This window comes from Gadus chalcogrammus, chromosome 11 (assembly GCF_026213295.1).
Source record: "Gadus chalcogrammus isolate NIFS_2021 chromosome 11, NIFS_Gcha_1.0, whole genome shotgun sequence".
NCBI lineage: Eukaryota > Metazoa > Chordata > Actinopteri > Gadiformes > Gadidae > Gadus > Gadus chalcogrammus.
This window is the reverse complement of record NC_079422.1, coordinates 9644772-9715897: the sequence shown is the minus strand read 5'-3', so window position 1 is coordinate 9715897 and position 71126 is coordinate 9644772. Positions and strand designations below refer to the sequence as shown.

The following is a 71126-nucleotide window of genomic DNA, read 5'->3' as shown; positions in this document are numbered from 1 at the left end:
AGCGTATCCCGCAGCGGTGGAGAAGTTCAGCGGTGTGTGGTACGACTACAGCCGGAGGCAGTGTGTCCTGAACACACACACATTCTACGAGACTGCCTGACCCGCGACCGAGTGGTGGGCTCCGCTCCGCTTCCACAGCTGCTCACCCTCTCCTAGGGGGGGGGGGTAAGGTGGTGGGTCGATGGGTCTCCCCGTGGGTCTCCTGGTGCTCAGGGTGTCTCCTGGCTGGTAGCGGGTTGGGAAATAGGTGTCCTCCGTCAGGGAGCGAGGGGCTGGCTGCAGGCTGAGTTTCTCTGAGGCTGGTGAGGGGGGGGGGAGGTTCCAGTGGTTCCAGCTGTTGGTCCAGAGATGGTGGTGGTGGTAATGTCTCCGTCAGCAGCAGCAGCGGCAGCAGTGAGTGGTACGTGTGCTGCTGCGTTTAGGTCATGCTCAAAGTATGTCTGCACTGATGTTCACGTGCACGGGCACCCCACATCCTGTCCGATTTCTGCTTCCTTCTCCCTCTCTCTCTCTCTTTCTCTCCTTTCCCTCTCTCTCTTTATCACTCCACCTCCTCTCTCTCTCGCTACCTCCACCTCCTCCTCTGGGTCGTTCACTTGGCTTCTGTCTTTTTTCCCCCCCTCGCAATCTCTCTGTTCTGCTCTCTCTCTCTCTCGTTTGCGCGCTCCCTTGTGATTGTCTGAAGCAACTGAGCGCTCTGACCCAGTCTGTGTTCAGCACAGCCGCGCTGTACCGCTCTCGCTCGCTTTCTCTCTCTCTCTCTCTCTCTCTCTCTCTCTTGCTCACTCTTTCTCGCCCCTTCCTCTCTCTCTCTCTCTCTCTCTCTCTCTCTCTCTCTCTCTCTCTCTCTCTCTCTCTCTCTCTCTCTCTCTCTCACTCTCTGGCAGCCGTACCGGTTCCAGTCGACTGACTGAAGAATCCATCTGAGGAGGCTGAAATGGGAGAGAGAGAGAGACAGAGAGAGAGAGAGAGATAGAGTGGGAGAGAGGAAGAGGGCTGACAGGGGGAGGGGGGGGGGGGGATTCAGGGAAATACCAGAGTTAAGGGAGGGGGTGTTGTTGAAGGGGAGGTGGGGGGCGGAGGTGGAGGTGGGAGAGGGGCTTGTTGTTTTGGGAGTGAAGGAGGCAAGCAGAGACAGCGCAGTAGAAATCTACATGCACGCACACACACACACACACATATGTACATGCACTTACACACACATCTTGACATATAGAGTAATGCCATTCCTACGCAGCACAGGTTGAGAAATACCTGCTCTATACACACACGCGTTTGACATTTCTAAAGATAACAAGAGATAACAGCTCTATATACGTTTAAAGAGTTTGAGAATCTGTTAAAAGAAAAGGTGGAATCTGGGTCACAAAATATATTAGATATTAAAATCGTAGTAATAGCACATGCAGGTTAATAAACACACACAAACACACACACTCTCCAACTGTCCAACACAAATTATGATTATTCTATGAACCCATGCACATGGTCATGTTTTTTGTTTTAGGAATCTCTGTGGCTGTAACATGCACCAGATATTTTTATTGTTTAAAGGGGTCATTCAAAGTGCAAATAGTTTATTTGAACCTGGCGACCATGAGACAATTTGAGGAAACATTTTTGGGAACCAGAACTGACCTTATCCAGACCTTTGCCTGCGGACGAGGGTCCGATTTAAGGGTCATTTAATAACATAATGCATCTTTCATAAAAAATAAATCAATATCACTTCATAGTAAAACAAACTTTTACCAATACTTTGTACTTAAAATACTTAAGTAGTTCTGCGTCAGTAAAGGATATGACAATACATCTTCCTCCAACCAGCGGATTGTTTAAGTATAGGCCCGTAATGGCTATGCATATTTAAAGGCTCCCAGTCAGGACCCCCTATAGCCCTGAATACATTATTTAAGGCTGTCTCTGTGATGGATGGCTACTCCCTCTAAAGATCTCTCTGATACAGTGCACTGATTTCTTTACTGTGCGCCCATGGGCACTCAGACTTACCGCAACAATAACAACACACAACGTCACAAAACACGCTACACACAAAACGGCCACAATGACAGCGTCACCCAGCAGCGACACACGGCAGCGATAGAGGAAGAGGGAGACAGACGGCCTGACAGCAGCACACCACACACACGAGCTAGGCAGGATGATGAGGCAGAAAAGGTGTGTTTCTAAGGCCTAAATGTGACAACCAATATATTACGACACATTAAACACATTAAACACATAGTGACAACTACCAAAGACACAAACATCTCAACATATTATCATTCATATTTCACCCTTGGAAAAACTCACGTCACATGACTTGTGACCATATCAGCACCTCATTTCGCAAGACACTACAGCCATGACCACAGCATCAAATCACAACACATCGCCAAGGCAGCAACAACTCCCAGGCAACTACAGTCAAGGCGGTAGTTCAGTGGTTCAACTGAAAGATTTTGGTGTTAACAAACACTGTCCTTGAGTGACTGAACTAATATAGTGTCTGCGAGAAGGACTGGACGAGCCGGCGTTGTTTCTTATCAATAGCCCTTCAGGTGGAGAATGCTGCTGTGCCTTTGGGTGGTGCTCCACAGTGAAACACAGCACAGGGTGGCAGATCTGGTGCTCTGATTGATGGCAGATCTGGCAGGTGGAGCGATGATAGAAATGGAGACTTCATCAAACAAAATGACGATGTGAAACAAACGGCGCATTTCAGAAACACATTTGGCTGATTAAAAACAGAAGATACTTTGTTTGGCGGGCGGGGGTTATTGATTCATCCGTGTTTACGTTGACACTCGGGTCCATTATTCATGGCCAGGAGGCTGACGTTAATCTGTAACCCTAACTCTAACCCACCAAGACAGGGAGAGGAGAATGAAGACAAAAACCCAACTGCTTAATGAAAAGACAACATGACGGATATAAGGACGGCTCGAGAAGAAGCGTTCGGTCGAGGAGACATTCATTACCCTGATTATGGCAGGAAGAGCTCCATGCACTGGGGCAGAAGTTCCCGGTCTTGCCTGGAGACGGCCGTGACACCGGGCTGCTATGTCTCAAGCTCAGTTCTTGTCCATGGCTTCCGTCCGTTCCTTCGCCAGGAGAAACAGTGGGGAACATTCAAAAGGAGTAGTTACAACACAAAACTAAACCGCTGGCCGGACATTGATGATGTTTCCACATCCAGCAGCACCCCTCCCATCATTCCTCTCTCTGTCGAAATGGAGGCCTAATCAGAGGTCAGTCCCCCCCCACAGCCAAAAAAGCAGCCAACGCACATCCAATTTGGAAGGATGTTTTTCAGCACTTTCATTCCCGGCATCACAGGATGTGGTTTAGTTGAGGCAGGAGGACCCATTGTGGAATGGATCCCTTTGAAACAGCCGTGAACGATGGGTAGCGGCCCGGATGAGGGGTTAGGGGGAAGGTGGACAGATGGTGAAGGGTCAGTGTTATGGTTAAGGTCAGGTGGAAGAGAGGTTAGTGCTTAAGGTTTGGGTTAAAGGGTTATAGCAACCTTTGGTTCGGATGATTGCTGACGTATGAGCTGACGATATTTGATGATACATTTTTCATTTTCAGAATAGTTTTGTTAAACGGAACATGTATATCGACATTGATTTAAACCATCCAATGTTATAAGCAAACTCTTACTTAGTACTTCATCGGGCTATATTGATTTTACCGGAAATATTATTGTGCTCAAACAATCTTGGAGGAAACAGATGTTAACAGATCCTAATCAAGATCTACAACTTCTTCCAAAATGTAAGAAGTTGGGGATGCAAAAATGGATAAGGAGAGGGGAGGGATGTGTTAGCTGTGAAGGTTAGGCTCAAAGGGTTAGAAAAGTATCTCAAATATAAACTTGCCTAGGCCTTCCCCCTACCCAAAATAGAAGGATTTTTCTCCGTTCTTTGTCCTGCCTGTGAATTCTTGATGGCTCTGCCGCAGCAGCCACAAAGGGCCCTTTAGCTGAGTGATTTCTGACAATGGCTTCCCAGATGAGATGTCTTCAGAACCATCCACATGGGACACATTAAAACAGACAGAGATGGGTAGCTAGTCATTGTGTTGTTTATGCAAGATGTTGTTTGTGAAGCACCCGATTTACACAAATAGTTCCTGGCTGGTGCAGACAGTTGATGGAACTGCACGCAGTCAATACAACGTTGCCCATCATTGTTATTCATAGATTTTTAATGTTCATAGGTTCCTTCAGTTGATGATGCTGTCGCTAATGGTTGGAAATTCAGATGCAGCTGATGTTTAACCTAGGTGCAGCAGTGCCCTCTAGTGTTTCTCTCTAGTTGTCTCTCTCTCTCTGTCTCTCTGTCTCTCTCTCTCTCTCTCTCTCTCTCTCTCTCTCTCTCTCTCTCTCTCTCTCTCTCTCTCTCTCTCTCTCTCTCTCTCTCTCTCTCTCTCTCTCTCTCTCTCTCTCTCTCTCTCTCTCTCTCTCTCTCTCGTGAGCTCACACCCTCGCTGTAACTTTTTCTCTGTCTCTCTCTTCCTAGTTCTCTACTTCTTTAGATTTCATGTTCTCTTATCAGTCTTGTGTTAATTTTCGTTCGCAACTGGTTAAGCTTCGAGGCTAGGAGGAGGGGCAAGAGGGTGCGGGGTAAAACAATTCTCTCCAATATTGTGAATATGCATGGCATTGCCCATTTAAAAAGCTTGGTATCAATGCTACATAATGTACCTTTAAAGATTACTTTTTCACATCTTCTGATTATTGCAAATGATTGTGACACAATACAATAGTTGCTCAATTTCTCAAAACTCTAATAACAAAGCACAGCAACCGTTGACCTTTGGTCAAATCCACATAATTCTCTTGCAATATGCATTCATGGGTTAAAAAACCTTTTCCCAGTTCTCAAAACTGACTTTTAACATCAAAATGATTCAAACTCGCCTCATATGAATAGGTATTATTCATATAATGCGTTTTGATTTCACACTGGTGCAGTATATTAAAACACAACCACCAAAATGGAGGTAACGTTACATATTCAAGTTTATACATTTTTTCCTAATCTTCCAAACACTTTCCAGAACCTAGCTTTGTTAAGTTAACCTTAGTAAGTTTAACCTTAGCCGGAATTAAACATAGCTCTTGCAAAATGCCAACACGTTCTACTCAAAACCCTTTCACACTGCTGTGGTCAATCTTGAACAAAACCATCAAAAGTTATATGCTTTGGACCTGTAAGGTCATATGGGGTTTCCTACTTTGCTTCATTCACAAGCTCAGGTCCAACTACAGCGGACAGTGCTGTTCTAAAGTCTACAGCTTTCAAGAAACCCTTTGCTTCACATTGTAGGAACTAGGTGAACATGAAAGCCCTATGGCTGCAATCGTTTGACTTTACGTTATGCTTCGTTTATGCCGTTTAGAGACGTTTGAAATCGTGAAAATGAAATTGTATCAATAGTTTCAACTAACATGGAGATGTGAATAAGACAAGTGTAGGTTTACTACTTTTAGCACAAACCAACTTAAAAAAACAGAGAAGAGAATGAAGCCCGGTTAGATGCAGGCTGGTTATTGCATCCTATAACCGAGGTCAACCAAAAGCTATTTCTATGGTTAAGTGAAGCCTACCTTAATTGTGAGTCAAGGTGAATTATGTTAAAGCAAGATAACATTACTGCCTCAGTGACTGATCCTAGTAAATACTAAATATAAAGGCTGTTGCCGTGATACAATACAGCAAATATATCATCATATAGGCCTAGTGAATTTGATAGGTAAGCTATTTTCTGATTCAGAACAGTGTAGCAAAGTGTATGAAGTTTTATAACTTTGAGTGTTATTATTGTGTATGCACATTTGCTGTATTGTCATGCGCTTTCTTGATTTTCCAATTATGACTTTTTCCAAAAAACGTAATATTTGTGTGTTTTCTCAAAACTCTTACTATAAGAATATGTGTCCACTACTGTAGACTGTGAATAGATTTAGAGATCTGATATTTACACAATCAATGAATACATTTAAAAAGGTAACATTCAGCAAATCTTAATTTGCACCTGTAAAATTAATCTCTCATCCCTATGTGTTGCTCCATTGTTTTCCAACACATCAGAGGTCTCTTTTGTGCTCTGACAGATGATTGACAAGTTAGGTCACTTAGGTTTGAGCAGCTGTGGCTTGACTGAGACCATTTGGTAATAAGAGTTTGATTTTCTGTAATTGGGCTGTTTGACGACATCACATGGGAACTGAAGGTGAATGTTGGAACTATCCTTCAATTAAATAACAGCTTTCACAACAACACACATTCTAAATACACTGACTCAAAAGTGACTCATGTCCAAATTGAATGCAAATTGTTGATGTGTTTGCTTATAGCTTGAAAAAGTGTATGATATGACACAGATGATTGAGAGCAAACACCTATGCTCGCAATTAAAGTTTGTTGTTGTCAAAGCATGACCTTCAAGCTTTGGACCATCGTGTGCAAAGTTCCAGCTAAACAATCAAGAGTTCTTTCTGAAATCTCTCTCTAATTTCTGTGGGAACTGAATGATATGGAACTATCCTTCGATTAGATAACAGCTTTCACAATGACACATTTTCTAAATGCGCAAAAGTTACTGGTATCCAAATTGCATGCAAATTGTTGATGTGTTTGCATATAGCTTGAAGGAAAGTATGGACACAGATCAGTGAGAGCAAACTCTCACAATTAAACTTTTATGACACTTTGAATATTCTATGAGCAAATTTGCTCGCCCAACTTTGTTTCCTCAAATTGTATCTTGATTGAGGCTCATGGTTCTCATCATTCAGCGCTATAGCAATTGCCAATGGTCGATCAATTGCATGGGTTCAGATTATTTTCTGAAATTTGTTGTGAAGGGCTGTTAGACAACAAAGCTATGGGTACACACTTTAAGCAAGTGCTTCAACCTATACACCTTCTAGATCAGTACTATTGATGTACTAATATTGAATGTAAATTGAGATGTCCACTTTTTTCTTTTGAAACATCTGTATGTATTGTTGTGAATCTATGTAATCGAAATAATCTAAACTAAATACACAAAAGTGACTCATGACCAAATGGCATGCAAATTGATGATGTGTTTGCATATAGCTTTAAGGAGAGTATGGACCGATCCATGAGAGCTTAGAGATTTAATGTTGACTTGAATAGCATAAGTAACTGAAGTGAAGACGTAGGTATTCACCTCTGTTATTCTTGCCCTATACAATCAATGGTCTTACCGCTATTTGAAAACTACTGGCGATAGTTCAGTGTTATCACCATCTTCAAGATTGAAAAACGATATCAGATGAAACACTAAATTAACTGTTAAGCAGATGCTGTCCTTCAGAGTGTACCTTTTTATAGAGGAGCTTGTAGAGGTAGGCGGTAGTCTTGCTCCATGCAGTGTTTTTCAACCTGTACGTGCACCACTGATGGCACTTGAGGGTACTGCAGGTTGTGTGTGAGATCTTTTCCCCCAATGTTTTTCAGTATTTGTGATAAACAATAAGCAGCATTGCTGACTTTTTCTTCGCAATTTTTCCAAAGGCTATGGTCTTCTTGCAGTAACTATTGTGTATAAAGGGGGCGTTGGCACTCTGTAGCCACTACGTGTATGAATCTATTTGTTATCATTAGCGTATGAGGTGGTCCATGAAAGGTCCAACTGTCAATTTTATGGTAGCGGCCAAAAAAAGGAGGAAATCAACTACACCCCCTGCTTTCAGAAATAGCACAACAAAATGATCATAACAGATGGAGAGAATACATTTCTACAAATCTAAAGCAACCAAATAACAATTGAACATATGGGGCCCATTCGATGATAATAAGTTTATAATTATATTTTGTAGTGATGCATCCCTATATTATTCACCCTTTACCCATATTCTTGTGATACCTGACCATGTAAAATCTTGTAATAAGTTGTCCTATTTATTTGTCTGGCAGCTCCTCTTCTTCTTCCTCTTTTGTGTCTTTGATGTAAAGCGCCTTGATTGAGACTGAAAAACTGGGTACAATATCTATAAAAAATCATATTAATACCATTGATATAAGAAACCATGTCGCAACAAAAAGGCTTTTGGAAGCTATTTCACTGAAGTAATTGACTGTGTGTTCCATTATCATTTCAGAGAAACATCTGAACACTGTGTTTAACCGCTGAGATGTTAGCTGCACCATCCGATCCACCCAGTACACAGAGATTGTCTCCAGCTATAGCTTCACCCGGCCCAGCAGAACCAGCAGAACACTGCACGGAACCACAGGGCCGCCCTCAAACACCCTTACGCTATGAAGACCTTCTGCTGCCAGGAACAGTAACTGAATGGCTGAATGGCCAATGGATCTGAAGATACAGATTATTCTCCTTGTTTTCCTCCTCTTGCTCCTCCTCCTCCTTCGGCTCTTTCATGTTCATCTCACTACTTCTACCACTGAGAACTTTAACGATAATACAACCATTGTTATTATTATAGCAATTACTACTACTATTACTACTTACTTCTACTACAAATATAATCAAAATAATGTTAATCATAATAATAATAAACCCAATGTTTTTAATAATCATAATAATAATCATGAATCATGATCATAGTCATAATCATAACAACAGGGAACCTGGTCTTCATAACACAGACAGTAGCTTTAGGCTGACTCTCTCCTCCATCTTGTGCATATCGTCACACAATGGGTGGGACCAGTGTTTGTATTTGACTTTCGCTCAGACCATCATACATCAATATATTTCAGATTCAATGCAGCCATGGAATTTCCTTCACCACTAACTGCGACAGCCAAAGCTACTATGCACTGGGTAAACAGCAGCACATAATCCAAGTCATTAGCTACGCCCCTAGGCTCACAGCACCGTGTTTACCACTTGTCAGCCACAATGAATGCTCTCTTCATCCCAGGGCCGATCTGTGAGACTTTGCAGTACTTTCCATTGTGTGACTTAATCCTTATGTCTGCGTCGCGGCCCATTACTCGCGGAGAGGGCGGGAGTATTGCCGTGACATAATCGGCGACGTCTGCTACCGCTATATCAGGAGGGAGAGCGAGTGGGGGAGGGCCCAGACGACTCATGAACAGGTATGATTAGCCCTTCGCTCATCACATATCAGGTTGGGTTCTTCCCTGAAGAACGCCAACCCAATCTATACATTTTTTAAATGCCCTATGCAGGTTTAAATATATATATTTTAAAGGATCCAAAAATAGATTGGTTTTATGTATCTGTGTTTTTCTTGCATTATTTGAAGTGTAATGCAAACATTGAAATACAACATGGAAAATATTACCTTCTGGGACTGGGTTAAGCTTTTCAATTTGAAATACATTTTTGCATTACAAAAGCAGAACTTTGCAATTTGCAATCTACCACCGACTGATATGCTATAATTAATAGCAATTTAGATAAGAATCACATGTTGGGTTGCATGACTATTTCACATCTTCAAATCATCTTTAAACAGGGATTTTTAACAGTGTTCTTCATCGATCCCCAGAATATTTAGCCTCCTCCACTCCTCCGCTATAATGTTAGTGTTCGTGCTGTCCGTCTTGACATTGCACGGTGTCCACGCAGCTTGCAACGTGGTAAGAAACAAACAAAACAAGTACAGAAGGTTAAGCACTCCTTTAGACATTTGTTCTGGTATTAAAGGAGATGTATTTATAAATACTGCACATCATGTTATTATACATTATATTCAAACCCATTAATTTGCCTCTTATATTGGAAAAGCTCCATGGAAACAAATAGACATTGTTTCCATGGAGATTGATTCTGTTTGTATGCACTGATAGTCATACATAGCCTTAACTGTCCCTTATATAGGCTTATATATGTTGCTTTATGTTTTTTTGTGTTACTTTGTCTCATTGCTTTTTAATCCTAGTTCCTCAAGATGTCTGACACTGACACTGTCCTCGTTTTTTTTGTCATGATATTGTTCTCTTGCTTGCTGTGATCCTGCGCCACTCGTAGCCAGGTAGGGAGAATATGCCTCACATTACACAATCAACATGTTTACACTACACGCTACACAATAATTACTCTGCACGCACCAAAGGCTATTACTAACGCCATATCCCATGTACTCTAAAATTATCATTCATACTTATACGTGTGGCTTCATGATGACAATGTTAATTTTTGTGGCTTTCGTGTGTGGACATTAAAGTGCTCATTCATAATATTCATATTCATAAATGTAATATTATTCATATTATAAGGCAAGATGGGATATACTCATGTGATATAGAATATAAATGATTAGCTTCTCTCCCCTCTTCATGCTGTGAGCATTTGCGTCAATGTGTCCACGTTGCATGTCAATCATAAAATAACAGACACGTGGGTACACACATGCATTCACACATGGCATGTGCACATTTGCAGGGATTTGCCCGACCGACCCGGCGATCGAAAACCAGATCGTGGACGCTCACAATGCGTTCAGGAGAGCGGTCCAGCCGTCTGCAGCCAACATGTTGAAAATGGTACGTTCCTCCTGTCCCCCCACATCCTTATATTGTAGTGGCCCAGGAACTAATATTATACTATCATCATAGTGCATAGTGCATTGTAATTAGTAATTAGATACCTATTGTTATTGGAATTATAATTTATTTGGGAGTGCCAAATTAATTATCTGTAAATCTAAATCTTTCGTTATTCAATAAATCACAATTACACTTGAGAAGTAGTCAGCCACTGAAAACTATCTGGGTGCATAGAGGCCACCCCTTTACCAAGTGTGTTAAGTTTGTTTCAATTACCAATAAACATCACAGCATCAATTTGAATAAATGCTAAGCTAAGCGCTAATGCCCCATTTCCATCGCAAGTCTGCTTCAGGAGGCAAGAACTGGAAACAACACAAAATGGTTTTGTGTTGATATCTCATTCCATGACGTCACAATGTAAATTAAAGTAATTGCTTTTAAGCGTATTGAGCGTTTTGTGTGACTTTGTGTGTGTTTGTGTGCATGTGTGTGTTTTTGGGAAAGAAAAAAGATCCAGCGCTGAATTATAAAGACCTGCCTCTTTCATGGCCATAGCTGTGTCTAGAAGTATTGATGCACCGCCTAAAATCACTTGAACAGGGGGGTCGCTTGGGTCGGCGCTGCGTGGGCTGTGAAGACCTGTGGTGAATACCTCGGGACTGCTTGCATTCCTAGTTAAAATTGTACTGGCCAGACCAGAGCTAATATTATGCTTATCATTTAGCGTTTTTGCATCATTAATCTGGTAATGGCCAAGGAACTAATAGGCCTATCGTACTGTTATTATTAAGCCTCTTTAATACTGTAATTTATTATCATTATTCATATTTGAGTGGCTTTGGGAACTTATAAATAATCATTATAATAAATTATACAATTATATTGATATCTCCTGTTTGAGTGCCAGGGGGTGTGGTTCGCTCAAGTCATGACCTTCTATTTAAACACGCACAAAATCGTTGATGGGTTGCTTTTAAACACTTGACAGTTATTGGTAAGTCAATACAAAAAACACACAAAGTTTATACACATACTGTTAACTTAACAATAACTTAACAATTCAGCAATGCAAGGTTAACCTTGAATTGTGTCCTATTGCAAAGACACAAAATAAATTGAATTTTACAGATCAATTATAATAATTTATATAATTTATAATGATACATATTTAAGTGGCAGGATATTCTTACCCCTACCTCCTCCTTAAAGACCTGTCACTGTATTCACTTTCTTACCCCTGCACATTAAAGACCTGTCACTGTATTCACTGTCTAACCCAGGGCATTCCATAGTATGACCGGTCATCGTACTCTGATGACCGGTCAAGTCTTGTAAGAGTATGTACTGAGTATATCTAAATTAACATACGTTTAGCATTTTTTAATGTAGGTAGATCATTTTGACCTGGTCATTTTGAAATTAGCTCGCAAGCCGAAAAAGTGTGGGCACCCCTGGTCTAACCCCTATCTGCTCTTTACAGACCTGTGTCTGTGTTCAATGCCTAATCCCTACCTGTTCCTTAAATGACTGTGTCAGTATTCACTGTATGGCTTCATGTTGTTATAGAGTGTACAGTACACTTTAAAGCATAATCTCTTTCTTGGTAGATCTGGAGTAATGACGTGGCAGCTCTTTCCCAGGCCTGGCTGGACCATTGCATGCTAAAACACGGTCCACCCAGTAGCAGAATGTTGAACGGTAAATCCAACCCTCTGTCCTCCATTCTCCTTCCAGCTTTCCTGGTATCGTTTCGGACTACTGAAAGAAGACCTATTTAATCATTTAAATTAATTTAATTTGATATAACATTTTATAAATTTGGGTTAGGGTTTGATGACCAAGGCAAATATATATATTTGACTGAAACGCTGCCTTTGAACAAATATCAACAATTTACAATATCAAGAATATAGTGCGAATATTTTTCATTATGTAATATTAATATGACATTGATAAACAAGCAAGACGTGTAAAAGTCATAGAATCTGGAACTTCATCACAGCTCTCCTTTATCTGTGTTAGATAATAAATCATTTTCCATCTTAACGCCCTTGGCCTAAACAGAGTTCATCTTATCTGACAGTATTTGATCTTTGATCTTAACGGTATTTGAGAATAAACATATGCTTCGCTACACTAAGATGTCTTATCAGGCAGGGCTTTTCTATCCAGGGGTCACAATTTGAACCCAAGTTGAAATAACTGGAGTAGATTTATTTACATTTTATGAAAACAACCCATGCACGCAGACACACAAGCACAAACACGCACACGCAGGCACACACAGGGCCAAAGGCATGCATGCACGTAACCATGTGTAGTATACCTGCATGTGGCTCCACACCCACGCACGCACATGCAGATACACATGGATGCACGTGCAGACCACCCTACACCACTATTCAGACACTGACACCCATACACACACACACATGGAGGAACATGTAGACCACTGCACACCTACACACACACATACCTGACGAGTCTCTCTGGGCCATGCAGGCTATGAGTTGGGGGAGAATCTCTTCTACTCGACCAGTGCACTGGACTGGGCAACAGTCATCACAGCCTGGCACAACGAGGTCCAACACTACACGTACCCAAACGGCTCTAGGAATGGAGAATCCGTGGGCCACTACACACAGGTATCATTAAGTAGCTTTCGAGCCTGCATTCTTCCCGGCATTCAACTTGTACTGGTGCATTCGTAAATGCACCAGTACAAGGCTGGTTAACCTCACCACCAGGGGCACGCAGTGGGCCTCTACCTCGAGGTGTAGCGTATAGAGGCCGCCATCGCCCACGGTTACATGCACGTTTACACAAAGGTGCACGATACTGAATCCGACATGGAGCAGATTTAAAATCGACTAGTAAAGGAGGTTCATGAATATCTTTGTATATTACATCATCTCCAAAGAAAAGGCCCCCCAGAGGACACTGAATTTGTGGTGAGAATAACCTTTGGCGGTCCGTGCGCATAATCCCAACGCAGAACCACATAACAGGTACCTCGCCCCGGCCATGATTCAATACACTAGTTGAACTCAGCTTTAACCCCACTGTGCAAACACATTCTGATTTAGCAACAGCTGTCATGAATTCCAACTAGCCAACTAGCCAACATCAAACTCAGCCAGTGTTATGTAAGCGCTGTTTGTTGTGGGTAAAGAGACATATTACTGATTATTCTGGGAACACTGAGTGAATTGTAAACGTGTGTGTGTGTGTATGTGTGTGTGTGTGTGTGTGTGTGTGTGTGTGTGTGTGTGTGTGTGTGTGTGTGTGTGTGTGTGTGTGTGTGTGTGTGTGTGTGTGTGTGTGTGTGTGTGTGTGTGTGTCTTGGCCCTAGGTGGTGTGGAACAGCTCTTGGCAGGTGGGCTGTGGAATAACCAAGTGTGGGAGCAAATACTTCTACGGCTGCCAGTACTACCGCGCGTATGTTGGACACACGTTTGAGACCCTGTTTAGTGTTGGAGTTATTGAGTAGATGCTTCCAAGTGAATTCAGACGCATGTCAATGGTGAACTTGAGGTGGAGGTAGGGTGTTTAGCTGAAGGAATATGGACTTTAATCAGCTTCGAGATACCATAGCCTGATATAATATCTGCTTACTTTACTTACTATACTGTGTACTATCTATACATTAGCGACTACACTATCCTGTTATTGTTATTATTTTATGAATTTGTATGTAGGCCTATTGGTTTAACTATAGATATATCCATTATATATCCATATAGATATTTATTTATCCTTTAACATGTTTTTACTTCCTATAACCCTGTCCTGTATATTCTGCTGTGACACCCTCATTCCTTGTCTCGGATAAACATCTAACTATCTATCTATTTCTTAAAGGGGTAATTATGTAGGATGGCCTCCATATAAAGAAGGAACTGCCTGCGATTCCTGTCCAAATAACTGTGAAGACAAACTCTGTAGTGAGTATCACACACTGCACATTTTATGTACTATAAGATCACAAAACATTATATTACTATACTCTGGGTGGGTGGGTCATTTCTTCTCACCACTATTGGTCTACAAAAATATAGATCTTTGAATTTAGTAATCAAGCATGTACATTCATCCAGATTGACTACAGTGGTGTCATTAAGGAACAGGTAGTAAGGGCATCTTGCTCAAGGATTTCTAACAGGTAGACTACACACATTTGGCGTTTGAATCCCATACATTTTGGCTGGGAATCCAACACCCAAAACACTTGACTACCTCAACCCCCCACTTCCACTATCGTGTGTGTGTGTTATTTAAAGTGGTCAATTCTCATCAGCATCTTCCTCCCCTCTCTCTCTTTCCAGCCAACCCGTGTCAATATATAAACAGATTCCTCAACTGTCCGGCTCTGAAAAAAGAGGCAGGGTGTGGCAACCACTGGGTCAATTTATGGTGTCTCGCCGAATGCAAGTGCCCCAATGAGATCATCCCAGTATACAGGAAGAAATAAAGCCCCCCTGACGCATGAAATCGCTAACGTCCTGTATGCTAAGGGTGTGTGTGCTAGAATCTGATCAAGTAATGTATAGCGCCTTCGTGATGTTGATGAATGATTAATCAACAAAAATGTTTACCTTTCCACTTCACAGACCATCTTTGTCACAGATATATCTGCGTCTCAGACAAAGAGGAGGCCAATTTGATTAAGATTAGGTAATATTCTATATGTTTTAAGACTAAATAAACAGGCAAATGCTGATGGTTGCATGGTAGCATTTTAAATTGTCCTCCCTGGGTGAGAAATTATCATTTTAGATGTACATTTTTCTTTGAATCTTTCAGAAGTTAAACACGTATGCCCAGTATGCCCAGGCCTATGTTTTGCAAGAATCCACATAGGAGTATAAATCACAATTCATAAAGTGTTATACAAATACTATTTGAAATAAATTAACAAACTGAGAAAAACTGTGAGAATAATAACATTACAACTGGTAGGTATTTACCAGAAAGAGACAAGTGAAGGGTTACTAGGTAATTTAAAGTGGTGATTCACTTTAGATTCTCCCACAGACATATCAGGTGTGCTTCCTTGTAACAATCAAAGAAATGCTCACAATCCTCATCAATAAAAAGTCTGGAATGTGTTTAATCTGATTATAAAGGAATAAATGAGTAGATGCAGATGTGGTTTTCCGTTCATCTATGTTGGTTGTTCAAATGAAGCTCAAGGTACTTTATCAAGATTAACAATAGAGGATACTCCTAACAGTAATCCATTGCTGTCAGTAGGTGGCTCTATTGTACAACACTCCGATTATTGATTAGAGAGGAGGGATTTGCAGTCAAGTCAGTGTTTAAACATTCAAACAATACAGCTCATAGACTTCAAAAACTAAACAAATAAAATAAATTAAATGGCTTGTGACTCTTATCTAAGGCTGTTTTCTTTATTGTCACTCAAACACATAAGCACACACACGCACACACACACACACACACACACACACACACACACACACAAACACACACACACACACACACACACACACACACACACACACACACACACACACACACACACACACACACACACACACACACACACACACACAGAAATGTTTGCTGAAGATAAAGGTTAATATTGGTTGTATATAGGACGACACAGTTAAATAATTGTCCCCCCGGACACACCCGTTTGACAGTGAGATTATTCGGTCTATAATGTCGTTTGGTTTTCTGTTTCACCCAGAATCCTTAGAGCCCAGTTATAAAAACAGGCCTTCTTTGAATGTAAGGGCAGTGCTTTACTTAAGTCTTACTTAAGTGAGTCTTGAATTTCGTTGATGGATGATAAAATAAACCATGTCTTGAAAGATGTATAATCTATGTGATCAAATGGACTGTATTCTCTGCGTGTTTGTTGAATTCTCAGTAAGGATTCGAAATTCGCCGTCAAATTACATGGATTAAAAAAAGTAATCACTCTTTTTGCTTTGCTGTTATTCAGGCGAATATCTTCCCGGGTGTCGCTTGAGAAAGGGTTTATAGTTGCATCATGTACAGCAAGGTGTCAGCAACACAAAAGCGAATGGATAGTGGGTAGCCTCAGGGTACCGTGCATCACCTACTCCATTATTCTAGTTGTTACTCTACCTGCTTGGGCAACAGGTCCGTCATAACCGTAGCCATAGGTTTTTTCAGTGCTATATTGGCTACAATTCAAAACCACCCTTTTTTCCGTTACTTGGAATATCTTTATGCAAACACACAAAAAAGAGTGAAAGACATTTTGAAAACATTCAACACATCTGTGTTGAATGCAAAATGCATTGGTTGCTTTTGAAAACATGACAGTGTGCCTTTGTATTGCCAGTTTACATTTTGATACCAACTTCTCTTCAGGATTGATAGCCTTCTTTTTGTTATCAAACAAGGAAACATAACATCTCCAAATATGGATGTATTAAAGAATGCCAGGCCAGCGAATGGCTCATCTTTGCTACAAATAGTTCACTCACTTTGGTGGAAGGACGGAGCCTAAGCTGTTCTTCACTAGGCTATATAAGTTAAGAGTTAAACCCATCTGTCTTTGTCACTGGCTTATTTATTAGATGAAGATATGTTTTTTTCTAATTTTGGATAAAAATATATATTATTCCGGCTTGTTTCTACAAATTTCCTACCCTAACCTGAACTATAAATTGATTTGAGACTATTGCCAGCATCATCCTTAAAGTTGCAGTATGCACATTTTGTTGAACCAGATGCTACGCTTTGCAATTTGCAATTTGAAGAGTCGGTTTCATCTGCATGCGCTACGAATGCACAAACTGACCAGCAAACTGCCAAAATAAACAACACGACTACATCTGTAATTTAATCCATATCTTTACCATATTAATGGTTAAACACGTATGCCCAGAAAAAGGCATACGTGTTTAACCACGTTGCAGTATGCACATTTTGTTGAACCAGATGCTACGCTTTGCAATTTGTAATTTGAAGAGTCGGTTTCATCTGCATGCGCTACGAATGCACAAACTGACCAGCAAACTGCCAAAATAAACAACACGACTACATCTGTAATTTAATCCATATCTTTACCATATAAATGCCGACTCTGTTAGTGTTAGGCGTAGTCTTTTTTAACTTTTGGTTTGGTATCACTATTAGACTACTGCATATAACAAATAAATAGCCTATGTGTTTACTTTCATAAACAATAATGCATGAATAAAAACAGGTGGAAACCTTTTGTCAAAACACGAGTGCTTTATCGGTAGTAATTGCCCTCTGGAATAATAAAGTAGGCCTACTCTGAATATTAAAGTCTATAGAAGCAGTGATACTTTATTCCTTGAATGTTCAGATGCAATGGGCATTGGTGTACAATGGGTATAATTTGCTCCAAATTTCGACTTCTGGCTGTCTTGACAGTGCAAACTAAATGTGGAATGGGCATTTTCTTGTCTTGCCAGTTCAATGTTTGTTTTTTATACAATGATTGATCCTTTCACTTTGTTTTCCGTCGCTTATTGGTTGTTCCAGCTCTTGTTCGAGCGCACAGTGGTCTAAACGAGATACCCAACCAGATATGTGTATCCATCACTCACGAAAATAAAGAAAAAACATTTAAGTATCATTATGCAACATGAAACAATATGCGTGATAGTGGTTTAACAATGTTTTACCACATTCTAACGAAATTACAATGTTTGCGAAACTTACATACCACACCTTTAAAAAAACAATCATAAAGAAACAAGCTGGTTTGCAACTGGTGATGCTTTGAGTTTGGAAACTAAACTACCTAGCTCGCTAGACTTTAATAGCCTAGTAATACAAACTACCAAGCTCTAAGGCTAGCAACTATTGGCCAAGTGTAGTATAAACTACGGAGCTACAAGACTAGTACCTATTAGCCTAGTAGAAGAAACTACCTAGCTTCAAGGCTAGCACCTCGTAGCCTGGTAGTACAAAGCAGAAAGCCCTCACGTCCAGCCGCAGCAGTCCGCACTCAGCCAGCAAGAGCGACTTATGGACCGCCGTGTCTTCTCCGGAGTGACAGAGCCCCCGAAAGGCAAGTTTTGACCGTTGTTTATGAACTTTGCGGAAAAAAACAACGATTTTCTTAAGGAAAACAGCGTTGATGTGTCTGAGTAACTGCTACGGAGATGTTAGGGAAATATAACGTTACTAAGGGAAACACGGAACTACGACTAGGGTGACCCAAACACTCGAGTGTAAGAGTGAGATGATTAGAAACTTGTTGATAAGCATAATGCGTCATTTGAAAAAGAGAGGAGTTGCATTATCAATTTGCATTCTGCGTAAATGTATGCAGGAAGAATATTGCATTCATCGTAACATCCGCTTCCAATGTCGGCGAAATCATTAAATAGTGAGCATTGTGCTCGTCCACTCCACGCGTTTCTGTTAACTGCAGGACGCTGAATGTCTGTTACTTCTCATGTCATTTAGCGTCCTTAAAATAATTGCTGTGATTTGTTTGCAGCGCACAATGCACGCAGAAGACGCTACCTGATGTGCTTCTGCTACAAAAGATGATATGGACTGATTTTCTGCACATGTAATAACGCCACGCCGATAGGCCAGGCAGGGAATTGAAGGAAAGCCAGAAACATCCAAAGTCCTTCCCCACACCGGAGATTGACAGCTAACGTTAGTCCGTGTGAGAGTGTGCCTATGGCCGAGTCTGGGGAGAACGACAGAGGTCTGCCTCCGTCGAGTACAGGGGATCCACCCGTGCCTAGCGACGAGGGGACCGGCAAGACGCATTGCGAAGCGTCGGTCTTGAACGGGGACTGTGGGATATCATCAAATATGGTTGGGTCTGGATCCATCGCTGTACCTGGCAGTCAAGCTGGTCTTGATGCCGCCAACACATCGGTCGGAATGGATGCCAAATCTGGAATACCACGCCGGAGCAGTATTATCAAGGTAAGCGGTCCTGGCCGCTGAATGATATGGGTTCCTGCGATTAGGCATGCATGTCTGGGAGCACCCAATCCTACGCATGCAGAATAGCCGATCGTGTTTCATTAAACTCAATAGGGTGTTTCCCCATTTTTAGCAACCTCGCCCATAGAAACATGGTTAGTGACAGTACAAATGGTTGGTTTGCACAATCTAGGCCAGTAATGAGATCATCAGCATCACCATATCCTGTTTTGCATCGATGTTGAACATTATACATTCGAGTCATTGTCTTTACTATTTTATCCAATTTCAATAGATATGATAAATAAAAACATTTGAAGTCAAACGGTCCACACACACGCACCCGCCCACACACTGACGGTTCTGAACACATTAAGTTACAGTGTGCTATTATGATAACAAAAGTCTAGAAATACAACTTCAACTGCTGAGGCTTGATAGGTTGTCGTAATACAGTGATCAGCATAGTTCACTCGTCATTGCGCTACTCTATCTGTAAAGCTGTATCAAATCAATGCTCAAGTAATCATCAGTAACATGTAGTCTTGTAGTTGTCATTGTACAGAACAGGCTTATATTTACTTTGTGGATAAAGCCTTGCATTTGAGAGACACACACACACACACACACACACACACACACACACACACACACACACACACACACACACACACACACACACACACACACACACACCACGCCAGCCATCCTGGTCGATGAAATATAATGCTATTCTTTTTCAAAGGAGAAAAACTTTTGAGGTTACATATGACACTAAAATGCAATACATTTCAACTGTTATTTATCATGGAACCATTAAAGCTGAGAATTATTTTTCAATGAACTCTATAGCATTGTTGTGCGTGGATATTGGTGTGCTTGCTAGTTACTCAGGTGAGCTTAAGAAGGGAATGGGATGCGGTTATTTTCTGGTTACATCACCCTAGGCAGTAAGCCAGTGGCACAGAGCCATTGCCTTTATTACTGTGTAACGTGGACCTATGCTGCTGGACTTGCATATATATAAAGCTCAAGAGATGTATAGCAGTTCTCACCGGGTCATTGGTACTATACGCTGTAAGCTGCATATACATGGCTGTCAGAAACAGAAAATACAATTACTGAAGGACGCTTTAAAAACATTCAAAGTATGATAATGTTCTCATCCCCAGTACAAATTTAAGATCCTGTCGGGAGCCAAATCATTCTTGATAACATTGTTGTTGTTGAAGTTTGATTTCAGAGGGCACTCTTGACGTGTATGGGCACCAGGTTAATTCCCCTGCAACCCATCAACCTATGTCTTGGTTCCCAGGGCATTAGCTGGCCTTGAGTTTCAATGAGCCTTGCACTTGGATTCCTTATGTGAGCTCCCTCTCCCTCTGAAGAACCCAGAGCCTGTGCTCTTTTTGGCCTATCCTAATTTTCAATTGACATGTTATGCAGTTCACTAATGTCTATGGGATGCAGAGAGTGTGATGCATGGGGTGGCCGCTAGGGGGGGGGGTACCGAGTATGGATGGGGAAGTGTGGGGGAGAGGGGGGAGAGGCTCTATGTCAATACCATTTGTACCGTCTTCTTCACTACCGCCTCTGGAATGATTCAGCCGGCTAGTCTTTGAGGTTTGTCAGAAGGTGGTCCAGTTCAAGAGGATGGGCGGAGCAGGTTATGTTCTGTTGGTTTTGCGCCCATCAATATCTAGTGCCAACCCGACTTCAGACAGTATGATGGCGCCACACAGGTCAGAGACAACATGTTTGTCAGGGTGGTGGTGAGTGCAAATCCTGCAATCCAACAGTTGAATGACCTTTCTGTCGGGGTTGGGTGGATGGGGAGTCTGTGGGCGTTTGACCATAATAACCCACCGCTTACGGTTTGGTTAATGTTAGCGTTGCAGTGATGGCCACTCACTGTTTTTTTTGTCAGTTGACCTTTTATTTGTTTAAAGTACAAAGCACATTTTCTTTTGAAATGTCTGTACATGGCCCATAATGGAGATTTAACATTTTTTCGTCATTTGCAAATATGTTTTGAAATTGTTGTTGTAAACCACAAGGTCAAATTCATATAGGCTTAGGCTACACTACTGTTTATTCATATATATTATTAGTTAACTGTCTGGTTTGTCAGGTGTGGGCAGCTGATCCACCTGCTTATCTGCTGTTCTATCCTAGAACAATTTCCCCCTTCAACATACAAGTTCTAAATTTCAATCAGTTTAAGCATGAACGTGTTACCCTGGAGGCTTCCACTGAAGGCTATAAAACAATATGCCATTAAATAGGAAACAAGCTTCACATTCGTTTGCAGGCCAATGTTTTCTTGGCACTGCCACTGAGCTCCATTTCTTCGCTTATTCTGTGTTTTTGGCAGCTTGTGATGGTGAACATTTTACCAAGCAAAGGCAAATGGCTGTCAAAAGCTGTGCTTACTGCTTACAAGGTTGTGCGCCGCACTCCATTGAGTCGCAACACTGCACTTTAGGCAGGTGATTTTTAAATATCTGAAGTCATGGTAGGATGTGGTTTAGCGCAATGTGGACCATCTTGACACACTAACTAAGCCATTTGGTCTAGCTACTTAGAGGAACCTGACTGAGATGTTTCCATTCAGGGAACTTTTGTGTGTTTGCTAGGGTTGTAATATTTCCTTTATCAACACAATAAAAATACCAAGTAGCCTTTGCCTATGTGAACAAATCGGCTTTTAAAGGATGAACAAAAAATATAGAAAACGGTACCACTTGTTTGTCATTGTTGTGCAAAGATCTTTGAATTTTTATCAAATTGCAAAAATGTCTTAAAATAAATGATATACTCTCAAAGAAAATAATATCCCTAACTTTCTAGGGAGTTGGATTTTCTCTAGGATATGAGGCTTGAGGCAGGGCTCTTCGGCATGTTACAATGTCACACACACACACACACACACACACACACACACACACACACACACACACACACACACACACACACACACACACACACACACACACACACACACACACACACACACACTGGAAGCTCTCCCGAAAGGGCCACTTGTGGCTTGAACGGAGACATATTTCTTAGCCAGATTACTCTGGCTAAGTTTTTGGAAGTTATCTTCATGCAGCTCCCCCCACTTGAATGGGTTTGTCTCACTCGACATGTAGGGTGACAGCTTAGCTTAAAGTTATCTATCTTTGACTGGGAGGTAGACGACACTGTTTTCTTCTTGAAGAAGCTCACTAGACTTTTCTCTAAGGTTCATCAGCCGATTCTTGGTGCACGTCCTGCACAAATATGCCAGGCTCGGATGAGCTTCTCCAAGCTAGCAGAGACATCCGCTCTGCAACAGCTCTTTTCTTGATACCGTCCACTTTGTCATCTGCTGTGTAGGTTGTCCGGAACCGGGGATCGATGAGTGAGGCCCTGTCCAGGAGTTCCGGTATTACAGGGTTATTGTATTTATTGTTGAAGGAGTTCAGTATGTTGCTCCTGATTTTGGTTGGTGACCTCTGTCTCCCTATTCTCTGGCTGCAGGAGCCTGTTGTTTAACAGGTGGAGGTTTGTGAGGTATGAGAAACTCAACGGGCCTCGACAGATGGGGCATCAGTAAATTCCTTCAGTGGACTTACAGCTTTATTCATTGACTCCAACCCATTCATGTCCTGCCACGTGGGCATCAGGTGTCTGCTTTTCTCGCATGCTCCCAGGACCTGTGCCTCTTCTGTTCCAACACTCGTTTTACAATCCGTAGTCTTGAACCCCAACTAGTTAGGGACTCGGTGATGAGTTTGTGAGAAGGTAGACCGAGCTCAGCCGGTACCAGGGCCAAATCTCTTCTTATTCCAACTGAAGGAAAAAGCACTTGCAGCCTTTTTGTAAACTCTGATGGCACTGTCAATCTGTGGATCTTTCATACAACCCTGTGTAAAAGAAACGAAAAGGGAAGCAAAAAAACATGTTTGATCATTAACATGATTAAGAATGGGATGCGGTTTTTTTCTGGTTATATCACCAGGGCATCATTCACACATAGTGATAAGTGTTATTTAATTATTTACATTTTATTATATATTTTCTATGCCATACTAACAAGAAACCACATTGACAATACAAGGATATGGCTGTAGCAAAGACAAACACTGAGAGGAGGGAGGGTTACGTTATGTATGTAGTTATTAGTAAATTATGGTCAATTAAATTATGAATGCGTTTCTATTCAACACATTATGTGTCCACAGGAACATTTATATGATATTACAAAATGATCTAACAGTCTACTGATAGAAAATAAAATATTTCACACTGTTGGTGTAATTTCATTGATGCATAGCCTTCACACAAGCACACACACTAGTAGTACATTTTCTATGCTATTATGGCAACGCAGAGCTGTATCAAGGGCAAGGCTCAATATTTGTTTGGCTTTTTTACGCAATAGAGCTCGGGATTGTGTATTATTGATGTTTTACAGAGTAAGTAAACCCTCTCTTTCAGTTGGAATATGAAAAACGAATTTTAGCTCCACTCATCGTAGCGTTATACTATAGGTCTCCTTGAACCCTAACCCTCTATCAGACGTGATCCTCAAAAAAAGTGGCTGAACATAACAAGCTCAACACATCCACACACACTGTGGCAGGTGTAAACGGGTCTCAGAGTGCAAACAGGCACTGCACCTTCACGCAAGACCATTACCTGCGTTCGGGAAAGAGTTGAACTGTAACGTAGTGTTTTAAGGAGACTGGCAAAAACGTATTTTTTTAGATCACGGCAATATAAAACATATTACCAAGGGAATAAAAAACAAACAATAAAAAAACGGGTTTGGGTTCAGTTGCTCTTTAAAAACGTGTCCAAAGCATTGGAGGTTGGGCCACTCAGTCACTCTCAAGGCTTTGATCATGATGGAGCCGCTGTCTGTAGTCGTGCAAACAAGACCTCTCGAAGCTTCCAGGAGGCCAGCGAGTCTTGTTGCAGCCCTGGGGCTATTGCTATGCCAGTTTTGTCGTCCGGAAAGTACGATGTCCGGAGGCACAGAGACCGTTCTCAGCCAACAAAATGCGCGGCCAGATTCCAATAGAGGTGTGTGTGTGTGTGTGATTCATTTGGACCAAAGATCGTAGTGATGGAATAATAATCTCTGTTTTGCAGTTGCTCTGCGGCGCTAGGTCTTGTTTTGTTATATAAATTGGGCCGTAAGCATTTTGCCGCAGTTGCATTAACTGCAGCAAAATGCTTGCGGCTGGGCAGCTGATATTTTAGATAATTTGTCTGCAGCATCTCAATGAACCAGCTTTCTTTTCCAAAGGTATAAATGAGGTACATATCTTTTGCAATGTAATGGGTCACCGCATATGGGATCTCCTGCCACCTGGGCCCTTTCTCATTTTTGCAGGCGCTTTATAGCTCGAGCTGGCGTCTGCATCCGTGTGCGACCTACACACAACTGCGATTCACACACATGGCTCTGTTGTAGGTGCTGGAAAGAGTTGTGTTTCCATGTTCAGCAGCGATCGCTGTTTATAATACCCATGCTCATGTGTTTTTTTTGGTGTGCCTGGTGTGATAGTTTCCACAAATGTACACATATGGAAGTTTAACTGTATTATATACAGTCTTTGTGTGTCACACTCACACTAGAGCTCCATTGGCCATGAAGTTCTTGTCCTGCTTTTTACTTTTGCAGAGCTAGTGGGAGGCACCTCTAAACATTGATTTTTAATCCAATGATTCCCCTGGAATTTATTTCAGGCCTGGTGGTACGCACTGACAAAAAACGTGTTCATATAATTTGCCGCGCATGGTGGAGAGCACTGACACATTGAGTTGAATGGGACTGTAGACATAAAACGCAATTTCTGTTTTGCAATAAGGCATCATAAATTTTATTTGCAACTGAGGCAGATATTTTATGGCTCTCGCCAGCAAATGTATACGTTTAACCAATCACAATCGGGTATATTTTTCAAAGTCACCATGGCTGCTGTTCAGTTTGTAGGTAATGGTGGAGGTAAGAGCCTATTTACGTTTTGTCAGCTTTGTTTTGAATACCAACTTTTTATGATTTTTTTTTATTTTAGATTTTTGTTATTGAACAGGGAAATAAAACACCCCCACTTATTATCATAATCCCCTCATCCCCAAACTTCCATTCACACTTTCTAACACAAAAGTGTGTGTAGACTGTAGTGTGTCGTTTATTGTTAATCAGGCGAGACGTGTTTCCACATGCGGGCAGGCCAAGGCAAGAAGGCGGAGATTTACATACGAAAGCTGGAGTTTTGAGAATTGTTGTGATATTTGGTTGTCCATCCCAGCTTCTTCTCTTTCATAATTTTGTTTTGAATGGTACTACATCTTCAGTTGGTCCCGCATCTACGATGCTTAAGCTAGCTTCAACGATGCATGAGCAGCATGCTAAAATCCCTCAAGCTCCCCTCCCCACTTCTGTCCCTCTCTATTTCCACATCTGTATTGTTATTTGGCTCAGTGTTTTGGTTTAAAAATGTAGATGTTTGTTGGCCGTCCCAGCTTTTCTCTCCTTTTTTAGGGGCCATGTCAAGTAATCTAAGCTGCATCTGTACCTGCTTCGCATTGGGTAGAAAGGATACTTTGTAATTCGCCTATTGTGTAGAAATGTTGATCAAATGATTGCTCTATAGAGGTTGGCTGCTGTCCAGCCATCTCCTTGAAGTACACACCGCTAGACACACAGGACTCCCACTGGTGATTGCGTATTCAGTTCCCTACATCACATCGCTGTAATTCGGAGCATGATTATCTGTTGAATATCCAACATCGACCCTCCCTTCATCCACCACCATAAGTACACTTTTATTCTGTTGGAATAAAACACGAGTCTCGATCGATTTGTATTCTCCACCTTTTCATATCTAAATGTAGTTGGGTTGTCGACTCAACTAATGGTAAACTAGCAAGTTACGTCTTTCGTTTAAGTTTTGATTGATCCACACCCAGGGGAAGAAATGACATAAGCCTATTATACGTGATACCTGATACCCTTATACCTATTAATCACTCCAAAAGGAATTTGTTGGCTAACGGTTAAACAACAAGTCGTTCGTTAACATAAACTTTCCCAAATTTGATTTATGGTTCAACTCGTATAATTGAGCCAGAGACCTTTTATAAGGTCTGCCTTCTATGTGTAATGAGCTGCTACACTCTCCTCTCTGACACCATAATAATTGTGTACAACCGGGATATTACGTTCTATCTGAAATTAGCCCTCTTCTTTCTTTTCTTTCGATCAGGGGAGCGCTGGAATCCAATTTCTCCTGATTGGATAAAGTGAGAACACAATAGCAGATATTTTTTCTTCCGTTTACTGCAGAGCGTTGGGACTGGGATAACCAATGTCACTAACCAAACAGCCTACGGTGAATACTCTCATAGCCAGGCTTTTGAAATAAAGAGCCCGAGGGCCTATTTTACCAAACAAATAAATAAATGCATAAAAATCGCTTGCATCACTTTAACAACACATTCTGGCAGCCTCGAAGCGTGCGTTCGTGGGTGCGTGGCCCTCATTCCCCTTCCCGGTTGAGTTCCCTAGTTCGGGTCCAGCCATCACCCTAGCTTCTACTTTTTGTTATTGACGTGGGTTGTCGATTAAACCCTCCTCCCCTTCCCCAGCAGCGCTCTCTATGGGGCTTTCCAAGAGCCTCATCTCGTCCCGGGTTGTTCCGGGCCAGCGGTTGCTGTAATCATCATCCACACGACATGGGGGGCACTTAGGCAGGGAGGTGGTCAGGCTCTGCCAGGCCTCATCCCGTCTTCTGTGGTACGTTACAATGTTCTGGTCTGGACAGTTTCTGCAGACAGGACGTTGTGATGCGCCATCGTTGTCTTGAATGACTCGGTGTTTGGGATAGAATGTAAAAACCTTTATAATTAACAGGGGCAGCAACTGATTGGATCCCAATTAGTTTTCATCTAGTGGTTGAAATTTAATGAATGTACAAAAAATAATAAAGAAATGTGTCACAGGTAAAACCGACAACCCTACTTCATGAGGGTTTCACCAGATATCATCAGCCTGGCCTAGGTCTTCACACCATATGGGTCGCAGAGTGTACACATGCTCCTGTAATTTACACAGGACTGGGACCAGCTTCTCTATGATTTTACGATCTTATATTATGTGTACTCTTGGCATGCTTGGCACACAAATGCCTTTTTCTGTTGGGGGGGGGGGACAATTGACATAATTGACATTGTTTTTCTTTAGATATAGATAGAACATATGCATATTATATAAGGAAATGTTTACCTGACCTACATTTCTGTTGTTTGGACCTGATTCAACACTAAAGGAGTGTATGCTTGTTATCCAATGCCATTTCACTGTATTTAGTGGTACTACTGCATTTAGTAGTTTCCATCTCAAGAACCCTTTCAATGAAGGAAACACATTTGAATTTCTAATACCGTACACTTTTGAAAGTGACACCTATCACTATGGATTATCTTTTTAGTGATTGTGTCAGGGTTACAGTTGCCTCATATCTGCAGAGCAAATAAATCAAGCAAAAGCTTGACCCATTGCAACATAACCGTGCACCACATTGAGCTTCACTTGACAGGGGAATAGAAAGATAAACAAACTACGAGAGACAAAATGCACTGTAATAAAATATTACACTGACTGATAATAAAATGTATAAAAACAATATTACAACATGCAGTTTGACAATAAAAACGTTCATGAAACCAACACGGTTGAAGCCCATCAAAACGGATTAGAGGACTGAGGAGGTGATAAAAGATAAAGGTGTGTTTAGGAGCTGATGCACCATTGGTTTTTAAAAAAAACTGTTAGCCACTGAGTTGTTTCAAGCTGCGGTTAGTCTACTGATCAATGCAAACCACTTAGCGAATGTTAACCAAAGTAAAGAAATGTTGGCCCTGTCCCTATTCTTCTCTCCAAAGTAAACATCAGACATTGTTCATGTTTCCAAGGAACAAAGGTATTTCCCGTTGAATCTGGCGCAGGGTAATATCTCCTATCATGTTGAGGTGTGATTCTGAGTGTGAGAGGAGAGCAGTTGATTTATTCACTTTTTTTAAGGAAGGGTAATGTTGGTATAAACTAGATGTCTATTAATCCTTCTCTATTGTCCCTCATACTCTTTATGTGAAATCAGCCCTCGCCTGCTCAGGATATGATATATTCGATTTTTAATTGATATTCCCACATAGCATATTGAATGGCCGCCCAGATAAACTATGGCTCGGTGAACAATGCTTAATCTGCCCAACACCATTTTAGTGAACGTGTCAAGTAGTTGATTCATAGATTCTCAGTTCAAAGTTGGGCTGCAGTGGTATTGAGGAGAGCAAGTGTCTCTTTATGGATTTTCCCATATATGTCCCCATAACAGCTTTTTTTTGGTCTAAAGGTCAGCTTTAATGACATAGAAAGTCAATGCGTAGGCTGCGGAGGCGGTGCGCTAAATAAAACATAGGAAAGTGCTCAATGTAAATTGTAAGTAGCTGCCATGCAATTAAATAGTTTATTCATCAGGAATAAATGGCTGGTTAGGCTGCTCTATATTTGTGAATGAATAGGTTTCATCCCAAAAGGGCACACAGATAAGCAGTGGTTAAACATTTCATCAAATCCAGAACAATTCAAAAATAGAATATTCATGGCGATTGGTGAAGTAACAAGTAAATATTTCTTAGAGTTTGTATACTCTGTTTAACAATATTGTATTAGAAAATAAATGCTATATTATTTATAGAGACGCCTTTTTAAAAGCAGATTTTTGTTTGTAACCGAAGCCACGAGGCCAACATTATAGAAATGTGTATCGCAATCAAGGTTAGGAAAATGGAGGATTTTTTTGGAGTTGATACGTTAAGCATGTTCCCTGTGCACCGTTGACATAGCATGTTGAAGTTCTCGAGACCCAGAACTCTCATAAGAAACCAGCAACACAGAACTAGCATTCATGACAAGAGCAGTCCCCAGCGTCATGTACCTCTGGATCAATGCCATTCACAATCACCGACACATCGATCCTATGCATAACAAATTAATCCTCCTATTGATTTGTTATTCCTCTTTGGTGGACGGGTGGAGGTTGTCCATCTCGTGTTACTCACGCGTCACCCTAGCCCTCAGCGCCATGTTACGACACAGGTCATTGTTTTGACAGTCAACACAACTACAATGAGCAAGCAGACTGGCAAACAGGCTCTTAAATGTTCTTGCGGAGCTGTGACGCCAGCTCATGTGACGCTCATGGTTATTGATTGATCGTTTAACGGTAGGGCGTATTGGATAAAGCAGGGGCAAAATCCAACAGCAATGGCTATTGAGTTGGATTTGGTGGCAGTCATGCTTTACTTGCTTAAAAGTGTACAACAAAACCAAACTACAGTTTTTATAAAAGCCATGGCCAAGTATTTTCAATTGCATTTGAAAATAAAACGCTGAATTGATTTTGATAAAATGTCACGTTATCACATGATGTGGTTAAGTTGTATGATTAGGTTTTTAATGAATGTATAAAATAAAAACAATTGGTCTAACAAACAAAACCATCTGACACCGGTTCACCATTCAGGTGAGGCTTTGTCAGTACAGAGGTGCTGTTCCCTAGTGTCGTTGAGACAAAGGGCAGGCCGAGACATTCATTATTTGTTCAACTGAGCAAAAACATTCTAACAAGTCACCACAGCATTCTTCAGGAACAGACAAGCTTAGCTTCATATCTCAATATTACGGCAATCCTAATCTAAGATCGGGCATTCCTACTCTGTTATAGCCAGCCTTTTCTCCAAACCAGGTGGTTGAAGATAATGTATAATGGTTAGCAAAATAATGATTAATCTAGAAATAATGAACTTTTAACAGCACACACACGGGCGTGCACAATTTAGGGTTATAGTTTTCACCCCTTTCCTCTTATCAGCAGACGAGTGGGAGCTGATACCATTAGGCTGGCTGGCTATCTCTTTTGTTCTCCCTTTTGGCTAATAGTCGCCTGTTTCAGCCTTCTTGAAACAATAACCAAAGGACCAAGCTTTGCCTTTTTAGATCAAGTCACAAGAAGATTTCAAAGATGAGGCGGTTAGAGTTGAATCATTCGAGGAAGGAGTCACCCAGTACGAGAAGCTGAGCAGTGGGTTTTGACGACAAAATGTGTTGTCAAAAATCAAGCTACAGAAGGCTGCTATGTCACGTTGGTAGGGAAGCAGACGGGATTTGTTAATCGGAAAATATCTTGGTATTAGCACTCCATCCTATATGCCCGAAATAGGTTGTTGTGCAATATTAGTAAAATATGAATAATATATATCAAAAGATAATTTTGGTCATTTGGGGTCAATTTTTGTCTGTCAAATGACCTATTATGTTTTTTTTAGGTTGAAGATCAGGTTGGTTGTAGAAATTTTGGGTCCTAGCCTGGCTGCAAAAAAAGGAAGGGCCGGAGAGTTACACATTGGTTCCAGTTTGTTAACACACTATTGATCTGGTTTATGCATTTCTTATTTCTGCTCAGCCTCTTCTCTTGAGGTACTTTGCGTGTCATACTTTGTAATACAAGAGAAGAGAGACATAACTTCTGGGGTCCAACTCTACTACAAGAAAAGGGGTTGTTGGCAGGGATGAAAATCCATCTGGTTTTCTGATGAGATTTCAGCAGCGTTTCCTGATTGCCATTGCCTGTGTCAGGGAAACAAAAGTGTTGCCCTGACTCTGCGGTTCTCCACAGTCAGTGGTTCTTATCATCTTTTCTGTGCGCCATGAAGCTGTGTACTCTCAGGCTCGTTGCCTTCTCCTTAACTTAACCCCCTTAATCAAAAGCCTTGATGCACCAAGATTAACCTTCCAGGTTTCTTCATGCTATTCAGTATCTGAAGCTGCTCAGCTTTGTGAATGGATTAATATCTTGTGCAATTCAGTCAAATCGTAGCCAAATCCCTGTGTGTTTGAGTTTTTCAATGGGTTCATGATGTTGTTAGATAGCTTTGAGCGATTAATTTCTTCAGAGGTGTCTCTCTTATGTTGGGCATAGAGGGGCGAAGTCTCACCCTTTCCGGTAGAGGCCATGGGACCTATGAGATGGTGAAAATATGAATGGGTTTCAATGGAGAGAAAGTCATTATTTGTTGGTCCCGGTCTTTATATGCCCTGGATTACACATATGTTGTTTGTGGATTTAAATGAGTTATTCATGCAAAGATCATTTTCGTGAAGAAGTTTGATAATGTTAGGTTTTGTGTGAGGCTGCTTTGTGAACTACAGCTCTTCGCTGCTCTCGACGCGAATGGTATACGTCACCACCCGCACTTGTTACTCATGTCGATCTCTCTGCTCAACTTCACAGCATTTTTCCAAGGGGAGGATAAAATCATCGTAAGAGGTGAAAACCATTATAAATCGGGGCATGTGGAGAGTTTCAGTTATGCCGATGGGGAGAGTGTCAGTCTTGTCCATGCCAGTCGCATGGAGCTTGAAATCACATATGAGACGTGTAGTCTTTCTCATTTTGTTTTCTCTACAGCCTTTAACTGAACAATTGCACAATAAACGGTCAAATGATTATCATTTTATCCACAAACAACATGTGTGATCCAGGGCATATAAAGACTGGGACCAGAAAATTATTACCATCTCTCCATTGAATCCCATTCATATTTTTCGATCTCATAGGTCCCATTGGCTCTACCGGAAGGGGCAGGACTTTGCCACTCTATTCTGGTAGTAATCCGTATGAAAAGAGTTAAAAGAGTTATTTTTAACTCTCAAAAACAGAATCACACACAAGCACACAATTACTGTTATTGACACTGTTACGTCATGGAATGAGATGTCACCACAAAACCTTTTGGACATATTTAGGGAGCTGTCATTTATGTTCCTGACAAGTTTCACGTTCCTTCCTTCTTCGGACGCGGTTTTGCGATGGAAATGGAGCATTAGTGCCTAGCTTAGCGTGTATTCAAATTGACGCTGTGGTCAGGTTTTGAGCTATCAACCTATTTTTACCATAGATGCGTTTATAGAGTCTTGTACATGCAGTAAACATTGTAGATGGCAGAAATGATGGCTGAAACGATTCAACCTCCCAAGACGGAAACCTCCTCCTATAACAAGCGAGGTTAGGACGCTGCGACTCAGGTCCATTTAATGGCTCTGGACTCTGGGTCACCCATGGAGTCACAAGCGAGGTTAGGACGCTGCGACTCGGGTCCATTTAATGGCTCTGGACTCTGGGTCACCCATGGAGTCACAAGCGAGGTTAGGACGCTGCGACTCGGGTCCATTTAATGGCTCTGGACTCTGGGTCACCCATGGAGTCACAAGCGAGGTTAGGACGCTGCGACTCAGGTCCATTTAATGGCTCTGGACTCTGGGTCACCCATGGAGTCACAAGCGAGGTTAGGACGCTGCGACTCAGGTCCATTTAATGGCTCTGGACTCTGGGTCACCCATGGAGTCACAAGCGAGGTTAGGACGCTGCGACTCAGGTCCATTTAATGGCTCTGGACTCTGGGTCACCCATGGAGTCACAAGCGAGGTTAGGACGCTGCGACTCAGGTCCATTTAATGGCTCTGGACTCTGGGTCACCCATGGAGTCACAAGCGAGGTTAGGACGCTGCGACTCAGGTCCATTTAATGGCTCTGGACTCTGGGTCACCCATGGAGTCACAAGCGAGGTTAGGACGCTGCGACTCAGGTCCATTTAATGGCTCTGGACTCTGGGTCACCCATGGAGTCACAAGCGAGGTTAGGACGCTGCGACTCAGGTCCATTTAATGGCTCTGGACTCTGGGTCACCCATGGAGTCACAAGCGAGGTTAGGACGCTGCGACTCAGGTCCATTTAATGGCTCTGGACTCTGGGTCACCCATGGAGTCACAAGCGAGGTTAGGACGCTGCGACTCAGGTCCATTTAATGGCTCTGGACTCTGGGTCACCCATGGAGTCACAAGTGTGCTGCGGGAATTATCGTGGACTAGTACAATCATTATTCAGATTATACATTTGATTACTAATAAATTCAACGAGTTAAGGAATTTAAAAAGTAATGGGCATTTTATTACAACAGTTTAACCAGTTACGGTTGATTTATATGGGGTATTTGCTTGTTACATTTAATTAAATAATGAATATGTGTTAATAGTGTTTTTTCCCTGACAGTGTCGCTGGTTAAGGTTAGGGTCGTGTGTTAGGGTTAGGGCCGTGTGTTAGGGTTGGGGCCATGTGTTAGGGTCGTGTGTTAGGGTTGGGTTAGGGTTATGCAAACAACTAATATTTAATTAATGATTAACTTGGCACAAGTAAATGAAAACAATTAACTTGTGCCAAATAGATATTTTAGTAACAATTAACAAATGTTAATAAAGGGTTAGGTAATGACTAGTTTGCTATTTACCTTTTATAAAGTGTTGCAGAATAAAAATTGTATGGACAGCATGCCCTTTTAAAGGAACCATAAACATGTGCTAAATGATTGCTGCTCAATTGTTGGGGTCAGTTTACCTGAAACAAAAATGAATTGAATGCGATAAAGAAGGCCATCAGGATGATTCAACTGGACAATTAAAAGCATACAACAAACTCAATGATGAACATAATGTTATGAGAATGTTTTGAACCTGTATTATTGATCTCATTGTTGTTTATTGAAGCCCTTTTAAAATTAATCATCCCATTAAAGTGATTCCTCAGAGTTTGAGCATATATGATGAGCGAAATAAGTACAGGCAAGACATTGGCAACAGCGACAAAAGGAACTGCCAATGTTGGGATTTGCCTGTGGCCGACACACTTGTTTCCTCGCCCAGTCATTTTGTAATTGTTTTAGCCGGTTCTCTTCCTGATTTACAGCCTGGCAGGGCAGCTTAGTGTGTTGGCACTTGGCAGGATGGCTTGGCTGTCTACACAGTCGCCAGACATAATTCTTCAGTTGGTTTGACTGGAGTTGGGACATGGATCACCTTCAGAACCTCTCTTTGGCTCACCGTTGTTTTTTGATATTTTTTTGATATTTTTTTTATTGGTCTCACAAGTGGCTATAGAAAAAACGCTTTGACAGCTCTGTCGAAGCGTTTTTTCTAGAGCCACTTGTTGCGCTGACCCAGAAGACCTCTGGGAAAGTCTTTTCTCTCTTTCTGCAACTGCACAACACCCACTGTCAGTTAGACACCGTTTTGCATCATTTCCTGTGTGTCATCACTGTTGACTATGTGCATGTCCTTGAGGTCTAGTCATGTTCTGATCTGATTTTTATATGGGCTGGTTAAGACAAACTGTACTGCTAAACAACATTAGAGGGTTATATAGAGTATTTGACCTTTGAAATGGGCTTATGGAGCTTTCAGAGGATAAACTTAATGCACTTTATTGCTGGGAGCAGTCAGACGATCACCTTCACATCATAAATGTGACCAATAGGCATATCAAACTTTATACTGCATTGACCAGCTCATTAGACCCATTTTTTAATAAATCATAAACTGGTCTTTTTTTTTCATAAACTGAAAGAATTTACTTTATTAACCCCTGGCGCAACATTTTGGATTCATAGCAAGTATAGGACAGTCAGGGCTTGTTTTCTACATGAATAGACGGCATGGCAGGTTGTAATGTTGGCCAGGTCTGCTGAGGAGGCCTGACGAGAGTCTTTAGACCAGAGACTAATGAGTCCTCTGTGACATCCTGCACATACAGTCCTTACCTGCTCAGTGAGCCAGAAAAATGATCCTCTGGTCCATTAGGGGATCCACATACCTCTGAGAATGAGAGTATTTTGGTAGAGCTCTCACTGTCTCTTGTTCTCTCGCTCTCTCTCTCTCACTCTCACTAACTCTCTCACACACTCACACACACACACACACACACATCCTCTCTGTCTACACTGTACTACTTCGTTCCCTTCCCGTACTGGATTTAAAGCATGTTTGTAATGTGCACAAATTTCAAGCTGTATTCATTTCACAATTAACCTTTCCTTTTAGGGAAGGCTTAGGCCAAATTAAGCCAGAGGGTATTTCCCATTTCTTATACGATGTTGGAATCGGATGAATGGAGATGAAAATAAAAGATAGGGATTAGTTTTACAACCTATCATCAATATCATCTAATGTATTCACAAGGCTAAGACATTCTGCATGCAGACATGTTAATAGTAATCACATGGACTTTTTCAGAACTGCTGGTCGTCACTGCTGCTGTAGAAGGCCTCGGAGCTCTGTTCAGTCTTATTTTTCATTTTTATGTCTTCCATCTACTTTGAAGACCAAAACTAAAGCACTAATTTTATCCTAAAAAGTACCTTAAAACCTGATAACCCTAACTACTGATAACAAACTACTGTTTTGTTTGATGTTTTTCCTTTGTCGCTGTTCTACTGCAGAACCGTCTGCTGAAGAGTAGTTGGAAGTATTTGTGTCTTTTGTAAGACAGCAGTTCCTGGTTATGGCCAGTATGTCTACTCCTAAGCCTGTTTTAAATATAGGTCCCTGCTGGTCTAGTGGACAACATTTTCATCTGGGTTTTATTTTGGAGAGAGTGTGTTAATTACCACCATGGTCTTTCAAATGAGTGAATCATCCGGTGGCAATTGAGGCAGCAGGAATCTCTTTCCTTCTCTATGCTCTGCATTTCACGTTGTTTTTTAGTGCAGATAGCACTAGAGCTGCTATATAATGATCCATGGAAGTGACCTCGATCTTGTTTCCCCACAACTGCATCAGAGCAGGTGGTGCACTCGTTGGTTACCAAACAAAATAAAAAAAAATAGACCTCAGTCAGGAAGTTCTGCTTCTAGTGCTTGACCCATGACTCTGGGTGTGCCCTATTGTGAACTGGACATTAGCCGCCAGTGTTTACTGGACCTGAGCTGCAATTGTTTACTTGATCTAAGCTGCGGTCCACAGGAAATCCTGAGGATAATACTTGGCCTGGTAGCCAAGGTCACGGAGAACCCGCCTTTGGTTAGAACCAGACCCCATGCTGCTACCGTTAGCATCTAGGGAAACTGTGTTGGCAAGAATTGCTGACTCGTTTTGTCATAGCTTACAGTTTGAAATGTATTTTGTTTGTGTTCAGTTAAACAGATTCTGTGTAAATACAATACAATTATGCATTATACAATAGTCTTTTCAAAGTGATATTATAATACTACTAAAATGATGGATGCTGATCTAAAATGTATACAAAAATGTATTCCTAACTATCGATTTATTTGATGTCCATATTCTTGTTTTGACAAGGTAACCATGTAATTTGTCTGTATTATCAGCAGCTCAAGGTCAAACCAAGTGAAATAACTGCATAGAGGGAAAAGAAGGGAGAGGGGCAAATTCTTGCTGGGATAATAAGGATTATATTCAGTCATGCCTGCTGGCTTAAGCCCCTGTGTTACCTGATGAGCCATACCTGAGAAGTAGACGGTGCAAAAGGAAGCAGTGTTATTTGTGTGTACACGCGCACAATCACCCTCCTTTCTCCTTTCTCTCTCTCATGCCCTCCTTCCTGCACAAGAGCTTTGGATTTCTTCACGGTGCATGAGCCACCAAAGTTCCCTATTGATACCAATGGCGCTCGCTTTAACCGTCTTAGATAAACCTGCCTGTCACTGTGAGCTACCTAGCACAGAAGGGGGGAGGATTTACAATATCTAGTCACTTTTAATAAGGCTGTCTCTGTTTTTAGCCGGAAGAAGCAAAGAAAGGTCGGGTGGTTTTCTGCAGAGGAAGTACTTGAATGAGTCTGTTAAGTGTGCAGCTTAGCATGGTCAAGTCCCATGTGTCCCCTAAACCCAGCGTCGGAGAATCTATGATAGGTTGGCAGATTGAACTGAAAATCCTGTTAATTCCTCCATACGGGGTGATCGTCTGTGACCCGCAGGGTTGAGGACATGGATAAGTTCCCATTGTTTCTGGATGTACACTCAGAGATTTGAGCATCGTCATGTGCAACACGCTTCCTTTCTGTTCTCTATCTGTCGGCGGTGGTCTCGTGGTCCCTCTCCTGTGTCTGGTCCCTGTGTAGGGGAGCCTGATGAGCTGTTTGTGCTGATGGTCTCAAAGGGCTCTTCTTATGGTTTATTTTGGGAGAGGAATAATTGCACTCATCATTTTGTGTATAGTCAACATGAGCCACTATAAAAAATGGAAACGGAGCCACTATCCTAGTAGCTCCATTTCCGTGCTACTAGGAAATGGAAATGTCAGTTTCGGTTTTTCTAAACTTAATTTGACAGGGATCATTTGTGTGAGATGATTCCATTAGTGACTGTTTACGATGCAGTGTTTTGAGTTGTCCGAAATGTGTTTTATTAGAAGAAGGTGTACTCTTGCTATATAAGCATAGAAAATGTTTTCCATACATAATTATCCATTGCAGAAATGTTGTTTGGTTATGCTGTTTGATCGACAGTATATTATTTATGCGGTACTGTACTTGATCTTTACTTTTTTGTATACCACACACTTCGACTTCAGTACTGTCACATTTATATGCACCAATGCCCATCATACACACCATTTGTAGTTGAAATTCTATTTCACCTTGTGGAATAGATTAGCGATCAAATTAAAAAAGGAAAAGCTCATTCTCTTCCGGTCTGAATATGTTTACATTTATAATGGTTCAAGTAACAGACATATATGAATGCCTTCCTGTAGTTTAGATGAAAGGCTCTGTCCTTGAATGAACACCTAATCTTACTTATAAAGGCTACTTCTAATAACTCCTAACCCAAATAACACAAGCAACAGCCCCTATACCACACTAATGCCAAAAGTATTGAGTTTGACAGAAACTAATCCGAGGAATTTAATAACCAGTATACTTAATGGAACATTTTGGAAGTCCAGGGGCTTCTTGTTGTACAAGAATATCAGAACTGGAGACAGTACATTGTGTAAGCAGGACATTTGCTTAACGCATCTATAAAATGTCACTGTCCGAACTCTGTTTATTTTTACAATAAATGGTAACGACGACAAACAGTTACTGAGCGGAGGTTTTGTAAGATAAACCTCCAGGGTGAGGAAACTCTATAGGAAACTGAAACGGCTGAACAATATGTCAATATATCAAACCAAGCAGCTGTAATTGTTCAGCGACATGAGGGATGTCACGTCAGGCGGTGTGCTCTATTCCATCATTCTTTAATAATCAAGCACCTGCAAAATGTTCTTCAATTTTAATGCTGCCAATAAAACATTGAGTGCAGTGACAATTAAAACATGTGTAACAAAGCAGAAGAACTGATTGAGAGGTTCACATTTGTTTGATGTTTGCTAACAATGGGGGTAATTGGGTTAACATTTTAGACTTTCCGGGACAGGGATTAGCATTCATAAATGGAAAACCTAAAAACAAAAATTCCGTTGTGTAATACATTGTTGTTTGAGCACAGTAATCCCGTCTGCCCCAGTGAATTCCTTGCAGGACCCATGTTTAAGGCCACCTCCATTCAGCAAGATGAGATGAGTTTGGGGGGGGGGATTTGTGCAGGGTTAAGCACACAAAGCGCACTGGGCTTAAGAGAGCTGACTTCTGCAAAATTGTGTGGTTATTTTTTCAATTAAATCAAGTAAAGGCTGATCGTCCCTGGCCCCTGTGTACTTAGATGCAGGGATAAAAGGGAAAAGTCTCCAGTGATGCTCAGGCACAAAACCAGTAATGCTTTCAAAGTATAGAGCTATGATGATGAAATAACCCCCTTGGGTCAACGGTTGAATTAAGTTTGGTGTTAGTTCATGCAGATTCTGTTCCCAGACCTTTCAGACTTTTTTTTATCGTGAGATCCGTTTTAGGGGATATTTCTACTAGTATTAGAGGAAGTCTAACTAGGGAACAAACCAATAAGCATATAAATATTTTGAGTGGTTGCCATTGTTGTCAACTTCTCTTCCCTAACAGCATCATTATTGTCAGTATATAGGGCATATTATTAACGCAATAAAAGCATGTTATTAACTTGACCATTCAAACCAGAATATAGAGTGGGGAGCCAGATAGTGTAGTGGTTCGAAGGTTTGCTCTCCGCTGATCCTTGAGCAACATGCCTAACCTATACCTGCTTCTTAAGGAAATGTATCAATTTTTTTTTGAATATTAACAATAAAACAAACACAAAACTGTAATAATTCCTCTCCCTTTCACCACCCTTGCAGGATGGCTCGCGGCAGCGCAAAGAGAGGAAGAAGACGGTGTCCTTCAGCAGCATGCCCACGGAGAAGAAGATCAGCAGTGCCAGCGACTGCATCAACGCCATGGTGGATGGCTCGGAGCTGAAGAAGGTGCGCTCCAACTCCCGCGTCTACCACCGCTACTTCCTGCTCGACGCCGACATGCAGTCGCTGAGGTGGGAGCCCTCGAAGAAGGAGTCGGAGAAGGCCAAGATTGACGTCAAGTCCGTCAAGGAGGTGCGGACGGGCAAGAACACGGACACGTTCAGGACCAATGGCAGCTACGATCAGATATCGGAGGACTGCGCCTTCTCGATCATCTACGGTGAGAGCTATGAGTCGCTGGACCTGGTCGCGAATTCCGCCGACGTAGCGAACATCTGGGTGACGGGTCTGAGGTATCTGATCTCTTACGGGAAGCACACCTTGAACATGATTGAGAGTATCCAGAACAGCATGCGCTCCTCTTGGCTCGGGGAACTCTTCGATGAGACCGACGTCCACAACAGTAAGCAGGTGAACATATGTGCAGCGGTGCAACTGGTGAAAAATCTAAACCCGGGACTAAAAAATGTAAAGATAGAGTTGAAATTCAAGGAGTTCCACAAAGCTAAGGACAAAACAGGCCCTGACGTGACCAAAGAGGAGTTCATTGAAGTGTTTCATGACCTCTGCACCCGACCAGAAATCTATTTCCTCTTTGTTCAGTTTTCCAGCAACAAAGAGTTTCTGGACACCAAGGACTTGATGATTTTCCTCGAGGCCGAGCAGGGCATGGCTCAAGTGAGCGAAGAGACAAGCCTGGAGGTGATACAGAGCTACGAACCGTCCCGAGAGGGCCAGCTCAAAGGCTGGCTTTCCCTGGATGGCTTCACCAACTACCTTATGTCGCCGGAGTGCCATATCTTTGACCCCGAACAAAAGACAGTGTGCCAAGACATGAACCAGCCACTGTCTCACTATTACATCAACGCCTCGCACAACACGTACCTGATCGAGGATCAGTTCAGGGGGCCCTCGGACATCACAGGGTACATCCGGGCCCTTAAGATGGGCTGCCGCAGCGTAGAGTTGGACGTGTGGGACGGGCCCGACAACGAACCGGTCATTTACACCGGACACACCATGACCTCGCAGATCGTTTTCCGCACCGTCATCGACATCATTAACAAGTACGCTTTTGTGGCGTCAGAGTTCCCGCTATTACTGTGTCTCGAAAATCACTGTTCCCTGAAGCAGCAGAGGGTCATGTTCCAGCACCTGAAAAAGATCCTGGGTGACAAGCTCTACCTCGACCCTCCAAAACCCGAGGAGCTCTACCTCCCCTCGCCCTTTGAAATGAAAGGTCGAATCCTGCTGAAGGGCAAGAAGCTCGGCACAAACGTCACCGGTTCAGAGGGTGAGGTGACGGATGAGGACGAGGGTGCGGAGATGTCCCAGCGGATGACCATCGAGTCTGGGGAACAGCAGACTCCCGCGCCCAAGAAGTTCCAGCTCTCCAAGGACCTCTCCGACCTGGTGACCCTGTGTAAATCGGTGGAGTTCAAAGACTTCCCGACGTCCTTTCAGAACCAGAGGCCCTGGGAGCTGTGCTCCTTCAACGAGGTCTTAGCGAGCCGTTGTGCGAGTGAATTTCCAGGCGATTTCGTGAATTACAACAAAAAGTATCTGGCGCGCGTTTACCCCAGCCCGATGCGGATCGACTCGAGCAACATGAATCCTCAGGACTTCTGGAAGTGCGGTTGTCAGATCGTTGCGATGAACTACCAGACGCCCGGCCTCATGATGGACCTAAACATCGGCTGGTTCCGACAGAACGGAAGCTGTGGCTACGTGCTGCGCCCGGCCATCATGAGGGAACAGGTGTCCTACTTCAGCGCCAACACCAAAGACTCTGTTCCTGGCGTGTCCCCACAGCTGCTGCACATCAAGATCATCAGCGGACAGAACTTCCCAAAGCCCAAAGGCTCCGGGGCCAAGGGAGACGTGGTGGACCCCTACGTGTACGTGGAGATCCACGGTATACCTGCGGACTGTGCCGAACAGAGGACTAAGACGGTCACCCAGAACGGGGAGAACCCGCTGTTCGACGAGAGCTTTGAGTTCCAGATCAACCTGCCGGAGCTGGCCATGGTGCGCTTTGTAGTGCTGGACGACGACTACATCGGTGACGAGTTCATCGGCCAGTACACCATCCCCTTTGAGTGTCTTCAGCCGGGCTTCCGGCACATACCGCTGCAGTCTCTCACCGGGGAGTTGCTGCCCCACGCCTGGCTGTTCGTCCACGTGGCCATCACCAACCGACGGGGGGGTGGCAAGCCCCACAAGCGGGGGCTGTCGGTTCGCAAGGCTAAGCGGAGCAGGGAGTACGCAAGCATGCGGGTGCTGTTGATCAAGGCCCTGGATGACGTCTTCAAGACGGCCATGGTTCCGTTGAGGGAGGCCACGGACCTCCGGGAAAACATGCAGGTAAGAGCGCTACTGCCAAGTGCTCCTTAACCATGTCATGGTTTTAACACAACGCAAAGGTCAGGGTATTTTATGTTCATCTCACATCCATATCCAACAAGTTCTGGGTTCATACCCCAGTGTACAATGTTCCTGTAGAGTGTAGACATTCCGAGAGCAAGATGCATTACCCCTACCTGCTCATAAGTAAGGGATAATGCCCGACGAGGTGTCTATTATCCGGAATTAATGGACTACGCGGAGGCCTTATACGTCCATTAATTCCTGATAATTGATACCTCAAAGTGCATTATTCCGCTTATACCATGGTCACTTGCCAAAGAAGATAAATTAAGACCATTAATTTACCATGCGTTGTGCAATCCAAATATAAAGTTTTTCAAAAGCCATAACTTTGTTTCCCTGGTAACGCCTGAGGGTTTGACTAATACCTGGAACAATCATTACCCTCCTGTAAGGTTCTTATGCAATGGAAACGTTGTTCACTCCTCAAGTTAATAGGACAGACTTTAGCTACGATTTAGCAACGGGAGGTATTTTAGTCTGTTCAGCTATGAGCCAGAGAGCTAACGTTATCGATTGCACATATTTATAATTCGAAATTCGTCCAAGCCTTTATACCACAAATACGGTACTCTAGGGTCAAGCATAACCGCATTGTCTGATCAGTTTAATTAATTTTTCACCATTGACCAGCTCCCGTTATGAAGACCGAATCACCGCGCCATTCGTTTCAATGGGAATCTCGACGGTCTATACTTTCAACATGAAGTATACATATTTATCATTTGAAATTCGTTCCAGCCTTTATACCACAGATACTATAAGGTCTATAGCTTATAACCGCGTTTTCTGATTACAGTTTAATGCATTTTTCACAATTTACCAGCTCTCGTTTTGAAGGCTGAACAGACAATTTGACTGGAATTACTTAAGAGGTGTCCGTATATCAGGGGTTAATGCACACCCTGCAGCCAATCAAAATCGAGTATTCCCCCAGATCAGGGTATAAAAGAAAGTATTTGCTGTAAGACACTATGGTTTAAAGCCCCTGGTTAATACAAAGGGCATTGAAAATAGTAATCCGGGTCACCATGAATCATACAGTTGCGGTTTATGCGTTGCAATATTTGTTTACAAGACAATGTTTTTCATCAATAGGACTAAAAAAAAGAATACAAACCTCAGACCCCAAAGTCTCCTGTAGATCATAACCAGGTCCTCCACAAAGGCTCTGGAGCGTCATAGGAGAAAAGGGTTGGTTTGGCAGCAGCAAAACAAAGCCACTGGGCCTGATTCAAATCAGATGTGATCTAATCCCTGTGTGTTGTGCAACACACAGGACCGTCTGCTGGGGGACTTCAAAGCCCACTGCCGAGCTGGCAAGACGGGGCTTCTATTAAAGCCGGTTCTAGTTATTCAGAGGCTTCGACCGCATTCATCTCCATGCTTTAATATTTGAAGCTAGATCAGGTAATGGGGCCAGACACACGCTCTTGTGGGTCGCATCACTAAAAATGTGACTAAAAGTTTGTCGCGAGGGGATTAATCTCACGGCTGTTTCAGATGCATGGCGCTGTATGTATTCCTTTAAGGTTTGTCTAGTTTTAGAAAAACCCTGCTTTCAACTCCTCAGATCGGCTAACGTTTGTGGTGTATTTCCTTGACCTTTATGATCTCTGGGCGGGCTTTGTTTTCTCACCATGTTTTCAAGTATGAAAAGGGAAGTTCATGTAGAAAGGAACTGAGACACACACACACACACACACACACACACACACACACACACACACACACACACACACACACACACACACACACACACACACACACACACACACACACACACACACACACACACACACACACACACACACACGTCCCTCCTTTCTCTCCGTCCCAATACTTTTGTTTATGAAACGCTTATGATTAGACCCCAAGGAAGGTCGGTGTGTCTTCCTCTGTGTGTGTGCATGTCTGTTTATGTGTGTGTCTCTCTTTCTGACTTTGTGTGTGTGTGTTTGAGGGAGGAGAGGGTGTTTAAGAGAGATTGATAGTGAAGGAATGAGTGTGAGAGTGTTGGAGGGGTTGCTTTGCAGTGCAAGTATATTGTATATGCAGGTGTGTTTTCGAGTGCCGAAAGTTACCACAGATAACAAGCGTTTCCTCTCACAAGCACTTCCTCTGATAGTACTGCACGGCTATTTTTGTCAGTGCTAGTGTTGTGTTTTCATGATAGTGGAGTTCAATGGAGCATCTGAATCTTAACATTTTAACCAATGTTACAATATGGGTGCTGCATATACTTAATAATACTCTTGCCAATGTCTTCTGTACTTGTGCTACAAGTTTTAATTCTTTAAAAAACTACCATACTACATATAAATCCAGCACATGTATTTTCCAAAAGGAAAATATATATCTCCTTCAAAGTTAAGGAGTCAGTGTACGCTTAGTATTCCCCCTATAAAATAGAATTGTGTTTCTGGTAGTTTTATGTGTAGTTCTAATTACCTAGCTTCCAAAGCTGCCTTAAGCAATCTTCCCCACATCATGACATCCAACATGTAACCTAAACCCTGTTACCACAGAAAAGTCCTTCTTGTGGTCATGTGTGCAGTATGTACGTGTACAGAGATGATGCTCACAGCCAACAGTAACAGAACTGTAGCCTCGGCATCGATGTCCCTTTGTTGAAGACTTGGGTTCATGGGGGATATCAAGGATGTACCCTGCTGACGGCAGCGCTCCTGTCTTGTCCAACACGATGTGTATATATTTATATATATATATACATACATCTATCTTTATCCCTTTGGCGGGGATGCCCAGGCATGCCCTGCTCGCTACAGCAGAGGTACACCAGGCTCCCGCTCAGGAGTGCAGATGAAGGCTGTCAGAAATAATAAGCCTAGGAAGCAGTGATAAGATCTGACCGATTTACATTTCAGGGCCCCCGGTCGAAGTAAGCGAACACCGTTCTCTTTGAGTCGGGCTCTGTGGCGGAGGCTTCTGGTGTCCTCCTTTTTGGCGGCGTCATGTTGAGTTCCATTTACATCTTGTCATCGTCGCAGACACTTTCACCCAGAGTACTGGACTTGCTGAGGCTGAGAGCAGTGACTGCGTGCTTTCAATTGGAGTCACTACAATAAAGACTGAAAGTAGAGTCTTGAGTCTTGGTTACATAAGTTTCATCGGTCAAATGTCTATGGGACATAACTTGGGTTTTTGAATGAGCGGCTTTTACTTCTTCGCCACCTACAGAGTATGTTATGTACGATCATTAAAAAAAACCATGTTAATTCCCATAGAGATTTGACAGATGGAACCACGAGCCTCGGCGCCGGGACTTATTCTTCAGAGGTCTATAGGAATCAGCAAACAACAGTTTTCCGATTTTTCATTTTTATATATATAATATATCTATTCAATAAAAGTAATTATACAAAGCTAGCTTTGATGTAACGTGCATCAGAGGTGGTACATTCCCCTTTATGGTGCTGTATGCCTGATCCTTGCCCACAGTCTTCTCTCTCTCTCTGTCTGTCCACCTCCGCCCCCAGAACGCCATCGTGCCCTTCAAGGAGCTGTGCGGCCTGTCAGCGGTGGCCAACCTGAAGCAGTGCATCCTGGCACTCTGCCCCAGGCTCATGGGCCCCGACGGTAGCCCCCTGCTGCTGTTCGACCTCGGTGACCAGTACCCCAACCTTGAGGCCCAAGGCGTGCCCCCTGAGGTCCTCAAGAAGGTGGTCACCACCTATGAACTGGTGAGTAGCCCACGAAAGTAACCACTATGGGGTTAAAGTAGACCTTTTTATAAACACGACAGTATCATAATTAATAATAATAATGATAATGTATATATTTTAAACACACAGAAAAGCTTCATATAGATACAGTCAAAGGTAAAAATCAAAAGCAATAGCATTATTTGTATGCATTGAGATGGACCTGGAACGTTCATCATGTGAAGTAATGAATTGGTAGTAATGCACATCAAAGCGTGCATTCCGGTTCACGGTTAGCCTAGTCTTGCACCGCGGCACTCCTGCTTGGGACCTCTGGGCTGAGTGCTTTGGATGTTTGTTTTGTGGTGATTGTTCTGGAAATGCCTTGTGTGCCTTGTCCCCGACCACTTTCAGTCTTTACATTGGTGTTCACATTTGCTCCCTGATAGCAAAATAGTACAACAACGGTTAACCAGTCACCGATTTAATGACTTGGCTAACATTGGCATGCTTCACGTGTTAGCTGTGGCTGGCCAACAGGCAGCAAAAGATAACGTCAAAATAAAAGCCTCTTTGTTCCAGGTGTTTTGATTGACGGCTTTGGCTGTGCATCATTGGCTTGGAGATGGCTTTAGGTGCTGGGATAAAACTCTTTGCTTGATTAATAGCCGAAACCGTGTGTGCACATAGAGAGGAAGGGTACAGCAGTTCTAGGCCATATGAAGCTGTGTTATGTAAATAAATAAATAAAATCAATGTTCACCATGGGCTGGAGTTATGTAACATGTCACCGGGGCTGCTGGGATCCAAAGCCATTATCCATGGCACATCCTGTTCCCTCCTATTGATTCTCCCACATTGTTCCTTTGAGCATGGCCACTGTTATTGCTTTCATAAGGTTTGATGTGGAAATCCCCCCCCAAAAAAACAACTAGATGAGAGGAGATGAACAATAAAGAGGAGACGCATGCAAAGATTGTCCATGTCAACAGAATTGAATATCAGGATATGTTAAACTGTTTAGATACAGACAATGTTCTACTATATTAATTTCAACAAGATTCCAACAGCGCAGAGAACAGCAGCGATCTCTCTGTCCCTGCTCACTGTCTGTGCTCTCGCTCTATTGTTATTCAGCGTGACGTTCAACACAAGCCAAACTGTGGAGAATATCATAACTAATGTGGAAGACTTAGCAGCTTTGAGCATGTTTTAACCTTTGCTCTTGCCGATAGCAATTTAACTACTATAACACATCCTTAGAGATCTGGTAAATACTGAAGAACCAAGACCTCACTCCATGGCATCTCAACAGGATTGAATGTGTTCTCAATGTATGGTGCTTCTTTAGACGGTTGTAGAGTTGCGTCACACTTTTGCATAGCAGTGCGGGGTCTCCTGAATATTCAGTAACCTCACACACGCCTGACACACTTGTTTGAATCCCAGCTGTTGCTGAATATCGGGCACATTAGCGAGTCGCAGAGTAGAACAAAAGCAAGAACACCCTTCATAGAGAGGCTGTCGTTTGCAACACATCAGAAAGGTCAGAGGTTGCGCTGACTGTTAAGCCATTAGCATTCCATTAATAGTCGCTCCTCTAATGGGCTGTTAATGCCAGTCCACGGATATCTGATTCTGAAAAGTAATTTGGGGTGTGGAGATACAAACAGATATTTTATGCGCAGTGGAGCCCAGAAAATGTCTTGCGGAGCATTGCCACTATGAAAAGTGGTATTAGAGAAGTATTGCGCCTCTATAACTATCATTAACTAATGACAAAATACAATTGTCATTTATATTTTTCCCCTAGTCTTAACGCGACTCCCTGCTGGGAATATGCTGTGAGAAAAAAAGCCCATGCACGACTACGATTATGGACTTGCCAAGTTATGATTTATTTAGTGTTGCTGTGTAGCAGTATAGCTTTTACTGTCATGGCAGCGCTCGATCGGCATGCAGAGGGAGCATCTCGTAATGGGCGGAGGCTGACGAGACTTGGCAAGCGGAGAACGGTTAAGGTGCCCAAGGTGCCATCAGCACCACCAGCACGACCCCCCCCCCTGCCCCACACCCACGACTCCACTCAGACTCAGAATGGACAGAGGGATAATCGGCCCTGATGGAAAGAGTGCTGGGCAGTTCGAGGAAGGGAAAAGGGGAAAATGATAGGCGTTTAGGGAACTAAATCAAATAAACGAAGGGTGGGCTGGGCTGGCTTGAGAGGCTCATAGCCATGGCGGGGCGAGGACGTGCATGGGGGGAGGTTGGCTATCAGATAAAGAGACTAGAGACTCTGAAGACTGATGACCAAACAACATAAGGGCTGTAGGTAATGGCTGGAGCGACGCGGTGAGAGAGCCACCTGGAGTCACAGGGGATCTGTGATCGTAAGCCGGTCTGAGGATGGGCCTGCTCTGGCTCCCAATGCCCTTTCGGCATTCGGAGTTAACGACCACAAAACTAGTCCAATGTCAGTATTGGACAATATGGTCCAATTTCTGAACTGTTTCAACGAGTGCTGAAAAGAAAGAGAAACGTCCCAAAAAAAATATTATCAACTGAAAAATTCCCAAACTGTAACCACAGTGGCGTGCTCAGCCGGGTTTAGATTTGTCATTGTTTAATGGTTTGATTAGCCACTAAAGCCTGCTTGGTCCTCTGTTGAAAAGAGCCTGAATGTTATAATAATAAGGCATAAAACTGTCCTCCTGTGAATTCCTATTCAATTAAGTCAACTCCCACGATAAAGAACGGGCCTTGTTACTCGACGTATTCAGTTAAAATCCACACCAGGCAAACGGCTCCGACCTTGTTTAATGCCCGCTAATGTGGCCGGCGAACACACTTATCCTCTTGTCCGCGGAGGTGTAGCGTAGTCCGCCCACTCGCCTCTGTTCGACCCCTTTAAATACATTTTAAGATGCAGCGTGTGCCAGCCAGGCGGTAATTTCTTCCCCCCACCTTCAGGGATATAATTACCATGCGCACGACAGCCCCGCCGGCCGGGGAAGTGCAGCTGCGGTGGAAACGTCAGCACGCAGCAAAGTAAATCCCGCTGTAAAAAAAATGTGACCTGGTGGGGGAGGGGGGACACACTGGGTGGGCAACACGTCTGACAACACATTGCCGATGCTGCATGCATAGCCTCGTTTTAGATGCAAACAACACTCCAATGCGTTTCATCCTGGTGAGCCTTATTCAGTCTAAAAGCAGCACTGCGCTTTGCGTCTGTGCTGCAGTTTTTGCAAGTTGTGGACGCCAGTGGTGATTGCTCAGGATAATCCAGTTTAAAAGAAGATCCCTCCTTTCGTGTTGACCAAATAATAATACATGAGGAAATTTAGAGGAAGGAAATAACGGAAAGACTACAGGGGTTACTATAAATACACACAGGGACCTCTTCTGTTACTTAGTGGTAGGGTGTTGTTTAATTGCAATTCCCTGGGTTCATAAAAATCGACTCAAGTATATTTTAGAGCCCTTTATTCCAGTTACAGTCCTAGCGGGCTTCACACTAGAACACGTTAGATGACGCCCCCTCACACCAAGTACTCAAGCGAGAAAGAGAAAATCTCCCCAAAAGCCAGAGTGAGGTAGAGATCCTTCCAGGGATAGACAGGAGAGCACTGGGTTTGCAGACACTGAATATCCTATCAAGAATATTCCATGTTTAAAAGTATCGTAGTCCTAGACGTAGTAGGCGAAGATAGTCTAGTGTTTAGGCTGATTCACTCCTAACTGAAAGGCACCTGGTTCGATCCCCAATGTCACCATCCTACCTGGTAGGCGCATGTATCCAAAATACATTTTAAGTTTATTTGGTTAAAAAAGTCTTGTAAATGAGGCCGTATAACAAACAGTTTGATGTAAAGGTAGTGTATGTGAACGTGTGGATGAACCTAAGGTGACAAGAACGAGAGCATAAGTCATGTGCTGATTGATCTACATACGGTATGAGTCAGGTCGTCAACTAGACTTAAGTGTTTTCATGCCCCCCCACCTTCTACTGATTCGTCAGGCCAAGGTGCCCCCCCACCTTCTACTGATTCGTCAGGCCAGATCTATCATCGACTGATCATATAGGATTTGTTGATATATATTTGTCTCGATGATGCCTAATTTTTGGACTTGTGTGTTGTTTAAATGCTTGAAAAAACCGAATCAACCGTCTTCTCAAGGTCTCCCCAGCTGTCTGTAGGCGCAGTACCTCCGCTGAATGCCTTTACCAACAATAGAACCTTTCTCCATGTAAAGATGTAAACGTCCGTTCATGTTTTCTGCATTCAATTTCACAGATAATCTAGGCTACTATTAGACTTGTATACCTTAATATAGACGGTCATTCATGTAACACATCAACAATCAACACCTAAGAGACTGCAGAAGGGTTTGAGTGAAAAGAAGAGTTGGAATTGGAATGTTTATCCAGATATTATGTTTACTTCTAGACTTACGGCCTATAATGTGCTCTACTTAGAAGAAATAATGATTGGATAATGCCAATGCCATTACACAAAGTGGATATCAAACAAAAGACATTTCAAACAAGGGACATTTATTGAAAGAAGTACATAACGCAGCAAATTACACACAGAAGACTGAATCAAACCGCCAGCCCCACAAAAAAAAACATTGCACAACCAATGGGCTTTTTTCCCCCCAATGCTGCGGTACCCCTCAGTCAGCAGCCCTGTCCTCCCAGTGGAATGTCCCGCTGATGCAAATGCACAATCTTCCCGACACAATCCCCCCCGACCCAGCGGTCCGACTGAAGTCCACGTCGGCTTGGTGTCTTCCCATTGAAGATTTCAATCTGTGAAGATCAAGGTTGCACATCTTTTACTACCTGTGTGACCCGCTCCCTGTCGTCACGTAAAGAGACGGACTGGCCTGCTGGCCCGGCCCGACCCTGTGCTGCAGGGACATGCTGAACTCCTCCGCAGCCCCGTTCCCTCCCTACACTAATGCAAACAGAAGGCTGAGCAGCTGAGTCACGGCCGGGAGGTCTGAAGGCACTAAGATGCATCTATTTTTAAACGTATATTTAGTATTTATCCTCTCTCTGAAGTCGATCAGACAACTTTGGTCTGACTATGACTGTATGAATGGGACCGCTTTAAAACTGTGTGTGTGTGTGTGTGTGTGTGTGTGTGTGTGTGTGTGTGTGTGTGTGTGTGTGTGTGTGTGTGTGTGTGTGTGTGTGTGTGTGTGTGTGTGTGTGTGTGTGTGTGTTTTATATATTTTATACACTCATACACACACACCAGCTCTGCCAGCTTGTTTGGAGCAGTCGGGAGTTTAGGGCCTTCCTCAAGGGCATTTTGATACCGGCCGTGAGGACCAAAGAATGGTACCGGAAACCGTCTAGTTGCCAGGCAACATGCCCCCCCCTCCCCCCCCTTAGGCTGGTGCTAGCGTCAAATATTTTGTCATGTGCACATTAACTCAACAACAGCAGGCACAGATTGCAAATTCAATGCATGATTCCCAGGCTTCCTCAACAAAGCAAACCAGTAATCAGAACAAACCGTAAAAAAAAATGGAAATAAACGTTGAATTAACATATTTCAATCGTTACAAAGAAATAATGAGAATATGTACACATATTGTTACTTAAATAGCAACGTGCATTATGCTGTTTAGTTATGTTTACATTTGGTTGGGAGTATTATTGAAAGCGATACGTAGAGATATCTGTAAATTGGTGATACCCAGTTGTTTAATTCCAAATTCATCATTGTACGTTCAGAAGAGGGGTTCCCTGCGTTAGCTTTTATTTTCCATTAGCCAATGTGATGCAGAGTTCCAGTGGCCTAGCCCCTGTTGAAGACTATAATTTGTCTACAAACACACATTGGATTAGCAGGCCACCTGTGATGCGACAACACCACAGATACGCAACTTATCTCGTCGTATCCTTTCTAGTAAAGCGACAGATGGGTAACAGAGCCGGTGTGTGTGTGTGTGAAGGGTACAGGTGTGACGATGTGTCAACAGTTAAGCAGTCTCATTATGTTGCCTGGGGGGAGAGACGGGTCCCTGAACCTGTTGGTTAGAGTCCGGTTGCTCCTGGGTGATAACAGGTGTGACCGTTTTTGGCCGGGATGGCTGACAACCCCCTGGTCCTCCTCCTAACATTGCTGGACAATATTTTCCTTAAGTCTCCCACCTCAGAAGAGCACCAGTAATGCAAAGCCTTTTATCACAGTGAGCCATTAGCTCAGAGTAAAGTAAAGATACCAGCTTGCCTTGTTGTAGCCTTTATTACACCCTTAGTTTCTCTGAGGATGTGCACTTAGAGGTCTTTTACATGGTGTGCTGCCGGAAATTAAAAAGAAAATGGATTCTACCTCATCCCATCTAAATTAAGTCAGAATTAAAGTAAGTCAAACGAATGCCCTTTGGAGAAGAGTCTCTTATAAGACTCTGTAAACCCAACTGGTTGTCTGTATGGGGTACTAAGAAATTCGTTTTTTAAAGGCTTAATATAAGACCGATACGTGCTAGAGCAAATATCCAGGGGCACTTAGAGACAAAAGGAAAGGCTGATGATATTGTTTAATGGAGAGGTCAGTTGCTGACAGCACACAGAGTAATCCATTAACTCCACTGAAACCTGATTAATCATAAACAATAGAGTGAGGGGAAGCCTGTGGGACGGTAATGGAGCGCTTACATTCTGGAAAGTTTGGCCTGGGCACAAATCTCGATTTCTTTCAAGCTAATGGACAATTTTCGATTCAAACCTAGATTTCTACGAAGACCAAAATATATGCTCCATCGTTTGAAGCAACTAATGAACCCCTTTTTTTCTACTGGATAAATGGGGAGCATATATTTTGCTATGTTATATGTAACGTGTAATGTAAAGGACAATGATAAGAAAGAACTGAAGAAAATGATGCTGCCAAAGTTACCTGCTTTTCTGCAGGTGCTTATGCCGCTTTTCCACCGACAGTATCATCTCAACTCGCCAAGACTTAGCGCAGCACGACTTGGTTTGGTTCCAGGCACGTCGTGGTTCCATCTAAAAAAGCAGCTCTTCAACATGGGCGGGTCGAATAAAATTACTTCTTCAACGTGGGCGCGTCGCATAGCAGGCGACACATAAACAGACAGGGCTACAGAAAGGAGCATATCCACCTCTGTCAAGGTCCACGGCGTGTTCTTGCGCGCTGATCCTGAAGTGTTCAATAATCAATCACTATTGTTGTCTGAACGCTGATGCTACTATTTAAAGATGGCAGTGTCGTGCCGAAAATGGAATCCCCGTCTGAAGTCGCACCCCCTCTTCGCTTATTTCATCTGTGCTGTGGTTACATGAATTTACAATTCTTACATGTATTACTTGTAAACTATTACGTATTTTAGTGCCCTCGTAGTTCATTATCATGAATGTGACATCTTGCGTTGTAGGTCGCCTATAAAATGTAACATCGCTTTGTGTGACAAGTTGCTCATCTTGTGATTATATGATATAAACACTGCTATAACGCGGAGAGGGGCTGCGATTTGAGACGAGGATTCCATTACCAACACCTGGTATCGGAAAACAGGCACGGATGACAACTAATTTAGCGAAAACAGAAGTAAAAACTATGTTTTTGTCGGTCTCCCAAAATATGAACGTTCTGCTCTGCTTCAAAAACAGATTTTGAACGCAGTCTTTTCATGACTTTATCTAGTAAACTGTCTTTTTGGATTGTAACATGGCCCCTCCTTCCCAGAACTCTCAGTCCAAAATGCGTTTCTTAAATTGTGTTTGAATCCCATTTGAAACAGTGAGTTCACTGACACTTTAAGGCGGATCTGCATAGTCTGGAACTTTCATAAATCTCTTATTTTGAGGTTCAGCAATTTCACTAACCGTCGGACAGTAAAAATGCAATTCAATTGCATTTTTACTGAAAAATGAATTAATTAAATCAAAGAATTCACCCAGCTCAATGTACTGTGGTAATGACCATCGCTGTGGCACTACCTAAGACCACCCGCATAGAGGGGATGTCTTCTGCCCAGGGCTCAATCTCCTCAAAGGTGAATCCTACTTCCTCATTGGTCTCTACGCCGGTGCTTGTATATCTTCTTGAGAACACGTGATTCTGAGCATGTGCAAAAAGTCACACAACTCTGGCCAATCTTTATGATGTGACCACGATGTGTTGTACACACAAACAAATATGCAAACGTCCTCCACTAGTTTCTATCACAAACTAACCGGAGAATGTAGCGTGACAGGCTGTATGTCGCCCTATGACGTTAAACTGTGTGGACCGAGCCACACTGCTGGAGTGTAATTCAGCCTAGACCACCACTATGACCGATGTAGTGTGATGATTTTTTTTTGAAGCCCCTGAATCGTCTGTTCGTCATCATTGATTGTCGAGATCAGTCTTTTATTTCTAGTTTGAGGGGCGTTTCTGAACGCCTTGGAATTGAATATTTGAATCTGTTCACCAAGACCCCCTGCTGTGTAGAATCTGTGCAGGCACTGCTCCACTGCATAATCGTCCGCATGTTAATCAGTCGCAGCGCCTTATATCACGTCGTATCAACCACACGGGCTAACTGCTCATGGCCCTTAAATGATACGCTTTCAAATGGTTCTCTGCCCTTCTGGTGTGTGTGTGTGTGTGTGTGTGTGTGTGTGTGTGTGTGTGTGTGTGTGTGTGTGTGTGTGTGTGTGTGTGTGTGTGTGTGTGTGTGTGTGTGTGTGTGTGTGTGTGTGTGTGTGTGTGTGTGTGTGTGTGTGTGTGTGTGTGTGTGTGTGTGGCTGGCCTCTTTAATAAAAAGCAGTCGACGCGTCCGGATGAGAATAACTTGTCTCCTTCCTGAGTCGTCCTTCCCTCCAATTTACCAAACGCGGCCCAGCTGCCTGGCCCGGCCGCGCGTCCGTAATAACAGCCTGTTGTTCAGCCTCCTTCCTGGGTCACCAGCTGAACATCCAGCCCCGTCGCGCTGGGGAGAGGAGTTGTGGTCAGGGGGAAGCAGTTGCACGCAGATGGAAAAAGTATTCATGTGGGTCTCTCTCTATCTCTATCTCTCTCTCTTTATCCAGATGATCCAAACGAGCAGGACTCTCCTGGAGAACTCGGAAGCCGTCCACGAGAGAATCCTGCAGACTCAAAAAGCGGGTAAGACGCCGTGACAGCACATGTGGACAACAAATCCGAAAAATAATACTATACAATACATACTTGTTCATCGCCGCCCCGAGGCCAGAGTGCAGTGTGTCTGAATGGTGTCGGCTCAGCAAAGACACCGCTGATTATAGCGCTCCCCTCAGTGTGGTCCACGTATTAACATCCCCTTCATGTTCATGTATATCAGCCGGTGCTTCCTCTCTTTGTCGGGGTGTGTTTGATTTGGCACCCGTCCTCCTAATTAAAATGGATTGTGTGTTGTGCAGAGGTCTGAAGAGCAGGGTGGGTGGAGGTAACATCTAGGGGGCCGGTGAGGCGAGATGAAAGGGGGCCGCAGACGGCGGTCCGATCTATGCTAGCTCTCCCCTTGTTCTCATGCAGCCAACTACAAGATAACCTGAACGCACGCAGCCACGCACGCATACTTACCCACTCATTCACTCTCTCTTATTCATGTGTTAGTCTCCCTCTCTCTTGGACATGAATGAAAGAGAATTATTCACAAGAATCCGGGTGTATGTTTCCCCGAAATCCTTTCTAGAAGGCTAGGATTTGATTCAGATGGATTATATCAGGGGTGCCCAACCTTTTTTGACCCAAGATCTACTTTTCAAGTAGCCAACCTCCCGAGATCTACCAGCAAACCTACCTTCAAGCGGGGGGGGGGGGGGGGGGTAGAGAACAATTGTTGATGGGGAGGAGGGGGGGGGGGGGGTTGTATCGTGAACCTACGGACTTCAGTGGGGGTTTCATTCCGTCTGCGCACGGCACCTTCTCAACGATAATCAATAATCTTCCTCCCACTCAGGGTGAAAATGGTAGGTCTTAGCTTGTTTCCCCTCAGCCATGCCAACGTTTAGGAGTGTGTAACTACTGTTGACGGCTTTCAACTGCTGTTAACAGCACATGCGCTACCGCGCGTATATGTCCCGCGCAAATTTAATTTTATTAAAAAAAAAAAAAAAAAATTTTTTTTTTTTTTCTTCACCCCTCGCGATCGACTTGGGATCTGTCGGCGATCTACTGGTAGACCGCGATCGACTGGTTGGGCACCCCTGGATTATATCAATGCCACGCTCTCCTTTTCTGATCCTGACATCTTGTACGCTCCGCGACGAGGAGATTTCCAGGAAGTCCTAATCGGGGTCTCTGATACAGCTCTTTAGGACCCTCACTTCTTTGTGTTTGTAGTGGTTGGTTTCCCACTAGACATCATATCTGTGTATATCATGATTGATCGATTAGTAATGGAGCACGTCGATATTGTTGACAGCCTGAAACACACACAGTCCACTTCAAAGCAGCCCGGGGACATGAAACTCTGCGCGCTCGCTCATTAGCCTCGCTGGCATTAGCATGTCGGCACGCTCACAGAATATTGCGCCCACGAGTTGCCTTACGCAGCCAAACACATTTTCTTCGCAAAATGCGGCAACGTCTCTAGTTTATGATTGATTCCTTCTTATGAACTTAAAAAATGCTGTTGCGAGGGGATTCATCTCTGGGCTGTTTTGAATGCATGAGGTTTGTAAATCTTTGCGGGATGGTGTGGTTTAAGAAAAACCCTACTTTCAACTCAGCTATCGTGTGTTTTGTATTTCCTTGACCTTTATAATCCCTGATGCATGGCGGGCTTTGTTTTCTTACCATATCTTTTTTTTATTCATGAAAGAAGAAGTTTATGTAGAGAGGAACTGAAAAGTTTTTTAATCTGAAGATCCATGTTCAATTATCTTGTTTTAGTTCCCTCTGGTGAGGCCAGATATGCTAAGCTTGAAGGATCAGTATTTAATGCCTGGTTTCCTCCACCCAACTGTGGGGATGTCTGTTGAAATTGGCCTTCTTTCTGGCCTGTCACAATGTGTCATATTTAATGGGGTCGGAGATTAGGATAATCCAGGCCTGAATTATTAGGAGGGAAGGAGCTACAGAACCACACCTTACTGTTGGAGTGGCCTTTTAGACTGTCTAGTAACATATACACACACACACACACACATACATACATATGTACATGCATACATATGTACATACATACATACATATGTACATACATACATATGTACATACATATGTAGATTTGTACATATGTACGTACGTACATAGCCTACACGTACGTGTAGACTGGGAAGGAGCGGATAATGTATGTATGTATGTACTGTAATGTACATACGTACATTATCCGCTCCTTCCCAGTCCAGTGTTACACAAGGTTAATCCAGAAGGCCCTCTGGGAGTGCGGAGGCAGGAGGGACGAACTGAATGAATAAAACAAAGACGGCCATTATTGCCGGGGCTGGGTTTTATTGGCTTTACAGATGGATAACGTATCAAATATTCATGGGGTTCATTGTCCTGTCCCATGGCGGAGGGGAGTTAGGTGCGCTGTATTCTGTAAAAACCAAGAGCACCGGGCAATATTGCACCGTCATTTCTATTCATTATGGTGTTCATACACTTCCCAGATCTCCGCTGAAGACGTTGAGCACCTAGAGGGGAGGGGCGGACCAAACACAACACCCTTGAATTTCGCTGTAATTACGTATTTCCAGATAAAAACCATCGGTGTAAGGGCGGGGAGCAGTGTAGGGTTCCGTTGGGAGACAGCTCTGTTTTTATTGGTTGGAATGTTATGTCAGGCTCCTTGGATTTGGTGATGTCATCACAACAATGAGGTGATTTCGTTAGTAGACAAGGTCAAACATGCTGATTACATGTCTTTGAAATATGCCATCTAATATGCCATCTATAGAAAACACAGCTCTATATACAGTGTTCCCAGAAACATATGGTGAGGAAGATATTGTTTGATGAAGTGGATTTTTCTCTCTTGAATGCTTCATTAGTCAACTAGAGCCAACTAGCTGTTGTTTTTCAAAAGAGCCAACGATCTATTATGCTGTACATGTCGACTTGTATAAATGGCTTGATGAATAACTTCTCAATATGGGCCATTTTAAACAGGGTTCAGGAGACAATATGAAAATGATGCATGATAAATTGTTGTCGTACAAAGAGACATATTCATTTGTAATCTGAAATCAGCTCGACCAATTCAAAAGGCAACTGTTGGAAAGTAGGCCACAACATGGCAGACTAATACACTTGAACATTGATTTACTTGAGCATTGATTTAGTGTGTGTGTGTGTGTGTGTGTGTGTGTGTGTGTGTGTGTTTATGTGTCGCAAGTAACGCAAAATATGTTTTTTACTTGAGTTATACATGAGTTTAAACTCAGAACAGCATGTTGTTTTCTGAGTCGTGTGACCCTTACCCAGCCAGTGGAAGGTTACGGAAGCCATGCCCGCAGCGAATAACCGTGAATATCCATCAGACTGCTTAGGAAGAGCCAGCTCTTGTGGTGTGTGTTATTTATGAGTCAACAGAGCTAGCCGGGAAACACACACACACACACACACACACACACACACACACACACACACACACACACACACACACACACACACACACACACACACACACACACACACACACACACACACACACACACACACACACACACACACACACACACACACACACACACACAGTGTGTTCTCTGTTCCTGGATCTCACTGTGGCTCCATTGGCATTCATCACAGTTGGATGGTTGCACCTTCACAGCAGACTAACAAGAAGAGCAACACACAGATGCCGCTCAGCACTTCAATGTGTTTCGGCTGCCGCTGTGGCCATATTGGGCGCTCTGAATCCTGTGTTAACACTACAAATATGTATTATTTTGGTTTCCGAAACTCTTTATTGTTTTTTGCACAGAAATGATGCATACACAATTGGTAATGAAGAAGACTGTTGTGCTTATGTTTTCTCGAGCACGCCTGAGTTACGGACATTAGCGTTAATATGAACTGACATTGCAGGCGAATTTCAGCCACATTACATGGCTAGCCTAGCACTAGCCCTTTTCAAACCTCAGTATGTATAACCTCCACCAAACCATTCGCAAACACATGCCCATATCAAACACACATACATAAATGTAACCTTCTCCAACCTAATACTTTACCTAAACCATCTCTAACCTATTCTTAAAACCTCATGCCATAACTGGACCACCTCTATCCTAATATCTCAACTTAAAACCAAATAATTTAACTTAACCATCAATAACCTGATACCATAACCTAATCTCTAACCTAATACTTCTGCCAAACCCTTTCTACTGCATCAGGGGACCAATACAGTGGTTCCTTGCATTGCAGGAGTCTGACCATACTGTCATGAGCCCTTCTCCTGACACGGTCTTGCTTCCTCGTTGACTCTCGCTGGCCCCCGTCCTGGACTCCACTGAAGCTTGGCAGTCCAATGACGGTTACTTGTTGATCTCCCCATGGTGGTGTCACTCACCTCAGGGGTGAGGTTTATTTTCCTGCGGCTGGGCGGATGAGAGCGGTCATCGGTCTCTGGTCCGTTTCTTCGCTAGCGCAGATCCATCACAGGGCTGTCAGGCGGCTTCATGGTGCAGCGGCTGTCTGGCGCCTTTAGCGACCAGCTTTTCTCACAATGAGCGGTCCCCTCTGCCCGCCAGACTCCATCACATGTTGCTAGGTAACCCTTTGCTGGGAGGGTGCCTGTGTGTTTTTGTTTGTGCCGGTCTGTCTCCAGTACAGTCATGCTTAGGGTGCATTAAGCGTGAACACACTGCTCCAGGGCATTGGATTTGTTTTTGCTGAAATAGCTAGGGGAGAAAATAAAACCACGGGTGTGTGTCATCAGGCGCCGTTGCTGTTTAGCACCTGATGATGTAAAACGACAGCTGCGATGCATCTTATTTTCCCGCCTCTTTGCTTCTCCAATAACCGCTCACTTTTCTTGGCTCAGAAGGGGTTCTCACTTTGTCATGGTTCCATAGAAGCCGAGGAACCCGCCGTCTCGGAGAAAGCATCCATCTTTCTATGTGTACGAGTAGGATGTGTGTGTAGTCTCTCCTTCTCCATCTCTCTCTCTCTTTCCCCAAGCCTCTCTCTCCCGTTGCCAAGACAACGTCATCAGCAACATGAGTGGGCATGGCCTGACCCAAATGTGACCTAAATGCTGCGGTTTTGCATGCCCTTGGTCTGCACATAAGATGCATGTGTACCTAGCCCCCTTAGTGTTTCTCAGTGTGGTTTATCTCCTGTTCTGTTGCGGTGTTTAAACCGCACTTCAATAATAACCTGCCTGACCTCACCGCACATCCTAACATAAGCTCAGTCATGCAAGAGACAAGGGGAGGAACAGAAAGAGAGGGAGGGAGGTCGGAGGGGAGGGAGAAATGGAGAGAAAGGGAGAAATTGAGAGAAGGAGAGATGGGGAAGCGATGGAGAGGGAGGAAAGGGATAAAGAGAGAGGGGTAACAAACGGAGGGGAGCTCTGTCTCCCCGGAGGGAATGGGTAAGAGAGAGAGGGAGAGAAATGGAGAGGAAGAGAGAAATTAAGGGAAAGAGAGCCAGCATTTGATGGAGAGGGAGAAAGAAATCAGGGGAGAGAGAGATGATGGAAAAGAGAAACTGATGCAGCAATAATGGAAGAGGAATAAACAGTGGACAGGAGGGGGGGCAAGCTCATCGAGGGACAAATCCCTCCGCTGTCTGCGATCTTGAAGCTCATCCACCGCCCAGGACCAGCGTGTCTGTCTGCCCAAACCACCACACTCCACTGCCTCTTTCTCTCTTTTCCCTCTTTTCCCTCTCTTTAATTTCTCTCTGCTTATGGAGTCCTTTCCTTTCCTCTGACCTTTGTTTTTTTGTATGTGTCTTTGCTTTCCTCTTATTGCAACTCCTTCAATACTTTATCCCTTTTCAGCAGAGAACAAGCCTCAGGTTAACCTTGTGCAGAAGGACACGACCGTCCATAGTGGAACATTGCAGAAGCTCCTCTGATCTTCTTCCCCTTCCTTCTTTCCTCTCCTCCAACTCTTCCTCCCGCTCCCCACCTCCTTCTCTCACCCCCCCTCCCCCCATCATCCAACCTCCATCCCCACCAACCCTTCTTCCCGCTCCCCAACCAACTCTTCCGTGACACCTCCCTCCCCTCCACTCCTCCTCCCTCTCCTCCTCTCCCTCCTGCAGCGATGGAGTTCCACGAGAACCTCCAGGAGCTGGCGGTGAAGGAGGGTCTGAAAGGGAGGAAGCTCCACAAGGCGGTGGAGAGCTTCACCTGGAACATCACCATCCTGAAGGTACGGGAAGCGGCCCCCTGCCAGCCGGCGGCACCCCCTCCATGTTAACAGAGGTTTCATCACACACTTTCCTAGAAACATAGCACTTACCTCCGCCCCCTTACTTCATAATGAACACAATTTACATTCGTAGTGAAAGGTAGGGGTGGGAAAAATATTTGATTCTTCGATGCATCGCGATTCTCGCTAGAACGATTCTGTCTCGATGCAGATAAATTAATAATCTGAAAAAAAAAGAAAAAAAGATAATATATTTATTTATTCATTTTTGCCTGCTGCAACATTCTGTTCGCCAGAGAGGGATATTTTTTGTAATTTTAATATTATTTTATTTATCTTCAGTGTGTTTTGGCCAATCTGATTTGTCACGATTGCGATTCAGCCTACGCAAGGCATGCGCGCAAACTCAAAGCCAGACACAAGAACTCCTTCTAATTCAAGAGCAGCTTTTCCTTTAATGACATAGAAATTAAAGATTAGAAAGAAAATAAAACTGAAATCTATTTTTTGCATGCTTCCATATTGTCTTATAATGCAAGCTGCTTTGATTATTGCATTGTTCATAGAAAGTCATATTTGTGACAAAAGCTTTCATAACATATGACATGCACATATTAGGTAAGTTAATTAATCTGTTAATGTCTTTAATAATCATCACAAAAGTAGGAAATGATTAGAAAACTCTTGAGTAGGAAACCCAGATGTATCTATATACTGTATCTTTGAAAATCACATATGGAAATGTGCATAAAAAAATTGTTGCATCAATAATCGCTTCAGAATAGAATCGTTGACCTCATAATGGGAATCGAATCGTGAGGTGCCAAGAGTTTCCCACCCCTAGTGAAAGGGGAGTTCAAGTATTACTGTGGTGAAAGCAAATGTAATGTAGCGTCGCTAAATGTTGATAAAAGGTCTAGGTCCATTCGTAAAACAAGATGACTTTCATGTATCTCATCTTAGAATGATATGAGAAGAAATGGATGTAAGAATGAGGCGGATCGGACGGTGGACAGTTTGTCTCTGAAAGAACACTGAAGTTGAGGCATTCCGTGTCAAAGTGGACATGCCAGATAAATCACTCTTTCCATCCTGTGCCAAGCACATCAAGCCAACATATTTCCTTCTTTTAATAACACTACAGTTCCTCTTGGAGGCGATTTTCCTCTATTGCACATCGACCTATTATGTTTGTGCATACTACTTATGTGCCTGGAAAGGCCATAATGACTCCCATGTCTATTATTTGGAGTAACTGCAAGCTTTTCCCCTCTCTCTCTGGCCTACTTTACCACGGACATAACCTCTTCAACAAAAAAAGTTTGAATAGAAAACAGGGCAACTTTAAAACACGGCAACAACATGTCCACTTCAATTCAATCCACAACAAAGGAGACACTAATGAATAATTAACTGCCCACTTTGTAGAAGGACGTGTCATTTCAGTAATAAATTCCTGGATTTATTTCAGGTTTCCGACAAAGGGCCTTCTTGCTGCCAGGGACGTTTGCCAAGCTAACTGCTCTATTTGTTTTGGTTTGTTTACCGTACCTTTCATTAACAACTCCACTGCATCCACAACCCCCAGAGCTAATTATCCATGACCTTGTGCGGCGTATGTATGCCAAAGTTTTTCAGAGGGTGTTGATTAAGACCACCTCCCAGGTACAGCCCTACAGCCCGAGCGGTAATTTAACCAAGGCACCCAGGGGAAACGGCGTGGCTTCTTGACAGTGTGTGGTACGGCTGCATAATTGATCAGGCTGCTGGGCATTGGTCCCTCCACTGCTGATCAAGGCCGCTGGAATACCACCTGACCTGGGGACTACTAAGGGTCCCTCCATGGGATGTCAAGTCTGGGTGGGGCTTGTTTATTAGGTGATCTAAATGCAGTATGGGATGTGTCTGTGCTGATTAGATACAATCTCCTTTATTCAGCGAGTCACAAGACAAACACTCAAGGGATCAAGGTAAGGGCAAAGTATACACCTTGATTACGCGCCTCAAATGACAAAATACATAGTCACACCTCAAATTACACTTCCACACGTAGCGCTACACACCTACGGCGGGCAGGACGGCCTGGCCGCCTGGTTAGGGCAGTTTACTTTTTGCCAACATTTTCTAGTTTGCGCTCAAATCTCTTAACGACATTCAATAAGTTGCTTTGGATGAAAGCAAGAGATAACTGAAGATAACGCTTCATTCATGACCAACAGGAAATTTGGTAATCGACATTCGTCTCAGAATGAGATGTAACCACATCCATTTCCGTGTCGACCCCTATGACCTCATGACCTTTTGACCTCTGCAGGGCCAGGCGGACCTGCTGAAGCACGCCCGGAACGAGGTGCAGGAGAACCTGAAGCAGATCCACTACGCCGCCCTGACCTCCAGCCTCAGCAAGGGAGGCCACGGCCACCCCCGCGTCTCCTCCGGCTCCTCCGAGTCCAGGAACGGCCGCGGCCTGCAGGTCATCCCGGAGAAGGCCTCCGCTGAGGACCAGCTCTCCGACCAGGACTTTTGAGCCGGTCGTGTTCTCCGGTACCCTACCCCTCCTCCGCTCCCACCCGCCCCCCCGCTCCACAACCCCACCACCTCCTCGCCACGCCGCCTTTTGCCTGTTAGGAACCCTCGTACTTTGTAGCCCGACACTGAGTTCAACTACTCCCACCCCCACAGACACTTTTGGTTTTTGTACATTCCCACCGTTGAGAACATTCCCAACGTCACACACTCATCCTTCTGAAAGCTCCTTAGAGGCGGGTTCAAAAGAACGGAGCCAGACTGATGTGGCATCCAAGGGAAACGTATAATCTGTATTTAGGATGATTCAGATGCAGCCTTCCAATAAGCTGGAGCAGTGAGTCAGCTGAAGACGGGTGTGACCTTGACAGCTCTGCTCAGATGGCGCCGCCTCACTGAGTCTTCACAGGGATCACCTGAATGCCAACGAGTATTTCCCCCGTCAAGGGAGCGAGGCGTCTCGGGGCGGGGGGGGGGAACCTGGGACCTCTCCACTCTCAACCGCACTCTCACCACCGATAATTTACCGTTTAGCGTCTGTCGCCCCTGTTCTTCTGTACCACATCTCCACACCTCACTATCGGGGGAGCCGGGGGAAACCTTGGGAATCACGTAGCCATGGAGCCGCCTTAGCCAGTGGTGGCACACTCAAACCACCGGACTGGATCCTGGGCTGCAACGGGTCGGATCCGGGGTTCCACCGGAGCGGACTCTGGGTAGGAAGGGACCAGAGTCCTGCGGCTCGTCCGGACCGGATCCTTTTTTTCCGATGGATCTCTCAAAGCACAATTTTACTGAAGAGTATTTTTTTTTTCTTTCTGACCAATCAGAGACTGGAGCTGTGAATGTAGCGGTAGGCAGAAAGGAAGGGGAAGGGGGGGGGGGGGGACAAGGTAAAAGAAGAAAAGTATAAAATAACCGATAAGAACCGTTTACAACACTGCACTTGTTTGTGTTCTTGTCTGCCAAATAGTATGCTATCCCTCGTGTACAGACGGAGTACCCTGGTCCTTTTCTTTATCCCCGACGTGCATCGTTTTATTAGTCTTATTGTAAACTTGGAAATAAGATTTATTTTGTAAAAGATATGACTTGTTCATGGAAGAGAAAAGAAAAAGTAATTATTTTATTCTGTATAGAGCTCTTAATTTGGCAGGCGGGGAAACTTCTGAGGGGTGGGATGAGGAGAGGGTGTCGCAACAATGTGACCTATGACCTTTCCCACTGGAACGTTCCTTTGTGGAAACACTAGGAACAGTAGTAGAATGTAGTGTGTGTGTGTGTGTGTGTGTGTGTGTGTGTGTGTGTGTGTGTGTGTGTGTGTGTGTGTGTGTGTGTGTGTGTGTGTGTGTGTGTGTGTGTGTGTGTGTGTGTGTGTGTGTGTGTGTGTGTGTTCGTTCTCCAAGCAAACGCCCCAAGTGTCAAATATTAAACCAGCAACTTAAAGCAACCACAGAAAAGAGCTGGTGGCATGTGACCTTGAGCTCAACAACTAACTCAAAGATGTTTCTGTTTATTTTGTATTCATAACTTGAATTCATTCAAATGAATTATAGAAGAGATTGTGTTTTTTCTCCCATGGTATTTTCATTAAAAGACCCGATAAAGAATTGACTGCTTCTGCGAGCTTGGATGTCGTTTCCACAAGATTATTCCAGATGAAACCCGAAGAAATGCCATATCAGCACTGCATGTTTGGTCTCTGCTTAACACATTCACACACCGGTATTTGAGAAGAAAAGTGAGTCTCTCTTCCCAATATCGACATAGTAGTGTCTTTAGTTCGCTCTGTTTCAAATGGATTACACAATGAGGAAATTTGAGTCGTTCTAAAATAATTATTTTAAATATCTTTAAAGAGCAACGCTACAATCAAACTGCAGGCAAGACATTAATCCTTAATGAGATTTATTGGATTTCACTTAGTCACTTTGGATAAAAGCATCTGCCAAATGACTATAATTACAAAATAGATGGATGGAGATTAATATAAGCTTACAAAAAGCTAGACATTAGCTAACAAACACAAACACATTTAGCCGTGCCAAAAAGAGGCCTTGTGACTCATTACTGAACAGCCGGCTAGCGGCCTGTGAATATGTTCTCAAATGCACCATATTATCCTTCAACTTGTGTTCTACCATATGCTGTTTTCATTCCCTTTGCTTCTCATTCCTACTCTGAACTGATGGACAAAAGTGTGTAATTTTAAGGAGCAGTTCCTATCTGTTTCTATTAGTGGATATAATGCTTATTTTCTCTCTCAATGTGAAAGAATACAGAACAACATGGAGAGAAAGAGAGACCAGACCAATGGAGAGAGAGGAGAGCTGGACATCAACATTACATCTTAAGTTTTGTTTTGTTTCCACGTTTTTTACTCTACTTTCCTGCCTAAACAGTGCTGAGGCATTGTTTGTGTAGCCTGAAGTATCTTCCACCCCCCCCCATCCCTGACCCTCTTTAAGGCCATCACCCCTGGGCTGTTACCAAGACCAAAACACATGGGCCCCCTGCAACTGTCCCGTGACAGCCCGTACCCTAACTCAACCCTGTTGTCAAACATTTGTGGCTGAAGTACACGTGAGGAACACTCCACAGCCCACTTACCTCGCTGTTTACAGTCGTCTCTTATCCCCCCCCCCCCCCCCCCAACTTCCCCTCTCCCTGTCTCACATCCCCCCGCCTTAAAGCGGAAACATCAACCACATTGACATGTGGTTCCTAGCCAGGCGTCACTGTTCGCGACACAGCTAATTTTTGGTAATCCGTTTCACATTGACTTGCACGTTTTCTCTTGACATGCTGTCATTGCGCTCTTGGCTCCTCTTCTCGCTCCACTTCAGCACTCCAGTGCGTGTTCGATGGCTTGTGCCCTGGCTCTCTGTGTGTTCACCAGCGCTGGGAATTAATTCCTCCTCGCGCAAGGGCGCTCAAAGTGGCTCAGCTCTCCATTCTGCCGCCGACGAGCACTTTTGACGAGCCACAGTTGCCTAGGCAACTGGATGGCAACACGTACATTGAGGCTGGTGTGGCATTATTTATTTTTTTATCTTCTTCTGAATTTGCCTGCAGTGCTTGATGTTGGAGCTGTGATGAGCTGAGGAGGATGGAGTCTCAAGTTTTTTCTTACAGGATGACCGAAGAGTACTGCAACAGGCCTACGCATAGGCCCGCCTAAACAGTGTCTGTTAGGCTCCTTACCAAACATGACCCACATGCACTAAGCTATCGGTCGGGGACTGACTAAAACCGTATAGCCTAGCAAGGCATGTACTGATGATACCCTATGAAACCATGAGGAAGCAAACTTTGTGTTCTACACGTACATCATACATCCTAGCCCTGGTTTCCCTCTCGGCAGGAAGTGGTGGGGGTCAACCTCGTTCTCCCTAATGCACTTTTAGAGTCTTCTGTCGGGTAATCACTTGTCACTGAATACCGAGCACAGTGTTTTAAGGCACTGGACAGAGCTCAACATGCACAGAGAGTAAGAAATATAAATACAACGCACTCGCTACAGGCGACAATAAGGGATGTCATCTCATGCTTTTTCTTGTGCATATGCAGTTGATTGAGCTGCATTAATCTCCATAGGTAGACACAGTGAAGTTATAAAGGTAAAAACCGTATCTACGGCTGAATGTTATCTTGAGAATAGTACAACAATGAATTCAACTCAATAACCACTACATATACATTTGTATAATATGAAGAATTCTGAGAAGAAGGATTGGCCGAGAGCCACAGGTTCAGTTAAAGTTAGGAGAAATATAGTGGGTTGTTTTATTAGAAGTACAAAAGCCCCTGTGGAGACCGGACTGGAGACTGGGTCGTGCTGGAGCGCCGTTGAGAAATCAGGCGACAGTGAGTGTTTGTCTGGAAGACATCAGTCTTACGGCGGGAACAGGAGGAGGCCTCGCGAGGACCACAACAAAGCAAGACGGAAATCCCTGCAAACATGTCAGTTGCATCAAAAAATACAGATGAAATGAGTGGAAGACACGGGGTAAAGATTTAACGTCTCATCTCTATGATGGAATGCTTGTGGATAAAATATGCGGTAAATGTTATTCAATACGGTACCCTGTAGTTCATCTTCAAAATAAGTGTAAGACGCATAAATACATGAACCGACGCGGGGCTGTTTGGTAAATGACGTTGGACCGTACCATGACGGCTTGTTATGGGCCCAGTAAAACAAATGGTCTCTGCCGTCGGCCGTGTTTGTTGTAAAGCGGTGGCAAGCCGTTCGTCTTCGGGGTGTCTAGGCCCGCCGTGACGGCCTCCAGACACCGCTGAGGCGACCACAGACATCACCCGCAGAGATAAAGGTCAATGGAAGAAAAGCAGCGAGCAGTCTATCTCTCTTCTCTCTCTTTCCTCTCTGCATCACTTTCTTTGCCTTGTATCTTTTGTGTTGTTATTAACATCTAATTTCTTGTTTTCATTTTTGGAATAATTTTAATTGCCCTCTGTGGTCTGCTGCCTTGCTTCTCTATTGACCTTGTACTTGTATACCTTCGGTTTCCATCCCCCCGCTGGGCCATCATTGGTCATATGTCAGGTCATCCAGGAGTGAAATTGACATTTGAGTGATAGGAGCCACATATATCTTAAGCCACAACAACATCCGTCAAACGACAGAAAAACCAAGGCAGGTTGAAAATAAATGTCAACCTCTATGAAAAATCCAAGTGTACATCCCAAGTGATGCGTACTGACTTTATCAGATATAGGTCCAGCACAATGTCTGCTCATGCAGAGGTTTATATGCTTGCTTAGTGATTTCATGGTAGCCTCCCACCGCATAATGAAACTACATCGCTGATATTAGGCCCAATACACCCTTTGCCTTCAGGATTGTAAACAAGACACTCTACGTCACCTCTTCCCAAAGCTTGTTTCTCTTCAATGTGAATACTTGAGCAGTCCTCTGACTGCTCAAATGCCTGTCCCTGAGCACTTTCTCTGGCCTTTTTGTGAGAAGCCCTCAACAGCACTTTGAGCATCTCTACGAGCGAGTGATCGCTGCGGAGTAATATACCCTACAGCCATTTATATAGATAGGGCCAAGAAGCGTGTACTACAAAGTGAGGCTTTGTATGCAGGGGCGTGTGTACACAAGTGATACAGAGTGATGGGAAACCCATAAGAGCTTCATTCAAAAGCAACCCCCCTAACGCTAATAGGCAGCCTTTCTTTCAGAGGAAGGGAATAGCTAGCGGAATGCTAATCCGTTCAACCAGAGGTCACCTTTTTCCCAGAAGGCTGCTGCCAGTTTTCTAACCACACACCACTAATAATAATAATTAATAATTGGTAACTAATTTTATCTTGGGACGTGGAAGAAGTATGCAGATTGATTGTATTTTTGTGGAAAATACACAAAGATATACCTGTGTGGTATGCAGTAGGGAAGCTACTACTGGAATCCAAAAGATTGTTGTACACAAGGCAATGTACAAGTTGGATTTTTTGATTTTTTCGCACAAAAATGAATGAATTTACTTTTACATACTGCATATTGCATTATTTTACATACATGACTGGGGCAAGTAAGTCTTGTTGGGAGAGCGGGATGGTGGTCTGGATTTGTGACTCCCATCTGAAATGTTCTGGGCTCGAACCCCAATATCTGTAGTTTATCTGTAGGCTACTTCACAAAGCAACTTTGGATAAAGCGTCTCGTATCGAGGTCCAGTGCCAAGTGCAGACAATGGTTGTAAGCTCATCTTGGACCGCTTCTTCTTAATGGATGGAAAAGGTACAACAGGCACTTTACAGGACGTCTCGTTAAACAATGAGGCGTATTTACAGCAGAACACGTGACACCTTTATCCTGGTTTGTTGTTTGTCACCCTGTCAGAGTGAGGAGCCACAGACAGGGCCATGTTCACAACTTGGAACATTCATAAAATGTACGCATTTATTAGTTGCCTTGGAGTTTTAGGATTTATTTGGGGACTTACCTACTTACAAGGCTTACTCTTCTAAGTTTAGTCTTCCAAGTAAGAAGAAAGGATGACATTTTACTGTTTGGTCATTTAGAAATCCAAAGTAACTTGAAAGAGCATGTAGGGGTTTGTTGATATCTACAGGTACTGTAGGGTAGACATTTGTTTTGAACCCAGACCCGTTTGATTAGGAGTCCAATACCAGAACCACAAGACTATCCAGCCCTCCCTTCCCACCCATATTGTGATACCAATACATCTTTAGAGGTTCTGTGTTGCCTTATTTATAATGCACTACTATAATACAACATGGATTTGTCTGCTTTCAAATGTACTTTTGCTTGATCAGATGTACTGTTGGTTATCAATGTCGGTAAGCTGAAGTAAAGAAAGGTTAAAAGGTCAGCTAATAAATGTGTCAATAGGACAATATCATTTTGGTTATCTGAAGGTCTGAGACGCCAAGCCCTGTTAAGTGCCAAGCGTGTTGTAAAGGTTCCGGCAGTGGGTCAGCAGAGTTCTTCAGCCATGAAGAAAAGGAGGACTATTGGACAGGCAGAGGCTTTGGAGGAAGAGGAAGTGGTGTGGAGCAACCTTCTGGTTACAAACAATGTCACCCTGCTGTCCCCGTGCCCACACGATTTCTCACACTCCCTGTTAACAATAACGGCCTGTTCTTGCCGCGGGCGAACATTGTCCCTCTGTTTAGGCTAGCGCCGTAACTCGCCCCTTGCCAGCACGCCAAACAAACCGAGTCTGTGTCGTGTTGGCACAGCCCGTCATTGAACTCTTGGGCGCTAACGCCAAGCTAGCCGCCGGCGGTACCCAGCTCCGCCATTAGGTGACAAGCTTAGCTGTTCTCCCCTGAGGAAAAGCTAAGCTAGTCACGTAATGTCTGACCGCGTCGTGCACCGCCGGTCCAGCCACGGTACGACTGAGGGTTCAGGGCCGATCATCTCAGCCGGACCGTCGCTCGCTTGGTGTGTGGTCATCGCTAGGATGTGCCAGCCTTGGTCATCACTGATGTGCCGTTCTGTGGGTCGTCCACTGTCACGTGGTAGCTCACCCGTGGCTAGCTTCAACGCTTTGAAGGAGCTTTGTACCAAACGAAGCGTAACGGCGTAGAAATGGCGTCCGGTATGAGTTGTCAAAACGTGGCAGAGGCGTGAGAATGTAATCCGTTAGGATGACGGATGGCCACGCTCCCCCTGATTTGATTAGATCGGGCCAGTCGACCAATCAGCTCCCAGATGGATCTTAAAGAGATTGCAGTGGCAGCTGCTGCATCCTGTCTGGGTGATGATCCATTGTTGTGGATGTAAAAATAATAGGAGGGAAAGACACACACACAAGCATATACACGCATGCTCGGCTACGCGCACACGCTCGGACACACACAGCGTGCTAGAGCGATTCTGACAGAGGCCAAACAAATGGGTAGTCTCACAGACCTACGGCTAGAAGGGCTTAAATTTGTATTGGGAAAGA

At 43.5% G+C, this 71126-nt stretch overlaps 3 protein-coding genes across 3 annotated transcripts in view; 2 read left to right on the top strand and 1 right to left on the bottom strand.

The window, feature by feature from the left end:
- Nucleotides 1-3213, bottom strand: part of LOC130392555 (raftlin-like) — a 93453-nt gene extending 90240 nt beyond the window's left edge. The window contains exons 1-2 of the mRNA XM_056603107.1: nucleotides 2982-3213; nucleotides 1-932 (exon numbers count right to left, since the gene is read on the bottom strand). The exon at nucleotides 1-932 is cut by the window's left edge and continues 10 nt beyond it. The gene's annotated coding sequence lies outside the window, so the exon portion shown is untranslated. The remainder of the gene's footprint in view (nucleotides 933-2981) is intronic.
- A 7190-nt stretch (nucleotides 3214-10403) lies between these two features.
- Nucleotides 10404-16480, top strand: LOC130391736 (cysteine-rich venom protein). Its single transcript, XM_056601991.1, has 6 exons — nucleotides 10404-10520; nucleotides 12134-12224; nucleotides 13029-13171; nucleotides 13879-13964; nucleotides 14388-14470; nucleotides 14852-16480. Exons 1-6 carry the CDS (start codon nucleotides 10404-10406, stop codon nucleotides 14995-14997), a joined length of 666 nt encoding a protein of 221 aa, XP_056457966.1. The 3' UTR covers nucleotides 14998-16480.
- A 1653-nt stretch (nucleotides 16481-18133) lies between these two features.
- LOC130392548 (inactive phospholipase C-like protein 2) lies at nucleotides 18134-63738 on the top strand. Its single transcript, XM_056603095.1, has 6 exons — nucleotides 18134-19451; nucleotides 39616-42099; nucleotides 45663-45866; nucleotides 54889-54964; nucleotides 61046-61155; nucleotides 63470-63738. Exons 1-6 carry the CDS (start codon nucleotides 19197-19199, stop codon nucleotides 63680-63682), a joined length of 3342 nt encoding a protein of 1113 aa, XP_056459070.1. The 5' UTR covers nucleotides 18134-19196; the 3' UTR covers nucleotides 63683-63738.
- Nucleotides 63739-71126: the final 7388 nt, after the last annotated feature.

Coding starts and splice junctions, on each gene's coding strand:
- LOC130391736 (XM_056601991.1), top strand. CDS start 10,404: ATGTGCACATTTGCAGGGATTTGCCCGACCGACCCGGCGATCGAAAAC. Junction 10,521..12,133: donor CAGCCAACATGTTGAAAATG/GTACGTTCCTCC, acceptor CTTTCTTGGTAG/ATCTGGAGTAATGACGTGGC. Junction 12,225..13,028: donor CAGTAGCAGAATGTTGAACG/GTAAATCCAACC, acceptor TGGGCCATGCAG/GCTATGAGTTGGGGGAGAAT.
- LOC130392548 (XM_056603095.1), top strand. CDS start 19,197: ATGGCCGAGTCTGGGGAGAACGACAGAGGTCTGCCTCCGTCGAGTACA. Junction 19,452..39,615: donor GCCGGAGCAGTATTATCAAG/GTAAGCGGTCCT, acceptor CCACCCTTGCAG/GATGGCTCGCGGCAGCGCAA. Junction 54,965..61,045: donor CCTGCAGACTCAAAAAGCGG/GTAAGACGCCGT, acceptor TCCCTCCTGCAG/CGATGGAGTTCCACGAGAAC.